Genomic DNA, 72,089 nt, shown 5'->3' with positions numbered 1-72,089 from the left:
GCTGTTGTAACGGCTGGGCTGACCGGCCCCTGGCGTGCCTGGGCGGGAAGGAAAGTTAAAAGATGTCCAAGCACAAAAAAATTTCCAAAATTGTCCAAACACTCAAAAAAAAAATCCAAAAGATGTCCAAACACAAACCTTAAGCACGCTGCTGCCCGGTCCTCTGGCCTCTACTGGGCACAGGCCGTTTTATTTTTGTGTAGCCAAAATACTAACGTGGCCCCTACACGCAGCAAAAGCAACTCTTGTTGCTTGCAGTAACCGATATTATAAATTAACCAGCTTGGTACTAATTAGTCATACACACTGACTGCACTGCAGGTCTGCTCCAGGTTGCTAAATATTCAACAAGTTAAAAGTTAAGTCCTATCAATTCCACCACTAGAAAGGCGAAAAGAAAAGAGGAACAGTCCCAGGGTATCTCATCTGATAGCAAGGTGGCTCCAGTCCCAGCGTTAACAACACTTGCCATTCCAAGAGCAATGATGCAGCCTACATTCACAGCAGCAACTTACATATACTAGCCCATAAAACATAAAAGGATGGCTAGAAGTCATACGAGAAAAGTTTCTCTTAATTTCTTTTTACAGTCTTATTTTACTATATACATCCTACACACACCAAAGTATCCTGTCTTCTTCCACACCTCCTACTGTTTGAGGAATAATTTGTGCTCATTAAAATGCCCTTGTATCCATCTATCTAAATTACGTTAGTGGAGTCCAGCCTCTTCATCCTGAGAACAAACTCATTTCCAAAAGGTTACAGTTCACAATCAATACCTTTTATCTTACAGAGGGGAAAAAAATGGTTTGTCATAATATTTTTCTGAGGCAACTCTTCAAATTTCTTGTCTTTCACCAACTTGTACATTTCTGTTTGAAACTGGGTTAGTGCCAAGCAAATAAACTTGAGAGGAGGCATTACCAATACCTTATCTATTAAGAGAGTGGGACAGAGATAAGGTCAGTTGATCACTTCAGTTGCCTTCTGTGGATGCCAACATTTCAGCTCCCTTTCAGGGTCTCTAATAGCCTTCTTCTTTGTAGTACAGTCTCTTGAAAGTCAAGGCTTAGAGAATTAAAGGCCACTGTTGGCTCCCAGTCACAATGCAAATATTCTTGACTGTCACCAATATGCCTGTTGGTTCTTCAGATTTACCATTTTTCATACTACCCCTTCCAATTGCTCACAGGAACAGCCATGCTGGTTTTCTTTCCCTGCAGATGCAGATATCTCGTTATAATTACCACAAACTCTCACGGCACCTGTTGATACTCTTTCAGTGATGTGACTTGAGGCAGACATCTCTCGATCTTACAAAGTCAGGTGAAATCCTAGGACCTGACTTTTAAAGGATCAAAAACCAGAGTAGGCTCTCAGAGGCAAATGCCAGTAGGCATCTGGCAAGACCAGATGTAAAAAGGACAGTTATTCATCTCCTAAAAGTTTAAGATGCTGATTCTCTGAATTTGTACCAGCAGTGTTTTGAAATCATCTCTGACTCAATTTTTCAAACCATGCATTACTTTCACAGTGTAACAGTGAGAGCACTTGAACTTTGGTCCCATACGTGGTTATGCATACATGAAAGGGGCCCTGGCTTACGTCTTTTATTTGCAGTAAGGCACATGCAGGGTAGGAAAAGGTAACCTATATCAGGCCAAGTCCATAGTTTTTAAGGTAGATCTATTCTTGTTCCTTTGAAGACTGACTCTGCTTGTTCTCTGAAGTAAGAGACTTTAAACTGCTTTGCTTCTTTGCATAAAGCTGTAAAATATGTGTATTTATTGACAATGATAAGAAACACCTTAAGTAGAACAAACTAATTCTCCTCTTTATACTACATATGACACATAAAAAGAAAGATTAGAGGAAGGATTAACATTCAAAAAAAAGAGAGAATAATAAATTTATAGATTATTTCATTTTGGGGAGTACAAACACATGGAAAAGTACACAAACAGGCTACTGAGGTGGGTGATCATGGGACTGTGATACAAAAAAGTGGAACAGATAGTAACAGTGCAGCAGAGCTCATTAGAGCCTTGAAACTGAGAACAGAAAACAAATATTACATGAAGATTTATTAAGTACGTTTAAACAGTCATATAAGGAGGGCTGGGTACAAGCTCTTGTTGTCAGTTCTTGCTATCTAGTTCTAGCCTGAAATACACCACACCACTTCCTTGAATAGCCTTCTACTTGCTGTATTAACTCTTCACGATCACCCTGCAGGGGCAATGTATTGGCCCATTGAATTTATACCTGTACAAAATTATTTTAAGAATACTGGATTATGAAACACAAAATACCACTGAATCTAAATTCTCCATTTACATTCATTGATTACAGAATTCTACTTCAGGTTTTTTACACAGCATAAAAAAAAAAAAAAATCATAAGATTTAAAACAGGAACCATAATGGGATTTTGCTTCTTATTTTTCATTCGACATGTTTCTTTCTGAAATCATTTCACCATCATGATTCATTTCTATATCTCTATATGACCATCTTCACAATTACTACACATAACACCTGGTAAAATGCATTGTTTCTTAGTCTTCCATTCATAGATATAAACAGCTATGTAATATGTTATGTTTGGACACAGCTTTTAAAAATGATTGCACTGAGCAATAAGTTCCCAGGTTCTGTGGAAGGGAAGATGAATTTATACGGATAAATATATATTCTTTTTCATCAAAACTTACATGTATGTATGTGTATTTTATATATATACATATACATTTTATGGGAAAAAAATCTTCAACTTATTCAACACAATTAACTTTGTTCAGCTTTCTGAACCATTTACAGAAGATATCTTTTGGTGGTTTTTACAAGTTAATTAAGTCCATTTGTGTTTTTAGTTGTACTGTGTTGCCGTATGCTTACTTGATGCCCTCTAGTGGATCATACTACTAGTACTCTATTTGCCATAACAACGAATTCAGGAGATGCATTATTAAGGAAGTTCATTTTTAATGGAGTTCAAGCTCTATGTAACAGAAACTTTATGATAATAAATGCTTTGCTCATATTTTCTATATTGCTTATAGTTTCTGATATACCTAAAATGAGCTGTTATTCCAGATCCCACACACATCTATTAGAGTTTTATGACTTTAAGTTATTTTTACTAAATGTAAGAGATGAAAGATAAGTAATGATATGATACAAACTTCTGTATATTAAGCCTTTTTATTCTGTAATGATTTTGAAATCTGATTTATAGTCAGTTAGTTTAAAATTAAACACCAAGAACTCATTCCTGAACTTGGAATACTAATTTGTCTTTACAATGCATTTTCAGTCTGTGACCTGAACTGAGATGCAAGTATTCCTGATTAATTCAAGCAAACTCTTATGCAGGTGAGAAAATTAATGGCTCTGAAAAAACCTTTGGTCTGCCTCTCTCCAATTAAATGTAGCTTTGGGACAAGCTAACAAATAAAAGCAAACCACGGTTCTTTAAAAGTATCTGTTCCCTATGGCTATTATTCACAGGGGTTGCTTACATATGCACTGTTGAAACCAGCAGACCCCAAATTCTCTTTTGTTCCTACAGTTCTTCTGTAAACACTTAGATTATACAATATTTGCCATCCAGCTTCATTACTTAATATTCCTTCAAATGTTTACAAAGATTTTGGTTAACACTGATGAGTAGGAAAAATGTAACAGGTAAAAAAAAAAAAAAAAAAAAACATGGAACAGAAACTATTTGAAAAAGGAAACAATTCTTCAATTATAGTCATTGATTTTCCAGTTTTTTTTCTGCTTTTCTTAATCTAAACAAACATACGGTCTAACTAAGTTAGAAGAAAATATTTTATATTACTCTTTTAAGTAATGCAGCTTAGATAAATTTTTAAAACCTTGTACATATTTATACTGTAACATATTGGGCTGGATAAAGCTACTAGGCTGAGATGATTAGCTCCAGACTTCATTAAGGGTTTGCCTTCATGGACAGATTAAAACACAGCTTTTCCTGCCTTTATTAATATTTCACACTTTGCTAGTTAAAGTTCATAAGCTAGCAAAATTGTTGGGAGACTTTTTTTAAGCTAGTTTGGAATAAAGGCTTTAAGAAGAAGATACATGTAATGTTTAATGATAATGTCTCCTTTCTTTATTGTACAGTCTACTAGCCATAATCTAAAAACTCCACCAAGTTAGGCTGCCCTTGAAATATATACCTTGACCATTGGAAATAGATTTTACTGTATCCTGAATTTTTAAAAGAAAATCAAGCTGCACTTAAAAGTATTTTAGACTTCTCATTTCCTGTGGACCTGGACATCATCTGCTTTTTACCTTCAAACTGGAGTTTGTGCTAGAGTAGCTAATACGCATATTTGTTTGTCTGCTTTCTACTATTACTGCAAGTGAGTTGCATGGCAGAAATAAAATGCCAAACATTCACAGAAGGAATGGCACGATAATTAGAACTTCCTGGAGTGTATCTATATCATCCACTCAGCATAGAGAATATACATTCGTCCTAAATAACTTTTATTCAGTTCTTGAGTTTTGAATTCAGTCTACCATTAAGTAAACAGCAATTACAACACACACAACAATAGAAAGCGAAATTGGACAATTTTGAGCCCCTTGCCCATAAGCAGGAGAAGGCTGGATGTAAACACACTGCAACTTCCTCATCACAGGATCAACTGTGCATCAGTACTGGTATAGATTACAGCAGTATAGGAACAGGTCTGACCAATTTCTGGATAGCTAGAGCACAATGTCCTTCAAACACACCAACTTCTGCTGCATTCAGCATGCATCCTGTCACATGGGATGACAAAATAATAAAAATTAAAAAAAAAAAGTCCCTATCCAAGGAGATCCAACTTCTTTTCTAGCATTTTTGTGCAATTTGAGGACACAAACTAATCAGACTGTAATACAATCTGACTCATAAAGTAAAAAATAAAATATAGAGTGAAGACTGGAATTAAATAGAGGAAAGGAAAAAGTTTTGTTTAGTAATAAGAAGGAGCAGAATGAGAAATGAAGGCTCAGATCGCAGTGATCAAAGAAAATAAAATTCTTATTACAGAGTGTGATAAAATTTGGGGAAGAAACATAGTAGAGTCTTTTAATGGAGGAATAACAAAGAGAGAAAAGAAAAGCCTGATGCCAAGAAATGTCTACTCCTTGCATTTCCCTAAGGGTTAAAACCCTTGTTTTACTTATCCTACTGGATTATTTTTTTTTAATGTATGATAATTTATAAATGGTTTCTGGAAAGAACATAATGAGCTGGCTGAGAATCAGGTCTGTAAGCAATTGCTACACTCAAGTGCACTTGTATATGAAAGGGGTGAAAAGGCCAATAAATTATTTTCCTGGCAGATCAGGAATGAGGAAGTTGAAAGATTTATCTTGGAAATAACACTGGATACACAGAATGTAATTTCAGACAAGAAAAGAAAAGCAGACTTTTTTTTTGTCACAGCCTCCCCTTGCAGTCATGTAAGAACAGTGACCATTCATAACCTGAAACTCCAAGGCCATGGAAACTTTTGTTCATGTTGAACAATCTCTCTGGCTTGTCTTGGAATGAGATAAGGGTTCACAACTGAAATGTGGATTTTAATAGTTGCCATGGGATATTGTTGATGCCAGAAGTTTTCATTTGTCAAAGAACAAGACAAATTCAAGGAGGAAAAGGTTATTAAATACAAAGATAACATCTCTGGCTCAGGAAGTTCCTGAACCACACATCTATTGCAGACTAGTATCATTATATATTCCTTGTTCTGACACCCCTCCATAAGACTCTGGTACTTAACCTACTTATGTATTCTATGTTACGTACCCTAACTTAAATATAAGTATTTAGACCTTTATAGGTACAACAGTTCTTATGTGGTGCATTTTAGTTTGCTATTGCAGCTATGTAATTTTGTGGGTGCCTCACTATCCTGTAATACTGTTCAGCAGCTGAAAAATGAAATACTGAAAGTGACGAATCAAGTTTGTACAAATTACACAGAAGTGCTCAATGGAGCACAAACAGTCCATACACCATTATTAGGACTTTCAACACAAGTAATGAAAGGATTTAGCACATATACCATCAAATGGTTCAACTCCTACCAAAGATTTGTAGTCTGTTGGAATAGGAGTGCTATATGCTACCTTTCTGTTACTCAGTTTCTTCTTCTAAGAAATTGGATTGCACCATTCTACCATATCTGTAGTCGAAGAATGCCACATATAAGGCAAATCAAGCTACACATCCCATACTATTCACAAAAGCTGAAACATCAGTGCATCTTCTTGTTTTATTTCAGAGAAAAACAGAATCTTCCTTTGTTTTCAGTCTTATTTATCCCCTCAGGCCTCGTTTGCTGTATTGCCTTTGAAGTTGTGAAAGAAAATATGTGTTCACTCCTGCCAAACCACCATGAACAGTCTTTAAAAATTCTATGTGTTTATATGTCATCCTTATGGGTACCTTCCAACTCGGATATTCTGTGATTCTATGTCATTAAAGACTTTCTTTAAAAGGTAATTAAGATGTTATATCAAGGATGACCCATCTGTTCTCCTCTCAGGGACACAAACCTCCAGCTTGCTGGTTGTCTAGCCCTTCAGTTGTAACACTTCAGTGATGCATAGTTACTAGGTACAGATCTCCACAAAGGAATTCAATCCTTCTTCTCATCACTTCAGTCAAGCAACCAACATAACTTACACAAAAAGTCTATTTTCTCTGTAGTTGAAACGACAAGATGATTATGTTGAAGAGGAAGATCTTATTTCACCTTTTATACCTCTTTTTTTTCTTCCATAACTGAACTCAGAAGAGAAAAGCTACATTGCAAAAGTTCATTGGAAATTAATTACTGTATTTGGAGATAAGAGTGTTACCCAAAAAAGTATCGGACACACAGCTAGCAACTAGCAGAGGACCTGGCTATCATGTATTTCCTTTCAAACCATGATAAAGTGTTTAAAGATTTGACGAATTGTTATGCAAACCTTCTGACAGCATTTGCATCTGAATTTATTTTTTTTTTCTGGCCTTTGATGTCTACATTTCTTCCTTCTTTTTATCATTAATGACTGCTCCATGAAATGCTATTGAAGGAAAACAGCTGTGTCTCTATTACCTTCTTCTACTTGGTCTTCCTCAGTGAAAAATAGCTGGTTTTTACTGGTCTGAGTTGTTACCCAATAATTAAGGTTCTTCATGCTTATTTCTATTAGAAGAAGAAATTGATGGGATAAGCAAAGTCAAAATAATGGACAATGTTGTACAAAAGGAGCAGCTCTATAGGGACACAGAGGGAGTGTTAGCTACTCTGAAAATGCAAAAGTAAGCATGCAGCATAGATGAACCTGGCGCACTCATCCGGACACTGGGCGGAGGTGAGTGGGATGAGGAACGCAGTTGGGCCAACAGGGAATACCACACCTACACAACGGCCAGTGTGGTCTGCATCTGGTTCTCCTCAGCAGAGCCGTGTGCACTGGGCTTTGCTACTGGAGCAGAAGATAATACAGAGCACTGGAGAACAGTACCTCACCCATGCACAAGTTCACTTAACTGTGGGGTTGGGAGAGCGGGGAAGAAGACAAAAGCACCAGAGATTTCATCTGTGGTTTCAAACAGCCTTCTTTCTTCCCTGAGAAAATATTTTTTGTTGCAACTTTTTACACAATGTCCTATTCCCTGAAAACAGAGACAAGGACCAAACAGCACTTCCTTCTGCACAGTTTCCAAGCCACTAGTATAGCAAATCTGAGGCCCTGTTAGTCCTCTTTCTATAATCACCGAGTCACAGAATGGTTGATGTTGGGAGGGATGTTTTGGAGATAGTCTAAGCCCTCAGGTTCCCATTCATACTTGCTTCTTTTTATGGCTGATGGCTTTCTGCCTCTTATCTGCATTTTACCAATCTAGTAGCTTAAGTGGTTGACTTTCATAAAAGATGAGGACCTACAGATTTTTCAGCAAAAATGAATGTAATCAGAATTAGCACCTCTAAAAGCAGGTTACTTTTACCCAAGAACTTGTTAATGAATGAAAATGCCTAAATTCAGGCATTCAGGCAATAACTCTCATTTTAAGGGATAGGTTTAGAAACAGTAGAACAGGGTACACCAGCAAAACTTTTCTAAACGAAGAACTTTCACCATTCCTGAAACAGAAGTAGGTTTGACCATTAAGCTCCATAGAAACTTAACAGTTTGGCTTGCCTGAAGGATGTCAGTTCTTTCCTTCCTCTGTTGTACTTCAGACATTCATAAGTACTGCTCTTAATTTCTTTCTGTACATGGCTTGCTCTTTTTTAGTCTCTCTGATTGTCATTCAACCTCTATGACAGAAATGAAGAGAAAATTCCATGTTGAACACTGAGAATGTCTGGGGGAGCTCTCAAATGTATTATATATTTTTGCCCTACTCTTACATTTCTTTGAAGAAAGGAGAAAGGAGACGACCTCTCATTCTGACCCACTATGGCTTTTCTTGTAATTGAGACTGTGACATGGAAGTAGAATGTGAAAATGTCCTCTGCAGCAGTAAGTGAAAAAATAGTATAGAAGTTGCATGAAACGGTAAATGGGAAGTCAGAAGAAAAATTACCTAGAACACATGCTTTTAGAAGAAGAGTTGAAAGAATATAGCATAAAAAAATCATTCCATTCTCTGCACAGCACAAAGGTTAAAGACACCAAATCTGATTCACTAAAGATTTCGATATTGTTTGTTCAATTCTGCCTGCATCAAGTAAATTCAAATTCTAAGCCTCCAAACAGAAAATTAAGCTTTACATTCACGAGATCCTTTTTTTTTTTCTTTTTTTACACTTAAATTTACTTCAAGATTTTTGACATAAACTTAGCTTTGATATCTGATTTAACTAAGTTACATTAAAAACCTTTTTTTTTGGAACTTCTTTTACCTGGACTGACTTCCTGGCCTCGTTTCAGCTGCCCCGCATCCAGATGGAGGTGCCTGATGCTGAGGACAGGTCTGCACCAGTGCCCACTGATGCACTTCTCCTGGCTGGGGCTGTGGGACAACCCTGGCTGCCTGGCTGGCCCACAGGAGCCCCTGCTGCTTCTAGCCTGCTTTATGCTTGTGTTTATAAATCCACAGGCAGAAAAGCACTGTGCACAGATCTACATTTGTCTTGCAAAATAAAGAGCTGTATAATTCACTTGTATCAGTGTGGAAGGGAAACTACATATGTATATATATACAAAATTATGTATATATATAATAAAAATATTTTGACATAAACTTAGCTTTGACATCTGATATATATATTATATATAGTTAATATATTGCATTAAATATATTAATACAAATATTGTATACAAAATAAGATATAATTTTTATTATAGAAATACATACATCCATATAAAAACAAACATTAAGTATATTTATTTATTTATTTATTTATTTATTTATTTATAGAACGATAAATGGATATCAGCCTTTCCAGTGGCAGTTCCAGCCTCAGGCACAAGAGGTAGATGTTTTCACAAGAAACTTTCAACAGATACTCAACATTACTGAACAACTCACCTTTATCTTCAAGATAAGAAATTATTGTCAGTTGTTCATTTCATTTTCTATGTTATAGGTAGTAATATATTTACAAAAAAAAAAAAAAGATTAATTGTAAATATGTAATCTGGAGAAAGGAGATAGCAATGAGTTAACATAATGGACTATAGTGGTTTACTTAGGCATCTTAGGACTTCAGAGGGGATGAAGGGTCTTGTTAATATTGTGTTCTCCAGACAAAAACTTTGAACCTTGTATGCACTTATGAGACCAGAGTACAAATGGTACTGTTAATTTTGTTGGCATATGTCATTGGCATTTACCTGAACTGCACTGAATCTAATGATTTTCTACATGTTTTGGGACTGTTTTGTAAGTTACTTCTTGCTCTCTGCAAGCTAAGCAATTAATGATCAAGAGTCAAGAGGATGGTAAGTCATACCCTTGAACACTATTCAGTTTTAGGCAGTGTTATATTTACATTACGTACATAATATTTTTCTTCAGTAAGAAGTCATAGGGAATAAACGCTTAAGTCTATTAAAAAAACCTATATATATTTTTTTTTTAAATTGCAAGAATTTTTCCATTCCTATATATCATGGAGAAAATGCAAGACATTACCAATACTTATTTTTCTTAGGGATCCCCACACATACACACATTCCTGGGTTAAATGATACCTAGCAGAAGGATTATCAATGAATTTTTTTTTAAGGGGAATATGAAAGATTTTTGTATTAATGTAAACATGAGGATTGTTTTATATACAGACCTAAGTCAGATGATTACATTCAGTACCAATTTAAATATTCCCTATATTTTAATCTTCCAACGTTACATAAACATGATTTTTTAAAAGGCAGCAGTATAGATTTTAAACATAGATATACTGTTTCAGATATCTGTGTTATATAGACTGACAGTATCCAATGTAAAAAGCTAATCTATTTGTTTCTACTACCTCAGGAGCAATTGGCTAAGGGTCTGAGATGGTGAATATGATGGATTCCGGCTTTGCATGTATGTTCATTAGTTCATCCATTAACTTTAGTGCAGTTATTTATGTGAGTGAGGACTGCTTGCACAAATGAAAGTTTCAGAAGGAGAAATTACTTTATCGTATGTTGTGGCCTGGAAAGCTTTTGCAGGAACTGCAGTCAATGACAGACTTCACATTTTTTTTATCTAAAGGTTATATTTGTGTTGCCAGTAAGAAAGTTATTTTATAGAAGATAATATTTACTTCAAAGGAGTCTGAAATTTTAAGTAATTACTTGCCATTAATCTTCTGAAATCCTGTAAAAATATTCCTCTGTTCTGTTTCACTTATGTGATGAACCTATCTTTCCTATGTAGTAGCCTTCCAATACTGACAGCATCGGGATATGCAGTTATTTTATGATACTCCTCAGTCACTGCGAAAACTGTTAGATTCCTGTATCCACTGTACACCGTATTTTCCTCAAATGTCTTGGTATGGAATTGTATCCATTCAATTCTGCTCATGGGTTTGATGCTTTAAGTACATAACCCCTGCCACAGAAGATGATCTTTAATTGTAGTCTCACATGTGCAAAATAAATAAATAAAAAAAAATAATCATAATAAAAAATCTTTTCTTGGTCGTTACATCACTCATTTGTGTGCCAGCCATTCACTGGATTTCAACAGGTGTTCAGGATGCTACAGTTGAAAGTGAAGAAGTATTGATTGAAATAGTGTATTTTGCAATACTCTCAGAAATCTTTGATTTTATCCCACTACTTCACACCAATAAGAGCATGAAGACGGACATAATAAAAGTTCAAATCCCATATGAGGAAGATATAATTAGCTCATTAGTTAAATTTGCATTTGCATGAAAATTTTCACTGCATACATTACAACACTAGGTATTTAGGTTGATTTAATTTAATAACTTTCTTCATGCAAATATAGCACTTTACATGTAAAAGAGTCACATTTTCTCATAAATGTTAAATCACCTATGGAACAATAACAAGAACAAAACAAAACAAATAACAAAAACATGCCTGCAATTCATACTTCCTAATTCACTTATTTCTTAAGAAAATCCTGAAGATAAACAATCCAAACAGATTTTATTAATACACTCTTAATAATGTAGGAGTTTAAGCGGAAAGAACAGACAGAGACAGGTTTGGGCAGTAAAGGACCGTAACCAACTGCCTTGGGGTGAGTTGCTAGAAACGTCGGTTAGTTAGACTTACGACAGGCTTGACAAGTAAAGAGCCTGTGCTAAGCAAAACCAGTCTAGCCTGTAGGAGCTGAGTGTGACTTTAAATGATCTGCCTTTCTTACCAGCCAGAAGTGGCTGGGTGAGAAACAGAGAGACCACAGACATCCCCTGTCCTGCCCCCAAGAAGCAGTGGGGCTCCAGTGCTACTGTGATACAAATTTCTGGTTACAGACTTCTTCCGTGAGCACTGACCCCCAGAACAGTTTTGGCAGTAGTCCTTTTTGCTGGCTTCTCATCCTGACTGACCCGCTTACCATGTTTTTAGTAGCAGGTTTCAGTGCTTGGCTGGCCTCCTGGCCCTTCACTACGTAGAGCTATAGCAGCCTCAAGGACAGTGGAGTCAAGCGCTACGACACAGCAGCCCACGGAGCAATACTTCAACTACAGGTTATGAATATATATAAACTTCAGCTTGCCTGTGGTACACAATTAGTTTTTGTCAAGAATGTAATTGCAATATACTTAGGCAATAAATACCAAATTCAATGCATTTCAGCAAGAAACTAAAGCACGAAAAAGTTAAAATAAGAAATGTCAAAACCAGGCAAGTTTAGATTTCTGAGTTGGACTAGGGTTCCTGTTTGACTACCGAAAATTGTCCTGGTTTCATCTGGGATAGAGTTAATTTCCTTCTGAGTAACTGGCATGGTGCTGTGTTTTGGATTTAGGATGAGACTAATACTGCTAACACACCAATGTTTTAGTTGTTGAGCAGTGCTTACACTGAGTCAAGGACTCTTCTGCTTCTTGTGCTGCCCTGCCAGCAAAGAGGCTGGGGGTACACCAGGAGCTGGGAGGTGACACAGCCAGGACAGCTGGCCCAAGGGGGCCAGAAGGGTGTCCCATACCACATGGCGTCATGCTGGACAATAGGAACGGAGGAGTTGGCCTGGGGGGCTTCTGTTGCTTGGGGTCTGGGTGGGCATTGGTGGCGAGCAATTGCATTGTGCATCACTTGCTTTGTATATTCTTTGTACATTCCTTCCTGCACCCCTGCTCTTTCCTTTTAAACTGTCTTTATCTCAACCCATAAGTTTTACTTTTGTTTTTGCCTGATTCTCTACAGCAGCCCACTGTGGAGAGGGGAATGAGCAAATGGTTGTGTGGTGCTGAGTTGCCTGCCAGGTTACACCAAAACACAAATGTACCAGACAAAAAGTTTAAAAAATGCTTGCAGAAACAGTGGGAAATAATAAGATGATGAATAGTGATCACTAAAAAAAAAAAAAAAAATCACTAAATTTACTATAAAACTAAACCACTAAAAACACTAAAAAATCTAAAGATCACTAAAGATCACTAAAAAACTCAACACCCACTAACTTAGAATAGGGCATATGATTTTTAATGCTACAAATTCCATAGTTTTTAGTGGTTTAGAATAGAAATATATGAAACAACATAGAACATAGTTGAGGCATTGGGCATTGTTAGCCATATTACAGAACAGAGCTAAGCTTGAAAAATAATTCCAGCTATTATTAAAATGTGAATATTTTCCAAACTTTCTTTTAAACTATATTCTTTATATTTTTCTGAAATTTAATCTCATTAAGTGAGGGTAAAATAGGACATTAGCAGTGAAAATATAATTTAATAGTGGTGTATTGCTAACGGTAGTTATCCAGTGACTATGAAGACAGCTGTGAAAACTTAATAAAACTGTAATTCCTCATATAAATTGCTATTTTAGCACCCTGTAGACTCAAATGTTTAATTAAAATAATTGCTTATATGACTCAGGATAGTCTTTTTATTATGAAATGGAGACTTGATATGGTCTTTTACCTATTCCTTATTTTAATTAAGCTGAGCTGTAAATCTCTCTCTATTTTTTTTTTCCCCATTGTTGGCTCCATTTAATCTGTTCTCTTTCCTTTTCTCCAGAGAAATTATTTCATAGCCAGGGCATCAATTGTTCAACAATCTATTCCTTACTATTCAGAGAGAGTACCATATACAGAATTTTGAGTTGTAGAATCAGTTAACACCAGAAAGAACCTGTTTTCTGATCTGGTCTCTTCCACAGGCCAAATTATAAAATATATATTGACTCCTATTTCACATGAAAACTGTTCTGTCCTGTGACTCTCATTTAGGAGAACATTATATCTTCATGATGTAATGACAAACAATCCCTTAGGTTGACATATCTGATTACTCTTGTTAAAATTCAGTGTATTTGAACATGAATTCATTTCATTTCAGTCTTAGACTGTCTTCTATTTTATCTTTTTTTGCTAGATTTAGCAATCATGTGTTCCCTGTGCATATATGATTAAGGATTGGTGTAGGAATACAGTTCATCATAGTTTTTCTAATGTTCTTGAAGAAGGCTATGTAGACAGCATGGAATACATAACATATGATCCCACATAAATATATCTGGGCATGTAAATCTTTATTAGGATTTTTTACTTTTCTCTGAGATTTTCAAGAGAAGTGCTAATTGTCTACTGCACTAGAGGCAGAGAGACAGAAAAACTCTTGATTTTGTACCTATTAGATCCAACTGGGAAGTGCCCAAGGCTTTCTATATAGAACCAGAGAGGTTTAATTGAACTGGAGCTATTATATATTATTATATGAGGAAAGATGGTTTTCATGATGGATACTAATATATGGGGAAAATGCCCATAGAATAATTTAGTGCATTTTGCACAGAGAGAATCAAACTGTAGTCAAAATTGGGCTTGTGAAAATTTTTGGTCAACAGCTCCAACTGCTAATAGTGTTGGTAAATTTGTGTTCTGCTAAGTTTCCAGGAATTTCTTATAGATTACTGGACACCTCTTTTTGGATATTAAAACAGTACCTAGATGGAGTTTAGAACTGAGGAACTTGAAGTGAAAATAAACTTTTTCTGTCTTTCAATTTCATGGATTTAGATTGTCCCTGAAGTATCATTATGAAAGCGTGGAATAAGCTGGCTGAACTGTTCTAGCAATTTTGGTTGGGAAAGTAAAAATCACTCAGAACTTTTGGCTATTAGTTTTAATACCCAGTCTCCAAACATACGACTCAAATGAACATTTGTTCTCTTTGCTGTGGCAAAATGTGAAATTCATGGAGATGGCTATATTTTGCAAAAGTTTAAATGACACATGTGCCACGAAGTTAAATTTGCTTGTTTCTTCCATGCTACTATGTGATTTGCACCAACCTAAAATTTTTGGATATGTTTCTTTGAGAATGAAGCTTACTGCTGCTCTTCCAGGACTGCCATTCTGCAATTCACTTCTACCAAATTATGCTTGAGTAGAATTTTGTTGCACTTACAAAAAAGTGAAAGCTTAATCCCATTAAACAAGCTTTAAAACTAATTCAGTAACTGGCAAGATCCCATTTAGGCTGTTGTTTAAAAGGAGCAATAGGGGGATTTTTTTCTCTTCCTACTTAATTAAGTAATTCTATTGTGCATATTCTGTGGCAAGTTCTTTCCTTGATTTGTGTTTTAATTTATCCTAAAATTTCCACAGATACTGTAGTAATTTGTTTTTTAAATGCATATATTAACAATGCCTAATCTCTCTATGAATACTGGCTTTGGAAAAATGCAATTCTATCCAATAAGGAGAATGTAGATGCCTCTGTCACTCTAAATTAATATCTCCATATTGCAAATCCTGAAAAACAATAAATGCTATTTAATTCAGAAACTAAATTCCTTGAATGTTTTTACTGATTAGAATATATTAAAATAGTTTTCATATTTTATTTGAATAGTAATAATTAAATGAAAGATAGATTTCAATTAGCCTGGCAAAACTTTTGAAATACAATATTTAATTTGTAAATAGCCCCCAGAAAGATAATCAGTGCACAGAAGAGTGTGCCAAATGATGATACTTCTGAGAAAACATTTTCATGAGCTATGCAGCAAATCAGATAGCTACCAAATAACAGAATATTAAAAAGAAAAGTTGTTTTGGAGACAGTAGCAATTTTGATTTTAGTGGTTATGAAACAGACCTCAACACCAGTAAAAGTACACAAAAATTGAAGAGAAAGAGCATTCTTAAAATTAAGGTGGATTTTCGGATTTCCAGAGCTGCCCCAGGAGATTTCTAAGATGTTCTAGAAAAAGCCTAGAGATCATCACCGATGATTTCTTATTTGGAAGAATATCAGAGAAAGCAAATGAATCAACATACACTAAGATGGAATCAAAATGCAAACAATAGGGTTTATTACTGGAGACCAAAGAGTTTTGTTCTAAAGTACACATCTGCTTGTTCAGATGTATAGCACCCTAGTCCTAGTTTTAGTTCTATAAATGGTATCTTGTTTAAGTAGTTCAGATGTGGAGGTACCTGTCACTGTAGACAGGTTCATTTGGTTAAATTAATCCCATCCAAAAAGAAATGTAAAGTTGGGCAAGGTTTTGGTTCTGCAAGGCAAGTTTCTCCTTAAGATATCTATTTGACCATCTATCTGAAGACCTGCTGGAACATGCAAGTTACTGTAGACTTCAGTAATCATGAAAATAAGTTGAAGAGGAAGAAAGGCAGGTAAATTTACTATTAAATCCCATGACCAAGGGAATGCACAGAACTGAGAAGACAAATAATTAGTTATATAACCTGTATGGAAATGCAATGTTCAATTTCTCTGGAGCCCTAAGCCACTTTCCAAGAAAGTTGTTGAAAGTATAAGCTACAGGACTACAATCATTAAACTATTGTTATAAAAAATACTGATTAATAAGAAAGGGTATGAAAGAGACACATAAAAAGTTTTCCAAAACTTATTAAGAAAGCCTTACGGAAAGCAACTTTTTCAGTGCAATTTGACTGGTTATCAAAAGAAAGATGAAAGATGACCTTATAAGGATATACTTGTACATAGTGAGAAGATTTAAGTTAATGAAGAATTAAGTTATCCAGAGGAAGCACAAGAACAAAAGTTTGAATTTAAAGTCATAGAAATAGAAATAAGGTATTCGTCCATAATAATTAAGGTGGATAGTCATTGGAAAAAATAAGTATATTCAGATGAACATCAGATGTTTGTTTTCTTCAATACACTCAGATTGTTTGGTTCAAACCTGGGTTAACCAGACAAAGTTTATGGCCCATGTTATGTGGGAGATCTAAATCATCGATTTCACAATTACACTTAAGCTTTAATTTCTGTGATTCTGTGATTTTCTGTTTTTAGAAAACACACATTTAGTATAAATGACATAGAAGAACATGAAGAAACCATCCCTGTCCTCCATCCCAAAACAGAATGAATCTGAAAGAAACTTGAATCTGAAAGAAACTTGAATCTGAAACAAACTTAAATCTGAAACTGAGTATAGAACTTGTAGACCTCTATCTATGAATGAGTATACCTATATTTGAGGTGGTTGTATATGCAAAACACCATTACACCAACATAACATTTTATTGCTGTACAAGGCAAATAACTACCTTTGTCCTTTATAAGACTAAAAGTTACTTTTCCTGGGATTTTTTGAGTACAGCTATCACCATCCCTTCCCTCCTCAGCAATACTATCAGCTTTACTGTATGTAAAGGACTCAACCCTCATCCTGGAAAGGAGTCACTGTATGGTCTGCCTGAGCAATTAATGTGGGTGGCTAATATGTAATAATGAAGATACTGAAAGAGAATTTAGTAAGCTCAGCAATGTGATGGACAGCTACTTAATTGCACAGGAGAAAGTTAATTCACTACTGAAGTGTCATTATATAAATGATGCTTGTCTGTTCAACAGGCATCTACTTAATAGAGATATTATTAAAGCTAAATTACAGCAAAGCTGTGAGACATCTCCATCTAAACAAGACAGGCAAGTCAAAATGCATGATGAGATATTTATTCTAATAATTTTCAGTTTAGTCACTTACTATAATTACTATTGGATACCTTATCTTTCATTGCTTCATTTGTCATCTTTGGACCCACCTGATTTGTATTTCTGTTGTTCTTTCAAAAATATGTAAGTAGTATAAAGGAGTACAGAACTTTTTTTTTTTTCCTTTACTTTAAACAGTTACTTAGTTGCAGGAGTGATATGAAAACAGGATGAAATATGAAGCAACAGAAGTCAGCATTTAATATGAACTAGAGTAAATAACATAAACTGCTAGATGAATTTGTACATATGGGAATCTTGACTTTAAATTTTCAGTCTCTCATGGCTGCAGAAAAGCTTTAAAATATAATAAAAGTGTTAATTGCAAGTTAGGAAATTAAAATAGATATTAGAAAACCTCTTTTCCTGTTATTGAAATCTCACTGTTTTTAAGGCAAGCTTTTGTTCTGGAGCAGAGAAGGGTTAAATATTATTATAAATAATAGAGTGCAGTAATATAGATCTTCATTATTAAAATTGTATCAAAACAATCCCTAATCCATACAAAGCCCTAAAAACATGGACCAAAGAAATTTAGGGGAGATACAATTGTCCTAGTGTGCAAATCTTCCACATTTCTTATTTTCTTATTTTTAGAACCCCGCAAGGCTATCAATAATACAATTTAATAATTACAAACACTTTCTATGCCAATCAGCAATAGAAACTAAATGCAGCATGTGCCCATATTTCTTCAGTTTTGGATGGTAGCACAAAACTGATTTTTTAATTTATTTTTTTTACTTTCATGTCCATTATATCAAGACATTAATATATGGGGCAGCCTCACAAATTCTGTTATTTTCAGACTACAGTCTGTACTACCACAACTGAGTATACAATCCAAAAATAAGCTCTTCAAATTTCATATAAAGATATGTAAAACAGTAAGCTTGTTTTCTTAATAATATTGAGATTCTTTGTCCAGATTCTTCCTTGTTTAGAGCAAGTGCAACAGGACAATTGATTTTTTTTTTAATTACTATTATTATTTTAATACATTATAAGATTGTATTCAGATTTTATTCTTGGACTTTAATTCAACACAGACAATCGTTTTTGCATTATTGTGTTCAGCTATTGTATTTCTTTCGTTCTCAAGATACATCAATGGCATTATAACTCTAGTTGTATACAACACAAGTAACCACTGACATTGTAGAAACAAGTTGTTTCTACATCATTTTGCATTTATACATTTTCCTTCAACTTTACATTTTAGGAAATAGCTTTAATTGACAGTTTATTCCTCACACATAATATTCATTTTTTATTAAACATGTTTTATTAAATATTAACATTTATTCTCTTTAAATATTAATTCTTCTGGTAATAGTATTATTTAGTAGTACTTAGTAATATTTACAATATAACAACTACTGATATGACATAGTTCTTCATTTAATTGTTTACACTTTGGCATTGAAAATACTTGTTTTCTCCACCTTAAAGTATAGATAAGCTATATAAGGTTATTTACTCATACGTCACTTCATGATTTTACATTAGGTTTAAATGTATTTTTTTGCCTACTCTGCCTCTCTTAAAAATAGAAAAAAAAAAAAAAAAAAAAAAAAAAGGTCTACATTCTGGTTTCCCCTTTGCTGCAAAATGGCTAAAGGTTCAGACTAAAGGCCTGACTTGTAATCCTTTTTTTGTGTCAGTACTCTTTCATCATTTCATTAATTCTCCTGTCTTAGTGGACTATTCATACAAACAAAGGATGTCTCAGTTAAGCGTGTGGAGTGTCATTTAACTTTACTCACTTATGTTTGGATTATTTTCATTTTCACTTATGAATATTTGGTATCTTAATACTTTTTTTTCCTTTGACCAATTTCAGAAGTTTTTGTTTGTTTGTTTTTGTTTTTGTTTTTGCTTTTGTTTTTTCCCTAGAGGTCTGTAGAAACATTGCTGAATATATAGCTTAATGTTGCACAGTTATAGTGCAGTATTAAAGCAAATCGTTAAAAAGCCAAGTTTAATTATTCCGGTTTGTCACTGAAGACAATGGGAGTTTTGTTTACACAGGTCTAACCTCTAAAGCATGCCAGATGTTGTGTAATGAGACACACAAGGACGGAAATAGATGTTTGCTCTTCACAAAGTCAGGTGTGCTCTTCAGAAAAGTGATTCTTTAACCAACTGTTTTTTTCCTTTTTCTCTCACCTGTCCATTTCTACAGGAATTGGCTTTTTATTACTAGATAATAAATACTACTCCCCTGGGAAGCAGGAAAAAAGATTTTATTACTCCAATTATGAAGTAAGTACTCCAGATAATAACTCATGCTTCAAAAATAGTAAGTTACAGACAACAGTGTAATTTCACTTTCATAAGACATCACCTGGTATACTGGAGAAATTCATTCTCTCTTCCCAGCATTTTATGTTATTATTGAAAACTTTGCTGAGCTGTGCCTTTTGTTTATTGATAGCTTCCCATTCAAATTAGGTCTGCATGAGGAACTTTTTCAGTTAGCTGTTTTAAAACGTGTTTGCTCTTGAACTAGCTAAAGCTCTTTTACAATTGATATGGCTTTGCTCATTAGGTTTAGAAAAAGGGGTTGTTAGTAACCAGCATTCATTTGTCCTGTTTTTGCCAACAATTTAAAATATTCTGAAATGTGACAACCTTCCAAAGCACTTGTGTTAGAGCCACAGGTTCCTTGTGAGAATCAATCTGGTGAGAAGTCAGACTGAGAAATCAACAGATCTTCTCCACTCACAAGCTCTCCTTTCTGTTGTTCATAAGGTCATCTTTATACTAAAGCTGTATAGTTACCCAGACTCAGAGCTCTTACTGGTCAGCATCTACTAATACTGTAACTTGCTCATTGTTATGGAACGGAAGTACCACAATGAGAGACATGAGCTCAATCATCACATCTAATGGTGATCTCTAATGATCTGTGCACCTTGTAGACTTTTTTTTTTTTTTCTTCCCTAGAAAGTAACAATGTTCTTTCACTTAACAAATAAAGTAACCAGCACACTCTAAGAGGTGGGACTGTGAGACTAGACACCATGTCTCCAGTGTGACAGACCAAAGTTTTGTCAGCTGAGTAGAAAGGCCTTTCAGTTCACAAGTATTCAGTATAGCGGCTTATTTGTACCTCATGAACCCCGTGAAGTTCATCAAGGAGACATGCAAAGTACTGTATTGCCAGCAGGTCAAAAGAGGTGACCCTTCCCCTCTCTCTACTCTGCAATGGTGAGGCCATACCTGGAGTTCTGTGTCCACTTCTGGGCCTCCCAGTACAAGAGATACATGGACATAGTGGGGAAGGTCCAACGTAGGGCCACAAAAATGGTGAAGGGACTGTGGCAGCTCTCCTGTGAGGAAAGGCTGAGAGAGATGCGGCTGTTCAGCATGGAGAAAAGGAGGCTCAGGGACGATCTTAACCACATATACAAAAACCTGAAGGGCAGGTGCTAAGAGGACAGATCCAGGTTCTTTTCAGTGCTGTTCATTGACAGGACAAGAGGTAATGGGCACAATCCAGAACACAAGAGGTTCATTTGAACATCTGGAAGCACTTGTTTGTTTGTGGGTGATGAAGCGTCAGAACAGGTTTCCCCTGGAGGTTGTGGAGTCACCTTTCTTGGAGATACTCAGAAGCCATCTGGACGTAGTCCTGGACCATCTGCTCCCAGCTTGAGCAGGGGGGTTGGACCAGATGACCTTCAGAGGTCCCTTCCAACCTCAGCCATTTCGTGATTCTGTGAAATCTCATTTTATTCCCAAACTGAAATATAAAACTAATGTGGTTACAGTTCTTAAAGGGTCATGCTACAAGGAAATACTTTGTACACACTGCAAAACTAAAATTTTACTTGAAGCAACAAATAGCTAGAAAAGAAACATTGCTCTATAAAACACAAAGTACAGGGCTACATGAAAAGAATCTAGAAGTGATAAAGTGGCTTTTTTATCTCTTCGTGAGGTATTTTCAGACAAAGGACCTTCCAAATACTTAAACGTGAAATTTTGACATTGTCTACCTAATATTTTACTGAAACTATTAAGATACTAATATGGTATCTTCAGAGTACTTATATATGTATTTTAATGGCAATTCACTTTACATATCATGAAGGGTCAAACTTACACTCAGCGTTCATACGTATTCAATATCCAAACATTTTAGAATGTGCAGTAAGAGCCAGCCTTTCTCTGACCTCTTACCATTTATAAAAACTTAAGCCCTGCCCAAATATACACAACGACTAACATAGTGTAATGGAATTTTTCAAATGGATTCCAGCAGAGACTAGAGGCCCGGAAGCCAGCATAGTTGAGAGGCTGGCAATGTCTGTTTAGAGATGTAATAAAAAAGAGGGAATACACAATCCAATAGCAAAAAAAGAAATAAAAGAATCTCAAACATCCTCAAAGGATCCTCAGTCTGATGGTTACATTTTTAGATACTACCTTTTAGTACAGGCAAGTGTATTAGTAAATATATGTGCTCTGGTCTTGAAGTGAAATAAAGTGCTTATTAGGTTTCTTGCGTGTCTTGGTTTCAGCTGGGATAGAATTAATTTTCTTCTGAGTAACTGGCATGGTACTTTGCTTCAGATAAGAATAATGCTGCTAATACACTGATGTTTCAGTTGTTACTGGGCAGTGCTTACACTAAGTCAAGGCCTTTTCAGCTTCTCATGCTGCCCTTCCAGTGAGGAGGCTGGGGGTGAACAAGGAGCTGGGAGGGGACACAGCCAGGACAGCTTGCCCAAGGGGGCCAGACAGGTGTCCCATACCACATGGCGTCATGCTGGACAATAGGAATGGGGGAGTTGGCCTGCGGGGCTTCTGTTGCTTGGGTCTGGGTGGGCAATGGTCAGCAGGTGGTGAGTGATTGCATTGTGCATCATTTTCTTTGTATATTATTATTATAACTCCCCCCCCCCCCCCTTCTTTTCTGTCCTATTAAACTGTCTTCATCTCAATCCATGAGTTTACATCTTTTTTTCTTTTCTTTTCTTTTTTTTTTTTTTCTGATTCTTTCCCCCATCCCACTGTGGAGAGTAGTGAATGGCTGTGTGATGTTTACCTGCCTGCTGAGTTAAACCACAGCATTCTATCAGACAAACATAGTTTTGATATATGAATCAGATGAAGACTCCTTAGCTACAACAACTTGTAAGCCTTTTTCTTTAAGGAATATTTTTCATCCAAAAAATGGCATTCAGAAAAAAAAAAATATATATATATATATATAACTGGTGCAAAAAAGGAAACAGATTTAGAAAAGAAGGCCTGTGTGCAAGACAAAATATTTACATGAGACACAGATACCTAGAACTATGGAAAAAGAAAACTACATTTCATCTAAGAAGGAGGAAGAATACTCAGGCTGGTCAAGAATTCCTATCTTGTTCAGACTATGAAAGAAAATTGTTTTGGCAAACAAAAAAATTGTTCAGGAATGAACTTTAAATAATGATTTCTTTAGTTGTTTGGAAAACAGTAGCAAAACCATGACAAATAATATTATACAGAAGAAAAAGACATGGACATTTCTTAACATACTTACCACTTGTTTTAATTATAAAGCCATAGCACAGTTGGTAGGGGACACAGAAGCAGCTGAGGTATTTACCTGTTGGAAACAGAAAATAAGATTTCCTTAAATGCCTATGACATTATGTTTTTCATGCAACATACATATTAAAGCTGGAAAGGATTATTGTATTTTTAATTTTTATTTTTTAAGAATTGAGAGTATGAACTACTTTACTATAAGCCACACATACAGTGTTGTGTCTGAAAACACTAAAGGGTGACAAATAACTTCTAAAATGTATAGATAATAAATTTAGATATTTTGGCATTAATATTCTGAAGATGGAGGATCTGTTTCAATGAAATATGGAATCACAAGTACTTATTATGATGTAAATGGGAAAATATTATTATTAATTAAATGGCCTGGAGAGTTCCAGGGCTGTAAATGGAATTTAATTGGGCTTTTGTATCCCTTTCTTTTTTTTTTTTTTTTTCTTGAATCTCTTTTAACCCAAAGAAATCTTTAAAAATATTTAAACAATTCCTAAAGCTTAAATTGCCAGGTAATTTGCAAAATGGAAAAACTGAAATAAAGTTTTTCCATTTTGCAAATTACCTGGCAATTTAAGCTTTAAGCTTTAAGCTTCTGTAGCAGAACAAATCAGAGCAGTGCTGTCACATAATTCCAAGTGGAAACACGTCTTCAGGAAAAGAACAGAACTTACTGACCTAGATCCTGTAATGTAACCAAGCCCAAAACCTTTATTCTAAAAATAATGATTAGCATGAAACAATGTCTGGAATTTGAAAGCACAAGCAGCAGTCTATAGCACTTTGGGTTGTATGTAATTAGCTTCTATATTTTATGTGTGTGTGTATATATTATATGTATATATATACACTGTGCATACGTATGTGCATATCTGTACGTTCTTATCTATATGCAGAGAAAGAGAGTGGGGATAGAGGTGATTTCCCATTAGAATCAAAAGAAAAATCATTCAAAATTTGAAACAAATGGAAAGATTAATTCATGGCATATGACCTCAGACAACATAGTATTTATATCAGTATTTATAACATAAATATATTTATTTATTTAAAGATAATTATAATGACAATTTTTTAGAAAAAGTCCTTGATAAAAAGATTCTTAGAAAACAAGCTAATAAAGCTATTTACTTTATGAAATTTCATACAGAAATCTGAAACATGCAAAGGCAGTGGAAGTTGTTTTGTAATGTATTATTTCAAGGCTGTGGTTTTAAAAACGCAAGTTCAAAGTCCATAAATTTATGAAGTGTGAATTGCAAATATGAACCAACAGGAAAAGGTTAGAATGAGCTAACACAGTTCACAAATACTATCTCAAAATTAACCAGATACCAGAAGGTCAGTTCTATCTGTTTCAGAGAACATTTTAATCTTTCTATAATTAGATAGTACTGTTGTCCCAGATATCAATGTGAAATGTAAAATTACACAGGCCCCACTTCATAGAGGACGTGACAGAGAGGGAAGAGCTAGTGTAGAGATTCAAAAATGATGTGGTAATGAATTTTGCAACAGTATTCTGGGAAGACTTGAGTGGGGAAAAACAAATTAATCAGGGGAAAGGATGTTACAGGAAATGAGATAAGGGCTGATGAAAGCCTTGTTGAGGGTGGATAAGAAAGGGGGTCAATATGACTGTATCTTGCTAACATACTAACTTCTTTTTAATTTATGTTTCTTTGCCAATGCTTGGCAAAACCACTGACCAAGCTTATCTTTTGGATGAAACATCTAGGTGAAAATGCATTATTTTTTAAACATTTATCAGATTGTTAGTAAGTGGATGGAGTACTTATGCTAATCTTTTCAATACGTCATCATCTAAATAATACCAAGTTATTTTCCTGACTGCCTTTTCTTTGTATTTCTATAATGCTCCAAGAAACACCCTTTCACAAAAATAGTGTTGTTACTCGCTAAGCATTTCTCAAATGTTAAGTGCATTTCAGAGAAATGAACTTGGCAGTAAGCAGAAAGTTTATTCTGTTACTATAAATATTGTAAATTGAAGAAGAGATATTTTACAATGCAACTATACTTTTGAATAAAAATTTTGTATTCTTGACTCAAAATTTTGCTCTTTTAGTTCTGTATCACATCTGAGTTCTACATTATTCAAGTTTTCACTGATTGCAAATCTGGATATTATTCTGATTCATACAGCATGAAAAAACTAAGCACATATCAGTTATGGTTGTAGTGTGTATTGAGAAACAGAAACTCCCTTGAGTGCAACAATGTACTTACCTGTACATTTTGGAAAAGCTAAAAGCAGCAAAATTCTTCACTCTTTCAAACCTGATCTGTTTACATTTGGAAAGCAGAAATGCGAAAAATATGGAACACTTTTATTACCATTTTTACAAAAACACATTTCACAGCAGGTCGAGACTTTACAGGGCCTCTATCAAATGTTTTAAACATCCTGTGGAATGGTTAATTTGTATGGTGTGATGGAAGTCTGCTTCTAAAGAAATGGAGTTGCACGCCCATCCATGACAGAGAGAATCTTAATTCTTTCCTTTGCTATTATTTATGTGGAGGAAATTGGAAGGAAGGGGTGGAATACATACTTACTGAGAAAAGTGTTGATGACAGATTTTTAAGGATAAGTAGTATTTGACAAGCATGTTGGAATAACTACTTGGACAAAAACTGGAAGAAATTTTCTCGTTTTCAAAAAAGCTCACAGAACAACTTCATGTGACAACTTCTTATTAACTATATTCTTATTCTCATAGTGCTCTAGTAGGTGAAAAATTAATTCTTCATTTCTGCTATAAATGTAGATTTATCAAAGGGTAATATCTACCACTTTCTAATACGTGGTTAAGAGCTGCAGTCCAGATCCTAGCAGCTGGAGATGTTTATATTTATTACTCTATTTCAAATTAATAAATTAGTCCTACTAAAGGATGCATCTAAGCTTCTAAGTTTCTATTCACACTGTCATAATGGTATTTATGCACCCCAAAAATCTTCTCTTTTGATGGACATACAATATTTGGCTGGAGCAGAGCACTCTGCATGCACTATAGCTTTAACACTCAATAATAATGATACCACAGAATATTTGAAATATTTTGGCAACCCCATTTAATAGATCTACACTAAATGTGTACCCTATTTATCACTTTGTTTCACATAATTGTTAACAGTATTCTTCCCTTCCCTTCCCTTCCCTTCCCTTCCCTTCCCTTCCCTTCCCTTCCCTTCCCTTCCCTTCCCTTCCCTTCCCTTCCCTTCCCTTCCCTTCCCTTCCCTTCCCTTCCCTTCCCTTCCCTTCCCTTCCCTTCCCTTCCCTTCCCTTCCCTTCCCTCCCCTCCCCTCCCCTCCCCTCCCCTCCCCTCCCCTCCCCTTCCCCCCTTTTTGTAAAAATAAATCTGTAAACTGAGTCAGTACAAAATTGAATTGATGTTGAAATCATTTCCTCCAGAGATCTGTACTGTTTTAAAGAAACAATTCTTGCTACTGTCATTAGAAGAGAGAGAGCAATTACTGCATTTTTTAAGATAAAATATCATTCTTTTCTAATTGATTTTAAATCTGAAGAGGCACAAGTTTAAGTAATATTTCATATATGATTCTTTGTTTTCAGAAGAAGCGTAATCTGCATGCTGAAATCTATCATTTTTCATATTCATAATTTGCCCCTTCTGAAAATGAGCCTCTCAAAATAATGAGTGTTTGTTGTTTGTTTGTTTTTTTTTTAGGTCTGCCAAGACATTTTTCATATTAAGGATATGATTAATAACCTGATATAAATGTCAAAGGGCAAATTCAAAGGAAAGATTTATTTTTAAAAAAAAAAAAAGTATTTTTTTTAATATGAACCCTTGTGTCATAAATGTTTCTCATTACAAACCATGCTGTATCTACAACTGTGTGCATGAGTAGCCATCAGAAACTTTCAGAGCTCTTTTCTGCATCAATCCCCACTGACTGGTCTGTCTCCTACCCTTTTCTGCATACCATTTTATTTAAAGTAAGATGTGAAAGATTTTTAAAAAATCAACCCTTAAATGGATGTGCTTTCCTAAATCCTAAAGCCTACATCCTATACCTATGAAAACATAGTCTTCTGCCTGAAAAGAAGAGTACAGACTCCACATTATATATGCTGTCATGGACAAACTACCATCTTTTATTATCATTATTATTATTATTATTTGTTGTTGTTGATTAGGTTTACAAGCGGAGGGTTTACAGAGTTTCCTGAAAGCTGTTATTTTTAGAGATTATTTTATAAAGGGATGCCATGGAATAGAACATATACCCTTTCCTTTAGCTCACCTGACTATCACATATGATAGGTCACTGTTTCTTGTTTTGTCATTGCCCCAAATAAATTCTCAGGAGTAAACTTTAAGGGGAGAAAAACAGTCAAATTCCTGCATGCCATTAAAAAAAATAGTCCTACTCAAACTAGGATATTACTGTCACCTCTGCTTCTTCCAGTCTCTAACATACCTGGCAATTACTCTTTTTTCTTCTTTATCTACAAATCTGACATCAATCTGTAAGAATCATGCCAGTCAAAATTAAAGCAAAATCTTCCTTGTTTTCCTTCAACACTGTATCTTTGCTATTTAATGCGTAAATCATACAGCTATGAGTCCTTCTGTCAGCTTCACTTTGTGCCTGCTATTGCAGCCTTCAGAGCATTTCCACCACACCATCTCTCTCCTGTAGCACGGCAATGTGCAAGATTATTTTCACCAGTTGATCCTTAGATTTTATCTTGGAATTATCTTTTTTATATATCTGAGATTTAGCTTCAGAGCACAGGTGACTGTCTTAAATTTCCCTCACTGTCTAAAGCTGTGGTTCCATGTTTGCATTTGTACAGGCTTGAGTCAGTTCAGACACCAGGGTACTTTTCCAACAGCACTGTTCACTTAGCAAGAGCTAATGGTAGAGATTTCTGGATGGCAAGAAGCCTGATGCTCCAACTGCTGTGTGTGCAGCAGTACACTTCTCCTCCCTGTTTCCCTGCAAGGCTATGTATGGATTAGTCTCTTGAGAAGAGCTGGCCTTCTGATTATAATATCAGACTTGCCCTATGTCATCACCAGAAACAAGTGCCCTTAAAGCACTACTTCACTGCCAGGATGCCATTCAGCACTGCAAAAGCAATACATCATTTTTGCTTTCCCCTGAGTGGCGACTGCAGCAGCAGAAGCATGGATCCTTTCCTGATGATAGCAGTACATATTCTGATGAAGCTGTACTGACACTCTCTATGCCAGGAATGAGCCACCTAGTTCACTAATGGTCATATACAGGGAGAATAGGCACATGCAGAGATGCAATGACAGCAGGCTAGGCTACCCCAAGCCTGGTAATTCTTACTATAGTGTAGGACTTTGCACGAAGATTTACAACTACTTGCATTTGCACACAAGAATCAGGAGAGCCGAACTGTGATGGATGACCTGTAAGCTATTTTATGCAAATTCACATATTTGTTGTTCTTCACAGCTTTGTATGTTGAATTGAAACTAAGATTCATCTTTCCCCACACCTTTTTTTCTCAACTTCTTTTTTTCTTATTTCTTGCAAGAGCAGAATTCCTGACATTTGAGGACCACAGTTTTGAATCACTCACTCCCTGACTATGTATACAGATGACTCCCTGCATTGTTTTCCAGATCCCAGAACTGTAATTTGATTGCTTTCTAATTGCAATTTAATTGCATAATAATTGCTACTTAATAATCGTTCAATGAAGAAAATACAAGGAGTGATTAAAAAGAAACGCAAAACATAAACCAATCAAAATGCAGACACCTGTTTATGTTCAACAATTTATGCACAGTTTTAAATTAGAAGGAATGAGAGACACACTGAAAAGTTATTTGCATGAATGACACTAAATTAGGAGGATCTGTTGACTCCCTCAAAGGCGGAGAGGACTTGCAGAGAGATCTTGACAGAGGGCTGAGCAAGTACCAGCCACACGAAGATTAACAAGAACAAGTTCCAGATCCTACATCTGGGATGAGGCAATCCTGGCTGTATGTTCAGCCTGGGGGATGGGAGGCTGGAGAACAGCCCCACAGAAAGAGATCTGGGGGTTCTGGCTGACACCAAGTTCAACATGATCCAGCAGTGTGCTCTGGCAGCCAACAGGTCCAGCCAGACCCTGCGGTGCATCAGGCATGGCATTGCTAGCCGGTCAGGGGCAGGGATTGTCTTGCTCTGCTCCATGCTGGTGTGGCCTCACCTTGAACACTGTGTGCAGTTTTGGGAGCCGTAGTATAAGAAAGACATAAAATTATTAGAGAAAGTCTCCAAAGGAGGGCTACAAAGATGGTGAAGGTTCTAGAGGACAAGATGTGTGAGGACAGCTGAGGTCCATTGGTTTACTCAGCCCAGAGCAGAGCAGGCTGAGGGGAGGCCTCATGGCGGCCTGCAGCTCCCTCACAAGGGGAGCGGAGGGGCAGGCGCTGAGCTCTGCTCTCTGGGGACAGCAACAGGACCCGAGGGAACGGCACAGAGCTGGGACAGGGGAGGGTCAGGCTGGGTGTTAGGGAAAGGTTCTGCACCCAGAGGGTGGTCGGGCACTGGGACAGGCTCCCCAGGGCAGTGGTCATGACACTGAGCTACCAGAGTTCAAGAAGCGTTTGGACAAAGTTCTCAGACACATGGTCTGATTTTTGGGAGGTCCTGTGTGTACTCAGGAGTTGGACTCGATGATCCCAGTGGGCCCCTTCTGAGTTGGGATATAATTCTATGACTCTATGATTTAGTTGGAAGAGGTCATAGCACAAATACTGCTGCTGTCTAGACAGTGCCCTCTGAAGTCTACCAGTGTACCTCTTCTTGAGGGGTCAGGATATGAGAAGAGCCCTAGCTTGGGGAAGTGTAAGCAATGGGCTTCAGGAGACAGGCATCTGTGTTATCATGCCACAAGAGGTAACACAGCTGGAGTACAAGACAGGTGAGGTCTACTCACTGCCTGATCTAGCACTCCTGTCACCTGCTTTAGCTTGTGGTGCTCCTCCCAGTTCTGTGCCGGCAGGGGAATGCATGCAGCACAGACTGCTAGTGCCACTTGGCTTCACTCCACGGCTGCCTGGAACACTCTCCCCACTCCCAAACAGCATGTGTTCACTTTGACGTATCTTCACTCATGACTGCAGCTTACTATTCATCACTCCCACACACTGCCTCCCCAGTTGGTTAGCCATTCTCTTAAAGGCATCATTTACTGTAGCGTGTGGCTTTATCCACAGGTGTCAAACTCTTTGGATAAAAGAGGTTAATTGCTATTGTTTTATCCTCAGCTAGACAAATAAATAACTCTTTTTCCAGAAGTAGTAACCCTTCTTCCACAATTATATCCAAGACAGGATTACATGCTCTCTTGGCCAGTGCTAATGATTGCTGGGTTCTTAAGTGCGCTCATGACATGCAGTGTGACCCCAGAGCCCACGCTTACTTCTGCTGCCTGTGGGATGGAAAACAGGCAGTGAGTCCGTCTGGGAGCAAAGAGAAGACTTTTCATGCTGGTGATAGCTATGCTGTGCCTGCATGTTCCCAAGATACAGGGATCACCTGTCATGGGAGAAGTAAGGGCTCTACTTCTTGAATGAGGACCAGCAATTGGTCCACAGGGAAAGGAAGCAGAAGGAAAGATGATTTGCTGATGACATGTCTTCTTTGCGCAGTCCCCAAACAAAGAGAGCAAAATAGGACTACAGGGAATAGGAAGAGCAGCAGAGACTGATGGCTCCTTTAGGGACATCTTTCACCTTCATTTTGAATGACATGACATTGAGCAATGGCATTCCAGGTGAGCAGAAATGATTCCTTGCTCAAGCCAAGAATTATCTAATATTACTATTTTGCAGCATGTCCTTAGAGGATCCAGAGAAAAGTGAAATCAGTTATTCCAAGGAACTATTCCCCCCACTTTTCCTTCTTTTAACTTAAGGCAAAAAATTTGTGGGAATGTTGCAGCTCCTGACCTTTATTGTTATCCTGAAGTGCTCATGTACTGCACTTCTCTTTTCTTTCTCCAAAGTTAAAATCTTCCTAATATTTTGTAAGAAAATCCCTGTGCTGTAAGACCTAGAAAAAGAGTGGCTTACGCATTCTTGCTATTTTAAATTCCTCAAAAAGCTGTTATTGAATAACATTTCAGTTAAAGTTTTACCTAACAAACCAAGTATCTTCTGACTAAACTTTCAGCAAGACATTAAAACTGCATATGGTCTAATCACTCTACCAAGGAGTTCTCTCGCTTCTTTCCTCTAGATGAGTTTCTAGCAGTCAATATTCCATGCCAGTCATTTTGCATAACAGGGGAGGTTTAGGTTGAATATTAGGAAAAATTTCTTCACTGAAAGGGTTGTGAAGTATTGGAACAGGCTGCCTAGGGAAGTGGTTGAGTCACCATTCCTGGAGGTCTCCAGAAAACATGTAGAGGTAGTGTTTAGTAGCACAGTTTAATGGTGGACTTGGCAGTGCCAGGTTAAAGGTTGAACTAAATGATCTTGGAGCTCTTTTTTGACCTAAATGATTCTATGATTCTACCAAAATAAGGTGTAGAGAGGACTTATTGTGGAGGGGCATCCTTGGCTAATCATGTATCTTCTCTAATTCTGAAACATCTAAGCAATAAACTAAGCAATTATTTGGAAGCAGATATTCATTCGCATTTTCTATTAGCTAGCTGTTATTTGTTGTCTCCCAAAGTTAACATTTTTATGAGCAAGGAATGATACATTGTCAAAATTCTATAATTTGATTGTAAATAATTATTATCCTTTCAAAAACATCTTAATTCCTTGGTAGTCATATGACAGATTATTCTCCTTTAACAGTGCACAAATAAATTATTATCAGAGACAGGTTGCTGTGGTCATGATCTGAAGCACCAGTAGCCACACAGGAAAAGATGCTCTTTTCAGTCAAACATTCACTGACTCAGGCATGTATGCATTAGTTCCTTCATGTTCAGCTGAAAGGAACAAATATACGGTTGCCAGTGCACACAGCTTTCAAACTATCAACATGTATCGTTGAGCTATGATATATTGAGCCATGGGCAAATATTGGAAAACAACATGATTTAATTTTCTGTCATGATGACTGAGTTATATGAATAATTGTGTCTAATACTGTAATGTACTTTTGTTGATCGTACAACAGCTGCCTTTGTGTTTTTTGAAACATGAAGTATTTTACACTTCATAGCAACAAAAAAAAGTTGAAAGTGTTTTGTTCCTTAGAAGCTATGCTTTTATGATTTGTCCCATTTGCATATCATATACCTGACAGCCCTTCAGAAATAATTGGGAAACATCTACATAAATTACAGCAAACCTTGCAGCAATTATTATTATTATTATTATTTTTTTTTCACTGATCCACACAAAATCGATTACCTTGTACATGCAGGACTTTTCCTGACTTGCTGATGGCACACCGCCATAACAATGACTTCCATCATCGGGTTGGGATTAGCAATATATGATAGTAATGAACGCAGAGCCATTAAAGTACAAAAAAATTGTTAACATCCTGAGTCAGCCTTCACTAAACCCTAGACAGTGTACCCCATGGTCGGCCTGTGGTTATGTGTGTGGGGGGGAAATCACATCTCACAGCAATTTATTTTTGGTAGATTGAAGGTTAACCTGCCTCAAAACTCTTTTTGTATTTTAATAAAGGTTTAAGCAAATTCTTTAGAAAGTGTGTGAAGGAATTCAGGATTCATGTGAAAGAATTCAAGATTCACTGGTTTTAGAAGTGTTGCATCGATGCAGGCTGTTATTGTTTGATGTCGAGAATACAGGATTTCATATTTTGACAGGATCTGTGAACCAAAACACGCCCAGTCCTCCCAGCACCTCCTCCCACTTCTTCCTCAGCACGGCCCCGAACCCCCCCGAGCCGTGCATGGTCTCCCCCTGCCCCACTCCCTCCTTCCCGCGCAGCCCCGCCCCGCGACATCACCTCCGGGGCGGCCATTTTGGGAGGCCGGCGCTCGGTGCCGGAGGGGGCGGGCTCGGGCCCGGGCCGCAGCGGCTGCTGACAGCGCCGGGGGGGGCGCCGCCGGGCCAGGGCCGCCGCCAGCCGCGGATCGCAGCCCTCGCCATGTCGGACTTCGACAGCAACCCCTTCGCCGACCCGGACCTCAACAACCCCTTCAAGGTGAGGCACGGCACGGCCCGGCCCGGCCCGGGGGGGTCCTCTCGCCGCCCCCCGGGGGTGCTGCGCGGCTCCGGTGGGCACGGGCAGCGCTTGTGGCAGCCCTGGGGACGGGGAGAGCCGCGTCGCGAGCTAGGGTCGCCCTGCTTCATCTTCAGTTCTGTTGCTGAAAGCATATAAATTGCTTTTCAAGTGCTTTTTAAATTTTATTTTTATTTTTTTAAACCTTAAATTGCGGTGCTGGCTTGTTGTCTGCAGGTGCGCGCGTGTGTAATGCTACAATATCTCTCCTTCTATCTGGGTCACCCACATAGTTCAGCGATTCACCCTCTTTTCCCTCTCCTGCCTCCTCCCAGCCCCCATCGAGCTCACCTGCCTCTTTACTTGATTCCTGAAGTGGTTCCGAGGCTAGGCATTTCTGCCCTGTGTTTTAAAACGCTGTGTTGCGATGTACTCTTAAAGCTTTTGGTCTCTGCACTACTGACCTGGCTTACAGCTGAGAATTGTTTCCTTACTCACTGTGCTAGCTTCAGCTGTCAAGATGAGCTGACCTCTTTGCATGCTTCCGCTTCTTATCTGTCCTTTATTATTTGAATCCAGTTCATCAGATTTCTTCAGCTACTTCAGTAATCTGACTGAACTCTTTCGTACTTTGTTTTTATATCACGCCGAGACCTAAAACATACAAGTACTATATGTCAGTGAGTTCAGGATGTCAGCAGGAATAATTAAGCTGTTTAGAAATTGAGCTGTCACATTTCAGCTGTACTTCTGTACAAGCAGCTGCTGGAAGCATGGAGTGTTATTGTTGACTAATTTATTTGTTGTAGTCTGTCTGTCAGTTTAGTTTATATAGATATAAAATTTAGTAAAGTGTATTCATCAGGCTAGTCGCCATGTTTTCACTTCATGTTTTACAGAGTGTGTTGGCATTCTGGATGAACAGCAGCCCAGGCACTCAGGTTGCCACCAACGGTAGTTTGGACTGGCACCAACAGCTTTGAGCACTGTTCTTTAAGTACTTCCTGGCACCAAGCACCAAAAGGTGTCATTGTTCTAGAATATGTCTTCAGCAACAAAAACATGTGACGCTTTTCCTTGCTTTTTTGTGGAAGTGATGAAAATAATACATAGCAAATTTGTTATGTACAGATACCCAAAGTGGAAACAGGGATGGAAACAGTGTAGTTGCCCTTGCATGGCTCATCGGCCCAGGTAACTTGACCTGTGCAGTGTTTTTGAGACCTAAGCTAGCGACCTACTTCAACCATACGTACAGTATAAAAACATTGCTTAAAGTGCCATCGTTTATTCCCACTTCTCTTCAGGGAGAGACTTCTGTTGTAGCTGTTAGGCAAAATCCACACTCTGTTTCTCATCTGTAATGCATCATGATAGAAGTACTCTAAAACAACTGCTCTGTAACTTGAAGCTCCCTGTTAAACATAGTTCTGGATTTCTCTCACTTGCAGAAGTGTTTTTTTTTGGAAAGCTGTATGCTTTTTCTTTCTTGGAAGCTTTTTTTTTCACTTCTTTCAGTCCCTGCTACCTTGTCTCATTCCACTGCCCGCAAAAGGTAATGCTGCATACCTTTACTCATCCACTTATTTACTTCAAGGGGCAGAAGGCCTTGTGTGTGAGCCAAGCCTTGATTGTCATCTTGTTGGCATGACAACGTTGAAGTTAATGTGCGTCTGGATTTCAGTTTAGCCTGACTGTGTTTTAAGATGCTTTACACATAGAACCAGTATTTCCAGATGGACCCTGACAATCCCAAGTCATGTAGTCTGAACACTTTATTCAAATTTATTCGTATTATTTGTCTGTGCTTGATAATTTTATGAATGAAGAGATTAGTTTTTTCCTTACATTTGCAGCCACTTCCTGTGCCTGTGTAAAATCGCAAACTTGTATGGCAGAGAAAGGAGGGAGGGGCATCACATGGTAGAGTTGTTGCCAAGGTTGAAGACAGATACTGCTTTCTTTTAAGTATTTTGTTTTTACTAGTTGTCTGTGATCTACTTGTGAGGTTTCCTATGACTTTTCACATGCCTTTTGGTAAAAAGATTTCAGCAGAGGTTCTTTCTTGATGTTGAGTGGGGGAAAAAAAATGTTCGGGGGGGGGGGAGGGCATGGACAAACATACAGTTTGCTAGTGTTTTGGGTGGTTAATTCTTTTGGAAACATAAAAATAAATTATATTTCTGTTTTTATATCTCCTGGAAGGAAATGAATTTGGTTTGTAGAACAGAAATTCTTGCTTCAAGTATTTGCTTGCTTAGATTGATCAGGAAACACCATTGATTTTGAGATGACGCCTATTTAACCTCTCATTTTAAAAGAGTACCACATTAAAAAGCAAAAAACCTCAAGCTGAACCCAAAGGCTGATATGCCTTTGGTATTACGGTATTCCTCTATAAATAGCTGTCCTCTGGATGGTGTACCAACCAAACCAAGAGATGTTACAATTTGAAAGACAAGGGGTAATGAAACACACAGATGCGTAACATTCTAATATTAAAAAGATCACGTTACAGTTGTGCAGAAAAAAGTGCACCCATGTTCCATACAAGTGAAAATGTGATAATCCTGCTGTAATTTGAAGTACCAGCATTATACACAAATATACATTTGGTGTAACCTGAAGTATCGTAAATGAGAATGGTCTAATAATGAAAGCTATTTTATTTCCTTCAATGAGAAGCACTTGTCATATGTTGTGAGCATGCGTTCACACCTAGCACCATTCTCACTGACAAATGGTGGAGCCCCACCTCACCCAGACAGGGTGTGCAAAGCAGGTCCAGTGATGGCAGCTGTGTTCAGCCAGGAGTCAAGAGTGCCAGACAAGTCCATAGTGAGGGGGCAGGCCTGAGGCCAAGCCAGGAAGTCAGGTTTGCGTCAGGATCAGGTCCAGCAAAAGTAACTAGGGTCATCCGACAGTCCCATGATGACCAGACAAGTCCTCAGTGATGACACAGTTTTGACTATGTAGGAGGAGCTTGAGTGCCCTTGATGTTCTGACAGTTTATTCTTGAAGAGATGAAAATGGTGTGAAATAAATTTTGTTTGACAAACCATAGATAGATTTCTAAAATCAGCTTAAACTTTTTCCAGTGTGGTTGTCTCCTTGGTGTGCCTTTTTTTTTTTTATGTTGTAAGATAGAGCATGGCTGTAGTCATTTATCTTGGGAGATGATACAGGTGCAAAGGTTCTGCAACTGCGTTCTTGAAATCCAGTGTAAGTTTCATTTACTGTGAAACCACTGAGCAACTCAACTACTACAAAATATGTTTTTGTAAAAGCGAATGATGCTATTACTACAAGAAGACTTTGGTTTTTTTAATTAAAGAGATTAATTTGGCAGACCTTTGTGGCCTGGCTGACAGACTGCAAAAGGTTTGTCCAACAGTCCAGATGTGGTTACTTCTGAGTGACGGTGGAGTTCAAAACTCAGTTCTGTGATGAATTCTATCACTTCATCTGGTATGATCAGAGCTCTGAACAGCTATTTGATATAATAGGAGTTATGGTAGAACTGAAAAGTAAGATATATTTGTGTTTAAATGTGAGTGGTCAAGTAAAAACTACTAAGTGATGTGGATGAGGAATACTCTGTCTTGTTCAGTTACAGTGTGGAAGCACATAATCATGAAAACACTTGAAAGTATAGAATGTTAATTACGGAAGTAGTTATTTTGGGTGGGATTGGGTATCCAAACAGTGGCTAACCTCCAGCTGTTGTTCCAAAAAGAGTGGGTCTTTCATTGCTATGTCATGACTGCCCTTCTTGTGTGGATGTCTGAAACGCTCTGACATCTAAAAATGGCATTAAACGCCTGAGTTGCCACCACTGAGGTCACAGGATTACTTGAGTCACTGCAGCTAAGTATATGTTAGATCTTAACTTCACTACAGAGCTAGTTCCAGTGATTATTTGGATATTGCACTTAATCTGACTCACATGAGCACAAATGAATATTCTGTCTGGTTTGGCAGGAAGTACAAGCTGAAGGTCTGATGCTGAAGGTAACAGTGAATTGACGAACGCCACCTTTTATAGCAGCAGAATCTATATAGTTTGCACCTTGCTGCTGTTGTTCAAGTGAAGCTAAAATGATAGACACTTGCAGCAAGGTAGGGAAGGCCTAATCATTTTTGAGGGATCAGAACTCTAATTACTTGAAGTGTTGTGTGCCTACATACATAACTTTGTTTTCATTCTTTTAGATGATTATAACATGTACCCAATTAATTTGTCTGATTTTATTGTCTGATTCCCTTCATGATTTCAAAATTTATAAATTCCTCAAAATCTTGCATAATTTGGTGCTGAAAGTCATGATGTTGAAAGTGTCCTTTAGCTGCCCTACATGGTACATAGTTTTCAGGAGGGTACTTCAATGCTTTTACTGCACCATAATCTATTAAAACTGTAATGTGTGTTAATAGTTATTAAATATCAGTTATAGCTGCATACTTTTCAAAATGTCAGTGAAGTGTGAGAAAGTATTGCATTAGTATTAGTTTTGCACTATATATCGAGAGGCTTCAACATTACAAAGAGAAACATGCTACACCTTTCAGAGCTGAGGATGGGGAGAGTGTTGAGAATAGCTGAGACATGATGCTTGTATTGTGTTCGTGTGGCAAGGTTTCGGTAGCAGGGAGCTGCAGGGGTGGCCTCTGTGAGCAGAGTCCCGCAGCTGCCCCATGTTAGATAAGGGCCAATTTCAGACAGCTCTAAAGGGACCCACCGCTGGCCAGAGCCAAGCCAGTAAGTCATGTTGTTTGTGCCTCTGGGAGAGCAGATTGAGGGAAGGGAAAAAAACCTGCTATGCTACAGCAGCAGGGAGAGAGGAGTGACAACCAGTCCTGCAGCCCCCGAGGTGAGTGCAGCAGGAGGGCAGGAGGTGCTCCAGGCAGGCAGCAGCAGTTCCCCTGCGGCCTGTGGAGAGGCCCCTGGTGGAGCAGGCTGTCCCCCTGCAGCCCATGGGTCCCACATGGAGCAGATCTCCACGCTGCAGCCCGTGGAGGAGCCCCCAGTGGAGCAGGTGGATGTGGCCTGGAGGAGGCTGCGGCCCATGGAGAGCCCCCACAGGAGAGCAGGCCCCGGGCCGGAGCTGCAGCCCGTGGAGAGGAGCCCCCGCAGGAGCAAGGGCTCAGGGGGGAGCTGCTGCCGACCCGTGGGGGACCCATGCTGGAGCAGTTTGCTCCTGGGGGATGGATGGACCCTGTGGTATGGAGCCATGCAGGAGCAGTTCTTGAAGAGCTGCTGCCTGTGGGCAGCCCCCGCAGGCTCAGTTCGGGAAGGACGGCATCCCGTGGGAGGGACCCCACGTGGAGCAGTCAGAGAGTGACCATGAAGGAGCGGCGGCGGCGAAGTTCAATAGACTGACCACAAACACTGTTCCCCAATGCCGCTCAGGGGGAGAAGGTAGAAGAGGGTGGATGGGTGTCTAGAAAGGTGTCTAGTTTGCTTTTAGTTTCTCTCTGCTCTAGTCTCTTAGTAATAGGCTATAAATTACATCCATCTCCATATGCTGAGTCTGTCTTGCCTGTGACAGTAATTGGTCAGTAATCTCCCTACCCATATCTGAACCCTTGAGCTCTTTTTTATTGTAATTTCTCCCCACCGCTTTGAAGAGGGGGAGTGAGAGAGCAGTGTGATGGAGTTTAGGTAGCCCTCAGTGTAAAACCACCACAGTGTTCTGTTAGGCATCCTATGCTTCATTGCAAGATGGGACTGCTGTGGCCTTCTTGGTTTCAGAGGTCGGGAATTTGGCTTGCTCAGTAGCTCAGAACCCTTCAGAGCTCTGCTTCTATCAGCTAATGTGGCCTACAGTGAGCACTGCTTGAGAGCCAAGTGTAAGAAACCCCAGCTGGCTACTTTTGCAGTATCCTATTTAATATTTGTGTTCTGGTGGTGCTATAGTGGAAACCTCTTAATGCCATCTGGGAGGGGTTGGTGGAGGTAGGAGCAAAATGGCTGATCAGTGATTGAGATATTAAACTTGAAATAGTCAAAGAACTGTTCTGGTGGTTACTCAGCTTTATTAGAGGCAAAATAAAGACCATTTCTGTACTTGCCATTAATTCCTCCAAGCGTTACCTTCTAGGCAGTTCTTTCTCATAGTAGGTGGTTTTTAATCATAGATTAAAATGTATATTCTTGCTGCAAGGCATTAAGGCTTCCTTTATATTGTTAAATATAAACTGTTCATACTATTAATGTAAAATTAGGACAGAAAAGCATGCAAATCTCAACTAAATTGCTGTTTGTGAAATTCATGTAACTTTTTAATCTTCCTTGAGTTGACAATGATGAAGGGAGAGAAATAAAGCATGAATAACCAACAATGTTTGATACTGCATCAAAACATGAATAGCTTCTCGAAGCTTGTCTGTGTGCAGCTTGTTGTGTCATGAGCAGGGAGGAAGTCTTTGGGGAGTTTCTGTTTGATTTATACTGAATCTTTACTGAACATGTGCCGATTGCAATTTTAGAGGTTTAATCTGGTTGAATGTAGTCACTGTTATGGGTCTGAAAAACACACTTCTCATATGCAGGCTATATTCTTTTCCAAGTCTCAGTTCTTAATTTAAAAGCTGAGAACCAACAGTTAACAGAGGAGGAAAAAAAGCTTTGATACCCATTGCTGGCCAAATATAGTTATCTTCCTATTTTGTTGTCAGAAGGTAAACTTTGTCGGAAATCTCCCCAAGAATACTCAGGAGGACACACTGAAAGCAAAGTATATCATATAGAGAGTTTTAACTGAAACAGCAGCAGCTTTGATTGCTCTCGGGAACTCATTCCTTTATGAGGAGTGGTGTGGTTAGCGTTCTGTTTGATCAAGGTGTCAGAAAAACCTCAGGCCAATGAACATAAGTTCCAGTCATTTTTTGTTGCTTTGTTTAACTTTCTGGTGTCATCTTAGGAAGGACTCCACAGAGAGCAAGCAGGAAGTGCAGCTGTTGCTGTCAAATAAAACTGGACAAATTCTTAGCAGAATGTGTATAATTAGTTATTATTCACATTTAGAAAATGCTAATATGTAGTGGGTATAGGAAATAATTTGTGATAATAAACAGAAAGCCTATCTTGAAATTAAAAGAGTTTATCCTTTTCATGCAGCAAAACACAAGCTATAAGGTAATTTCATTGGGGACACAGTGATGGGAGATGGACCTAAACTATTGTGAAAGTCTATATCATACTTGAAGACAGGTGTAACTCATCAGTAGTAAATTTAGACTAAGGCTTGGAGAGGGGTTCTTATCTATGGGATTGAAATACTGGAGCAGCCTTTCAGTAGGAGAATTACAGATAAGACATCCTAGTCAGTAAAGATTGACTTTGCTAGATTTATGGATCTAATCTCATGACTTCCCTAGCGTGGATTTACCAGTTTGGCTTTAGTCCCGCTAGACTTCCATCTTTTGCTTCTAGTCTGTAAGCAGTCAATAATTTTCTGAAGTTACCTTTGCTGAGCATGTTGAGTAGTTAGGAGGATAAAACTGGGGCTATATCTCTTTTGCTCTCTGGGAACCTCCCTCCAAGCATAAAAAGCAAACGGGAAAACGCATAGCTAGGTGAATGTGATTATAGGATGGTAAAAGTTGGCACAGTAAAAGCTGGATAGAGTCAGTGACTGTTAAAGCAGGTACGATGAAGTTATTTGTGAGGATCTTGAAGCAAGGGACAAAAACTATATGGTGGTAGAGCTGAAGGGTAGCCAGTGACTAATGTTTTCAAGGAAGATGATAGGATTGATATAATCGGGCTTCATCTTGAAAGGGTTTTTGTGATGAGGGGAGCTGTTTTCTCAACGTGGATTGAAACCACTCTTGTCATTGAGAGATCATTCTTCCTTGAACTTAAGCTGAACTAAGGCCAAAAATGAAGACTTCTAGAATTGCCTACAACAGCTTATTCTTCCCTCAGCTGTACTTGAGGAGCTATTTTACCAATGAATTGTTTTCCATATTTTCTTGTTCTGACTTCATTCACCAAAAATATTTAATCCTCTTTCAAAATCTGCTTGTGTGTTCATAGTGGATTGTTTCTCCTTAATCTTTTTTCTTTTTTTTTTTTCAAAGTCTAACTAGGCATACTTCTGTCAGTTTACATAGATATTATTTTTCATGCTGCCCTATGATACCTATGTAAATTGAAAAAAATAATAAAAACCTGTCACTTGCAAATCCAGTGTTATCTGTTTTCCCAAACAACATAATTAGTATATTCTTTTGATCTAGGACACTCCTGGTAATGTGATCCAAATCTTGAAAGATATTTAGTTGTCTTGTTTACTTGTCCTCGTCAACTGGTGTTAAGAATTACCTTGCTATCCTGTTTTTGAAGTAGTTGCCTTTCCTGCCCCTGTTCTTTTTGTAATAAAAGTATTTTATGCATTTATCCCTATTGTTTCCTGCAGTTTTTCTCTATTTTCCTCTTTTTCTCTATTTTTTCTCTATTTAGGTTATGCAATTTTAATTTGAAATTCTTGTTTTCAGTTGCTGATGTGTTGTAAAACCATTGTAATCCCTATCCAAATCGGTGGTTTGAACGAGTGTTTATTAACTCTGTTTCTTGACCTCTGCAATGAAAAGTTGTTTCTACTTCCTTGGAAGCAAACCATACTGAACTAAATTAAACATTATGTGTACCTTGCTGGTTCTTATCTCATTTATTGTCATATATCATATACCATATATCGTCACTCATTTAGTTCCATTAAGGGGGGGGGAGAAAGGAAGCTGAAGTACACCTTCTCAAAATTTTTATATTGTTGTTCAGCCTTTTTTTTTTTTTTATCAATTTGAAGGACACCTTAAGGGGTAGAGGATTCCTGGTTCTCAACTGACCAGCTTAAAAGAAATGAAAGTCACAGGTAACAATGTAAACTTCGCTGGTGGCATTGTTCAGAACATTTTCATGCCATGTGTGCTATAAACCATCTTAGTCATGGTGGAACAATGCTGGAGCGATTCCCAGTGAACGGTATTACAAAGAGTCATTACAGATTTATCTAGTTCTTTAGTCTTTAATTTGTTAGTCTGTTCTGTATTAATGAAAACTGTTAGCTGATGACTAGTTTTGGTCTCCTAGACAACAGAGGTCTCTGTTCCCTTTAATTTGATTTATTTTTTTTTAAAGCTATAAAAACTTGCATGGAATGGATTGTTCTGCACCATTTCAGCCACATGCTCCCTGACTAAGGGTGGGGGGTGGCTCAGGCTACATTCCCTCCTTTTTTTTTCATTAACTTGTCATTAGTTGGTTTTATATACCCTCTGTGTTTACTGGATATTCAGTTAATTTTATCTGTGCCTGAATGATGTGAGTGTAATTTGTCAACCTAGTACAGGGAACGTTCTTAACAGTTCTATAGGTGCTCATGCCAATGTGAGACAGATGTGTTGTGGTTTTATTTGCTTTTATTTTTTTTCTGACTTCTCCATTCTTGATGTAAATACTGGGGTGCTTCTTGACTTTCAAATAAAGTGATTCTAATCTTTGCTTTTGAGGTGGATGTTGTGGGAGAGAGACTAAAAGAAGGAGGTACAATGAAAGTTAACATGGAAAACAGTCAATTAGGTTGTGCTGATTTCTTAAAACTTTAGTCTTGTAAACTAATTCAGATCTTGAAAATGTCATCTGAAGTGTGTGACTGAGATGTCACCTGTGTAACTCTAATGCACCACCAATAGCTACGGTATCTGGGTATGAACAGTGCGCTGTTCTTAAATTCTGCTCCCTGATTGGTATGACTAACAGTTAAATAAAAGATGCCAGTTCAGCTCAAGGTGCTGAACTGATAGGAGCTTCAGTGAGATAAGACTGGAGAAAGAGGTATGAAGTGAAAAGAGGGAACAAAAATATGAGTAAGCAAGATGAATTACAGGGTTCCTTGCTGTAAGGGGCAGGGGCTGGCTGGGTGGCTGAGGAAAACTGGGTTGTGGCAAGGAGTTAGTGGAAGGGCAGGTCTGTTTTGGGGCAGAAATAGTAGTCCACCAGAACATAGCCTTCTCAGTCTGGGATTGGACTAGGCACTCTGTAGTCGCCCAGTTCAGTGGCTGACATCCGATATTTAAAGTTGGTCCCAGAAACTCCATCTTGTGCATTTTCTGGGGGTAACCCAATTCTTTATCACTGAAATCATGCAGGATAAGTGATTAAGGTCTCTGGATGCTTTGTGGTTCCAGTCATACTGCTGGTTTGTGTATTATCTATTGGAACCTATCTTTAGAGCTTTTTTTTTTCCTGTTTCTTAATATTAATGAACACAAATAGCTCAAAAAATAGTGCATTTTAACATTTTATCCAGGTAGAATATAGATTATAGAACAATAAGTTATGCCATCTTAGATTTACTTATTCACGTAGAATATTCTGGTTCTGTCTACTTTCTCTTTAACCACAAGGATACATGTGTCATGGAATGTACAAATTTGATAGCACTCATTTAAATGTCACTCTCTGAGTATGTCATTCTGCAGATGTTTATTGTTCATTGTTCATTATTCAAACCTTGATAAACTGCTAAGTTAAATCTTTTATTACTCTGCAGCAATGAGTACAGGTGTTTCACAGTTTTCTCATTGCATCTAGATGAGTTGGCATTAGCTCTGTTTTTGAAGTGAGATGCAGTGAGTGAAAGGTAAGAAGGTGCACAGTAAATCTGCATGTTCTTTGGAATGTCAGGTCTAATCTTTTCAGAATATTCTAAGAGTTTTGAAATATGAAGTGTAGCTCATGTTGGCATCAGTTCTTCACTGCATTGTAAGTGTTCGGAACAATTAAGACTCTAGCAGCTTACACTTGAGTGTCCAGACTATGAAGAGTTTCTTTCTACAGGGGCAGGTTTTCCTAGCATTGCAGATGTCAGTAAGTATAGGAGAGAGGCGGTTCTCTCCATGCTAGTACTTGCCTCTCTCACCTGAGAGATACTTTTTTTTTTCACTGTAAGCTCTGTTTTACTTCTGCTTATGTCTTCCAGCTTGTGGAAGATACCAGCCCATGAACTTCTACTGAAAGTCCAGACTGAGGTTTTATGAGAGCAGAATTTGAATGCTTCTGGCATGACAGTGTTCAATTTGTGTATTTCAATAGAACTATAATAATTTTTGCAGTTTTTTTACCGCGTAGTGAAACTTCTATATGGAGCTGCTGATGCTGAATGTCCTTGGGGTCATTCAGTGTTTCTTTTTCAGAGCTACTGCTAATTCTGCAAACAATGGCAGTATTTGGCAGAAGTATGGCAATTGTTAATTCAAAAGGAGAATGGACTTCTGATAGAGGGTTTTTTGTACTTACAATGTGTATTTAATTCTACAACTTATTTCTAAAACTAAAACTTTTGATGTAGTAAGCTTGTTTAGCTCAGCATCAATTTCCTGTCATTCTTACAAGTCAACATAGAATGTCATAAGCAGTACGTGAAGAGATCTAAGAAGCTTTTTTCCGAACTCTTCCCTGAAACACTTGGAGAAGAAAGGCTTTCTTTTATCAGATATTTATTATTGTTTGCATATCCTATTTGCAAATGTAGACTGCTTTTCTGAATTTGACTTGACCACTCTTTCCTGCTTTTTGGAAATTTGCTGCTGTTGAGTGGTTGTCTCTTGGGTCTGTGATATTCCAGTTATTCAAATAATTGCATTCTTCATGGGCACAATTGGGCTGAGTTATTTGGTTAGTAATGCACCAGTGAAGCACAGGAGTGCTGAAGTTTGCTTTTTAAGCAACTAACTGCTATTTGACTTTTTATGGCCGGTGGTTAGCTATCAATAGTTTCATACGAACTAGAACATTTTTATGTATGGAAGAGGAAATAATTTGAGAGAATGTGTGGAAGAAATACAATTCAGAAAGCATGAATAAACATTAGAGCATTTTATTCTCTCTTAATTCACACTGTAGTTTAAAGGCTAGAATAAGTGTACTAGGTCTGGCTAAGATGGAGTTACTTTTCATAGTCAACTTGTATGGTGCTGTTTTAGTTTTTTGATCAGAACACTGTTTATAGTGTGCCAGTGTTTCAGCTATTGCTGAAATGTGCTTGCACACCATGATGGCCTTCTCTGTTTCTCACTCTGCTTTTGCCCCTGAGAGTAGTCTGGGGTGAGCAAGAGTCTGGGAGGAGACACAGCTGGGACATCTGACCTTCCTTTACCAAATTGGTATTCTGTGCCCTGTAATATCATGCCCAGTAATAATATGGGGAGAGGAATCCAAAATTACTGTTGCTTAGAGACTGGCTGGGCATCTGTCTGCTGGTGGAAGATGGTGAGTAATTGCCCTTGTATCACTTGTGTGTTTTGTTATTCCTCCTGCGTATGCCCACCCTGTCCCTTCCTCCACTTAAACTGTCTTTATCTCAACACCCACGTTTTAGTTTTAATTGTTCTACTTGCTTTTGCCCATCTGGTTCTCTTCCCCATCCCACTGGGGAGGGAGTGAGCAACTTGCTTGGGTAAGATACACCATCACAGTAAGGTGAAAGTTTTCAGATGTATAAAACTTTTTACAGTGCTGTGTTTTGAATTATGCAATTGTCTTATTTGTGTTAACTTTGTTTTAAGAAATTCATCTTTACTGATCTTATACTGGCAACTCTAGTAAATTAGTGCCTAATTCAAGTGTCAGATTTCATTCTTTCTCTTATTTATTATGATCTTTTAATTGAATGTTTCAAATGATTTGTAGTCAAATTTAAAGAGCAAATATCCCCCACCCCCAGCTTTCTCTTATTTTTATTGTTCATCTGCACAATATTTTATGCCAGTCCTTCAATAAAATATATGTGACAAGAAGATACTCCGTCAGTCTATGTAAAACCTCATGAGGTTTTAGTTTAACCAGTGCATTCAAGTCTAGGATGGAAATGGAAAATATGGCTGACTTGTTGGGGAGACTGTCACCAAGGTTGCTTTGTTGAAATCACTAACTATTGTGTAAGTCAAATGCAGGGAAGCTGATTTTTAAATGCATTTAACTTTGCTTTGTATTCATTTAAGGAGAGGTTGATTTGTGTTCAGTCACTTTTAAAATACTGCTTTCCAGCTAAATGTGTGCTTTAGCCAAAAATGCTAGCATTTTACATAAGCAGAAAGGCTAGTTTTTATGTGTACATACGCACATGAATACAATTAAAATATGCAACAAAGTTTTTAGATTTTTGAAGCAATGTTCTCCTTGCCTCGAGCATTTTAATAGCTGAAGTTTTTAAATTGCCTTACATTTTAATAAATTTGTGGCTACAGCTTGTGAAATATTTGCTCTCCTTTGCTGTATTTGGTATCATGGCATTCTGAAGACATGGTGGGAATGCCCCCATGACTGTAATGTTGTAAGAGAAGGATACAGGCTCTTTAGGAAGGACAGCTAGGGGAGAGGAGGAGGGGGGCTGTGTCAATGAGAAGCTGGAGTGCTGGGGATGGATGAGGAGCTGACAGGGCTTGTGGGTCAGCATTACAGGGAGGGCAGGGACAGGGGACATTGTAGTGGGGGCCTGCTACAGGCCACCTGACCAGGAAGAACAAGCAGGTGAGGCCCTCTATAGACACACAGCAGCAGCCTCGCATTCACAAGCCCTGGTTTTTATGGAGGACTTCAGCCACCCTGATAGTTGTTGGAGAGGCAGCACAGCAGGGCATAGGCAATCCAGGAGGTTCCTGTTGCACTGTCATCAGTGCAATTCTAGGAGGTCCTGTATTGCGCTGATGACAACTTCCTTCTTCAAGTGATAGAGGAGCCAACAAGGAGAGGTGCTGTGCTGGACCTCCTTCTCACCAACAGGGAGGGCCTGGTGGGGAATGTGAAACTCAAGGGCAGCCTTGGCTGCAGTGACCATAACATGGTGCATTTCAGGATCCTGAGGGCAGCAAGCAGGGAGCACAGTCAACTAGATTTTGGCCTCTTCAGGCATCTTCTTGGTAGAGTACCATGGGACAAAGCCCTGGAGAGAAGAGGGGCCCAAGAAAGCTGGCTAATATTCAAGGATCACCGCCTGCAAACTCAGGAGTGATGCATCCCAACAAAGAGGAAGTTGGACAAAAATACTAGGAGGCCTGCATGGGTGAACAAGGAGCTCCTAGCCAAACTCAGAAAAAAAAGGAGGCCTAAAGAGGGTGGAAGTGAAGACAGATAGCCTGGGAGGAGTACAGAGAAGTTGTTCGGGCAGCCCGGGATCAGATTAGGAAAGCCAAAGCCCTTTTAGAATTAAATTTGGCCAGGAATATCAAGGGCAACACCAAAGGCTTCTGTATGTACATCAGTGATAAAAGGAAGACTAGGGAAGTTGTGGGCCCTCTCTGGAAGAAAAGGGGAGACCTGGCTATCCAGGATATGGAGAAGGCTGAGGTACTCAGTGACTCTTTTTGCCTCAGTCTTCACCAGCAAGAGCACCAGCCACACAAGACTGGGAGAATGAAGAACCACCCAGTGTAGGAGAAAATCAGGTTCAAGACCATCTCAGGAACCTGAAGGTGCACAAGTTCATGGGACCTGATCAGATGCATCTCTGGATCCTGGATGAGCTGGCGGATGTAGTTGCTAAGTCACTGGCCATCATGTTGGAGAAGTTGTGGCAGTCCGGTGAAGTTCCCGGACTTCACATAGGAAGACTATGGAAATCATCAAAATATTTATCTGTACATGTTATAAATAAGGAAATAGTGTATCTAAAGCTATTCTGTGTATTTTCTATACATGTGAAATATTACACACTTTTCTATATTTCTATGAACAGAAATGTAACTAACCCTATAGACTAAGTGGATTTTGTAAATAAAAAAAAAAATCCCTCTGTTCATTCATTCTTCTGTTCTGAAGATACAGAAAACCTTAAGCTGAACCACAGAAACTACGTGTGTGGAACCAGGCACCATATGGAATAAGTGCAATTTTTATTCATATGAAATTTGTCTGTTCTATGATAGCAGGTACTTCTACAGAACCAAGGCTACCTGCTTCTACCACAGAAATGTTTAACTCCTGAAGTTGCTTAGCCGAGCTAAACCTTAGAGTGTTCCTTCTTGTATAGTTCATTGGAGGAAAAAAATGTACATTCTTCTTAATTTTACCAGTTTAGGTAGAAGCTCAACCAGAGGTACTTTTTGGCATTGTGGGGCATTGTTTCCTCGGCTTCACTTTTTGAAATGCTTTCCCTATTCACAAAGGTTTTCGAGGGACTTCTGGGTAGGGAATACCAAAAGTTAAAGCAAGTTCTTTCTTCTGTAGTGGTCTTTGTTGGGTGTATAGTTGTGAAGAACAGTGGTCAAAATAGCAGCATACAGTTTTTTTCCCTTCTCTGTTGAGAACTTTCTTCCTTATAAATGTATAATAGATGGAGTTTGTGTGTTAATCTAGACTTTTAAGAAGCTTGGGTTGGAATGATGCCATTTCAGGCACAGAGGAAGAGGTGGATATTTACAGACTTTCTTGATGAAACAAACCTTTTTTTTTTTTTTTTAAGATTAAAGCAAAAGCTGAGTTTTCTATGATATGATGATTTCAGCGTTGGCTGCTTGCTTATATACATGTCCATACATTTACGGAACTGTTTTCTCTTCTAGGATCCTTCTGTTACACAAGTCACAAGAAATGTTCCCCCAGGACTAGATGAGTACAATCCTTTCTCTGATTCAAGAACAGTAAGCATATTTATTTCTTAAGTATGCTGTTAAACTTTTTAGGTAAGATTTGTTGGATATTGTTTTCAGAGTTTGGAACTGACTTTGTAAAATACGTGAAGGGTTAGCTAGAGATAATGGAAAATCTGTAAGGACAGATATTCCCCAAAAGCATTCAGAGGATTCTGTAGATTTACTGACTTAAGTGAACTTTGATCTCTTAAAGAACCTACCTCTTCCTAAAAGGGGGCTAAAACAAAATTGTATTTTTCCCCTATTCAGTAAGACTTTTGGTAGTCTGTACTTTATGCTTTTCTGAGTTTTATAGCATGTGAGTGTGGCACACCAAGGAAGTACCTTGGTTTTGATTTCCATTTGACTAAAAGTTCTGTTCAGAGTAAGAAAAACATTACTTTAAGTAACAGTTCAGAGACTATGAATAGTCATATTGTACTAAAAGGAGTAATTTATGTCGTAGAAACACAGTTGGCTTTTGCTTCTGATTTGTATATTTTTTATTTACTTTGTGTTCATTTTTGCTCTTGGGGGAAAAATACGAAGAATGAAATGGAAAATTTGTGCTGTAACACTTCTCAGTGGTTAGTTTTGATAGTGAAGATCTTGTGCAAGATCTGCAAAATCTATGGATGAGTACTGTCTGTCCATATAACTTCCAGCAGTCAAATACTGTATTTTTCAAACATATGCTTATGCTTCCTATGACAGATATTGAATGTGCTGATAGTGAATGTTTCTATTTAAGTCTTTGCAGTGCTGTGGTATGGCTTCATATACTGTTATAGTTCCTTACTGGAAGCACCCTTTTTTCAGGCATGTCTTGGATCAGCTCTTAAAGGCAGCATATTTACAACAAGCAGCAATATTAAATAAGTCCAGATTTTTTTCTCCTAACTCACAATATCACAATTTGTATTATTTTTTTAGCTTGAAAATTTTCAAAATTGCTTTGAACAGACCGTAAGTCATAAAGACAGTATATTTTGTTTAAAAAAATTATAGAGATGCTTGGACTTGGTTTATTGTTTATGTTTTTCAACATGTGGCTGTGTGGGAAAAGGAAAACTGAAGTATATGGTTGAGGTCATCTGGCTTCAGACAGTCAGCAGTACATGTAAAAAATTCTAATGGCTCATTGCAGTACATGTAAAAAATTCTAATGGCTCATTAGAGATGTCACTCAAATAAAAAATTGGAAGTATGGAAGGGAAATCTTGAAGTCAGTGTTCAGATACGGTAAATATGTGCTACATTCATGTCAATAATCCGAGATGTTACCAAACTTATTTAAACTGTCTGTTGAATGAGCAGCTCGCTTTCTGCAAAGAAAGAAGAGAGTTTTTAGCAGATTTTCTTGTGCAGGGCTTTTCAGTGAAGTGTATATTCAACTATGAGTGCAGTAGTAATCATGTCTTTAGATGATCCTTCCCTTACCTTCCTTTCTGTTTCTTGTAATTATTTATTCCAAAGTGATAAGCATTTGCATGAATGATTTTTGATAGCTGAGGATATGCTTATAACACCATGGTGGTCACCTGTCTTCTCTTACCACCTTTGTGTACAAGAGAAGGGCATACAGTGCATGTATAAATGCATGTAACTGGAATAGGAGAAGAGACAGTGGAAGTGAATGCCTCTAAAGATCAGATGAACAGAAATAGGAAAGCAGTGTTTGTGAATGCTAGACTTGAAGGATTATCATGTCTGTTAGAGTAGGGTTAGAAACTGCTCTAAGCAGCACTCAAAACACACAGTAAGAACATCCAGACGGTTTCTGGGGGCTTTGATTTGCTGCTGTGCCATGTTCTATCTTTGCTGCAAAGATTATCCATCTTAAGCAGTTTTATGAGGGTAATCCCAATTCTAATATTTGAAAATCATAGTGGCACTTGTGAAAAGTGCCTAAGAAAGGACTTAGGTTGGTAGTAGCAAAACATGCCCCGTAGATTTCTGTGCTCTTTAATTTGAGAATCACTGGCTTGCGTGAGTTGAAATGATATTTATGTTTCAGTGTAAGTAACAATGCACAGTTCAAGCCTTTAGGGAAGCTGAGAATGGTATGCTGCAGCTATAAACCCAAAATTTTCTGTATATCTTAGCTAGTGGTAAGATGGTGTCTTACTGTATAACACTAACACAGTATTTATTACTCTTACTCTCCCTTCCCTCCAAACTCAAGTTAATAAAACATGGCGGATGGTACACATTTCTCCATTGCAAATGCAAACATAAATATGGATTTTTTTGTTGTTGTTGCTGTTTTTCCTGTGAGGAAGTGACTCAAAATTCTGACTACTGACACTGGCAATATTAGCTCAGTTGCATTCTCCCTTTGCCAAGGGAGGTGCTTGCTATCAATCCTTTCTTGGTTATCAAGATAGGACAGGAAAAAAAAATCAGAATTTCTTTTTCTTTTTTTTTTTTCCAGCTTGTCAGTGCCTTTCCCTTTTCTCTGTCAACTCTCATCCTTTAAACCCGAAGGGGGAAATATAGAAGGAAAATAATACTTCAGCGATAATGAGGAAAGTGAGTTGGCATAGATTTTAAGTCTCAAGTGTCACCTACTTGATATCTGACGTGAGAAATCTGGAGTCTTTTTTTGTTCTCGTATCAAATTTCAAATCCCATCTTATTTCTGATTGTTAAATCAAACAATTTTAAATGAATAATGTAAATGTCATATTAAATATCTTGCATCTTCAGTCTCTAGCAGTCACCATGGAGAGGACTTTTTGTCTTTTGTTATGTTTCTGAAAACAAGGAACAGAGGAAATTTGGCAATTATTATTTCTGCTTTATCATTTAATGAAACTACTGTTAAAGAGAAGCTTTTTTTTTTTTTTTTACTGTTAAAAGAGGCTTTTAATCCCTTCTTGCTTCTACAAGTTTTGCTGGTGCATGTTGAACTTGTACTTTGAGCTTTGTGTGCATATAACATGCATGGACACATTAATGCATGTAACGTGCACTTTCAAATTGATGTATTAAAAAATTGACAAAAAATCATTAGACATGTTTTTCTATTTTTTGATTATTAATTAGAGGCATATTTTTCAGTAAATTCCAGTATAGCTCCCCTTCTTCTGTCTTGCATCTGGACAGTGAATTTGTGTATAATGTTTGTATGAAGTTTGAATGTAAAAACAGATTGATCATTTAGATAGTTACACCTGATTTCTTTTCAAAGCCTCCTCCCTCACCTCCCCTCTAACTCTCCCCCACTGGTAAGTACACTACTTCATGCGTCCGAGGAGATCTGTTCACGAGAATGTCTTTGGCAATTATCTTTGGCCAGCCTCTTCCCTTCAAAGGAAAGGTTATATTGATTTCCTTCTTTGTCCATTACAGCTTTGACAGCAAAGCGGTGAAATAAAAAGATCTGTGCAAGAAGCCCCATTTGGGATAGGGACAGAAAGGGGTGCTGTACAGCGGGGCTGGTTGAATTTCAGGGTATTAGTACCTTGTAGCCTCTGGCTGCGAGGGTCAAAGACCATGGATCTGTGAAGTAGGATCTCTAAAAATGGTTTACTCAGTTCCCCTGAACAGTTGTCAGTTGTGTATGATGTTAAGATGTGATAGTATCCAGTGATGTCCAGAGGTCACAGAATCATTAAGGTTGGAGAAGACCTCTGAGATCATACAGTCCAACCTTTAACCTAGTTCTGACAAGTCCCTCACTAAACCATACTACTAAGTTCTACATCTACACATTCCTTGAAGATCTCCAGGGACAGCCTATTCCAATGCCTCACAACCCTTTTAGTAAAGACATGTCTCCTAATATCCAATCTATACCTTCCCTGGTACAACTTGAGGCCATTTGCCTTTGTCTTATTACTTGGTGCATGGGAGAAGAGCCTGATCCCCACCTCAGTACACCCTCCTCTAAGGTAGTTTTAAAGTACAATAAGGTCTCCCCTGAGCCGCCTTTTATCCAGGCTAAACAACCCCAGCTCCCTCAGCTGCTCCTCATAAGACGTGTTTTCTAGACCCTTCACCAGCTTCCTTGCCCTAAGTCATTGCAGCTCTTGCAATACAAGTCTGAGTAATTAGTATTACACCCTTACAAAAGACAATTGCTGATCATGTGTCTTTTTGCTAATGTCTCCTCAATCTTACCCACGTTTTAAGTCAGTCAGGTATCTCTCTCCTCTACCCAAATCCCCAGTAATACTTGAATGAATAATCAATAGCATTTGGACAAGTATGACAAAATAAGTGCCAAGTTGTAGGTTGCAAGAAACCTCTGGAGGTCATTTTCTTCACCCCCCTGTTCAAAGTGAGCCACTATATCACATTGCTCAGCATCTTACGCTGCTGAGTTTTGAATGAATCCAAGGATCAGTGGCCTTACTTAGCAGCGTGTTCCAGTGTTTGACAGTTCTTACAGTGATTTTTATCTATAATATCTAATCCGTTTGTTTAGTTCTAACAAGTAACATCCCGTGTATTAAAAGTAACAACAATCCCAACAAGGCCCCGTGTATGCTGATCAATAAGTGCATCTGTTTCATTTCTTAAGCGTAATAAATTATATCTTAATTAGGGCAGAATTCTTGAGCATGGGCTCGATACGCCAGTAAGCCAGACTTTGCTGCTTTAAGCACAAATTTACTTAGCATGTGCTAAGTTTTGTTTTCAAGTTTTCGTTACACTTGATGTGGGGCAAAGTCTTCCAGGCTCCAGATGGATGGATTGCACTGTTAGATTTGAGAGGGGGAAGGAAGAGATGTAGAATCATCACAGAATGGTTTGGTTTGGAAGGGACCTCAAAGATCACCCAGTTCCAACCCCCTGCCATGGGCAGGGACACCTCCCACCAGACCAGGTTCCCCAAAGCCCCATCCAGCCTGGCCTTGAACACCTCCAGGGATGAAGCATCTAAAACCTCTCTGGGCAGCCTATGCCAGGGCCTCACCACCCTCCAAGTGAAGAATTTCCTCTTAACATCTAATCTGAATCCCCCCTCTTTTAGTTTAAAGCCATTCCCCCTTGTCCTATCCCTACGCTCCCTGACAGAGTCCCTCCCCAGCTTTCCGGCAGGCCCCCTTTTAGGTACTGAAAGGCCGCAGTGAGGTCTCCCCAGAGCCTTCTCTTCTCCAGGCTGAACAGCCCCAACTCCCTCAGCCTGTCCTCATAGGAGAGGTGCTCCAGCACTCTTGATCATCTTTGTGGCCCTCCTCTGGACCTGTTTTAACAGGTCCTTGTTCTTGTGCTGGGAGCCCCAAGAGCTGAACACAGTGCTCCAGGTGGAGTCTTGTGAATCTTTTACAGCAGTGCTTTGCTATTTTAGACAATTTTTCAAGGCAACAACTTGTAAATACGTCACCACATGAGACTGTAAAAGAACCTACTGTAAGCTAGCTAACACTCCAATAAGGATTTTGATTGGAATTGGTTTTGGACCTTTTTTATGAAGTTAGCTTAATTCTTAATCGAGCTTACTTCAGAGATAGTAATTAGTGCAACCCTGTACTTATTCTGTATTTGGAAATTAATGCAAAATGAACTTGCGGAATTCTGCTGTGTAGTGCCTTTTTAATAACTGTATAAAGAACTTTCTAGTTTACTGTTTTAAACAAAATAGTAATTCACTAATAAATGATTGTTTCTCTGACTTTTTTGAGTATGTTTTAATTGAATTTATGAAACAACACTCTTTTGAGGACCCTGTTTGTATTAAGGCTTACTGTGCCTATTCTCTCTTCTCTCTTCTTCTTGCTTGTTTGTCCTGTGAGAAATAAAGTTGTGTTTTTGTAATAGAAGGTGTTTTTGCAGAGGAAAATTCCACTAACCTTGCATATTCAAAAGTGATTGTGCAGGCCGGACAGTAGCATAGCAGTGAGGAGTCCATTAAGCAGGTAAGGGGAAGGTCCCACTGTCCCAAAATAAGGAGGATAGCTAAGAAAAACAGGACAAGCAGTGTGAAATCAGTAAAAACAAAAATCACAGGCCCTCTAGCCACAAGAGAAGAAGGAAAAAAAAAGGAAAAGGAGAAACTAACGGTAGGTCAAATAGTACATATATGGTATAGCTATAAGCGTCGAGTAGTTTGTGAACCTGTAGTACTCAGCCAGTGAGGAGACAGGAAGAATCAAGCATCAGGTAATAGAGAATATAAGGTTATGATGTACTTTTGCTGGGTGCTGCTGCTTGCAGGACGCCTGCCTTTGCAATTGTGAATAAAATAGCTTCACAGAAGACCCTGTCTGAAAAAATTATTGAGATTTTTCTCACAGTCATGTATGCATTTTATTAATCTGCTGTTTTGCTAGTGATTGCTGAATATTAGCAAATATATTTGGAAGACGAAATAAATTATTTGTGGCTTAATGAAGAAGTTAACTGTTTTCCAGAAAAATCTTACGGTAAACAACATTTTTCCTTTCTTTTTCTTTCCTGTACCCTTTAATTACTATGTATGTCAGTGCAATAATAAACTTGTTTGCTAGCGGGACTTTTACTTGAGTCCATGCAGTTCTGCAGATATGCAGTACCATGCTAGCGCTTGAAGATGTACCTTCTTTACTTTAAGGACTTCTTGCTTCTAGGAAAGTCTGGAACTACGCAACTATGTTTCCTTTTCTACAGCTGTACCATGATTTTCCAGGGCAAACTTCTGTTTGTTTTATCTCAGGCAGCTGTGGGGCTTTTTTCACTGCTTATTAGCTTAGATTGGAAGTATAAAAATGGGTTCTTCGGTTCGGTAGGAAAATTTAGGGTAACATGAGTTTAAAATGCTGTAAATGAAATGGTTGAATGGTGTAGTTGTACCTTCTGTAGCTCAAAAATAACTACCTGGGAGAGTGTGTAGCCATTTAGATTCCACATAAGAAGAGACTTTTTGCTTTTTTTTCCTCTTGAGTTCTTAGCAGATGGGGGCAGCCTGTCAATACACTCATCTGACAGAGCCATGCATCTCATCACTGCAGCTTCTGTTAAATCCTTTCTTAACTATTTTTCTGTGTAATTTCATGCTACCCCATCTGTGCATGCTGCATACCAGCAGCTGGAGAGACTAGAGTGGATTAGGTGCCAGTATCTGTCTGTGGTCATACCCTAGGTAGTAGTGGTCTGCCTGAGAGAGGAGGGATGGCACGCGACTGCGTGTACCAGTGTTTTATGTGAGTTCTGGCAGTGTTCTGTGGGGGCAGTGGTTAAGGCAGTCCCCTGCCTGTGGCAGCTTGTGTAGCTGGCCGTGTTAGCGTCCTTCTGTGGACACAGGGATATGTGTTTAACCTTGCTATGATCCAGACATGGAAACAGAAAAGCAGTAGCTGCATTCATCAGCCTTGGACAGAGAGCCTTCAGAGTGTCAAGGTGCACAGGGCTAGGCTCCAGCAGTAGGAAATGTCCCCAGGAGGAGCAGGAGTCCCCAGTCTCAAGAGTCTGCTGAGGTGGTAGCTTTTATAACAGCCCCAAACAACTGTTGTCCCACAGCCCCTCTTGACTTTCCTAGAATTCCAGAATGCATACTCCAGCTCCAAGCTACTGTTTCAGTCTCATTTCTTCCATGGAGCACATGCTGTTACGTAGGGACTGGATTTTTTTCACATGCAGTCAAGCAGGTGCATGCATAGTCATGACTATGTGCAACAAGTCGAGCACTGTATAGATGACAGCATATAGTGGAGCCTAACAAAAGCAGAAATCTGAATCTGAAGAATCTTCTATGTAATCGGTTCCTCATATTAATGTGGTATATATGTTGTTGACTGGCATCTTTAATTATGTGTCTTTAATGAGTGTTACAATTGGTTCCTCTATTTATAAGCATATATACATGTTCCAATCATTAGCAGCACTTCAGGCTGTTTTGACAAAGTATCGTAAAAGGATAAATATCTTTGAATTCATTGTTCAAATATTTTCTGGTCTGCCCATTCACTTTTAAACACTATTACATGTGTCTGTGGAAGGCTGCTGGGCTCTTACTGGAGACTGTAGGCAGTCATGCTCCTTAGTCTAGCAAGCATCTGCTTATTGGTTAAGTTATGCTTTCAAAACTGTTGTTACTTCAGCCACAGAGCTACAATAATCAGACCTTTTTTTTTTTTTTTTTTTTTGGTTTGGCCTGTGTTGCATAATGTATGCAGTTTTTGTTCATTAGCTTTTTGTTATTCTGGAGCAGGATTTTTAAGTATCTTATGTTTGAAGATGATGAGACTTGATCTACTTGATGTAGAGAAAATTGGAGGAGATGACAAACAGGATTAAGCAGGACAAGAAACAAACAAAAAAGACCCTCAAAAACTTTCTTGTAAGCTGCTTTTTATAGGTAACGACCAGTGACCAAATCGGCACAGGTACTTGAAACTAGATACTACAGTAACTACAGGTGGAATAGTTAAGCAATAGATTGAGTCCTGAATTTGAAAACTGAATATGGTACATTGCTTCTCTGGTTAACCAGGTGATTTAAGCCTTTGTTAAGTAGAAAGCACTTGAAGACATTACTAATAAATGACATTGTTTCAGAATATGAGTAGGTCGTATGAGAATTGAGGTAAATCGTACAATTCTCTTAAAAAATAACTGCCCTCACCCATATTCATGTCTGAACAAAATTAAAATTTTATTTACTTTGTAGTGATCCATAAAATTCCATGTGTGTTTATGGCAAGCAGTGCCCTGCAAAAACAGCTAAGCAGAATGCTGCACCATGGAATATTATCTTCTTTTTCCTAAAGTTATAAGTATCACAGGTAGCACATCAGATTTTCGGTTTATCAGTAACACTTCCTTTAAAACAATTGGATCAGTTCCTACAGACTTAATGAAAACCTATTTATTATAATAGGAGACTGTTTCCCTATAATTATCTCGTTTTCTTAGGCTCCTCCAGGAAATGTGAAAATGCCTAATGTACCCAGTACTCAGCCAGCAATAATGAAACCAACAGAAGAACCACCTGCTTACACGCAAATTGCAAAGGTTTGTCGATAACTTTCAGGTACTGGATTCCATTTAATTATAGTTATATAAATGTCCTTCTGGAATAATGTCTTTTATAAATAAGCATTGCTTCCTACTGATTTATGGAAATTAATACTGCTTTTAAGTTATTTAATGTTTTCATGAAGTACCAAGTCAGTCTTCATCCATAACTGGAAATTCTTAATTATATGAGATAGATGTGGAATATTTAGAGTCCTTTTTCTTTTTTTTAACAATACCTAACAATGCCTGTTTTGTTCAGGAGCATGCCTTGGCCCAGGCAGAACTGCTAAAGCGTCAAGAAGAACTGGAAAGAAAAGCAGCTGAACTGGATCGGAGGGAAAGGGAAATGCAGAGTCTCAATCAGCAGGGGGGTATGCTTGAAAAAAATACTTTTTTAACTTGCAGAATTTAACTTCTTAGAAACTGTTTTTGTGTTACAGTTACATTGCTAAACAGAACAAAAAGGTTTTTTATAATCTCTTCAGGAAAAGAAAATTTATCTCATTTGGACAGTGCATGCAGTCAATAAAAATTGGCTTGTCCTGTGCAGATTTTCACAGCAGCAGTTTTAAATGTGGCCTTTGTTACATGTTACTCTCTACTATCAGTTATTTTTATTTTCAGGTAATATCCAGGTAACTGTTGAATAAAGTGGAGAGTTTTGAGGAAAAAATAAAATAACTTCATAAGTAGCATGTCTCTGATTTGTCTTCTGTCATTATGTATAGCTGTACAAGAACTTCGATTTTTTTGTAATGTTTTCTTAACTGTTGCTGTGTTGCAGACATAATATTCCATGCAAATAGCAAAAAGAGTGTTATTAATTTCTGCTATGACACTTAGAACCTATAATCAAGATCAGCATCTCATTCTACTACAAATTTTAACTGTGCCATTTAATACAAACAGTTTTTATACTGCACTTTCACAAATGAGAAGATACACTTACTCTTAGCTGAAGATACTATGCCGGAAGAGCATATTATGTGAATATTCCCTTTGAAAAGGAAGAACTTCAGAATGAAATTAGAAAAAGACTGCAAAACACTGTGTGCAAGGTTGACTTTGTGTGGTCTTTTCACTTGTATCTAGAATTCTGACCATTGTATTTCAACATCATTTCCTGGTGTTTTTTTCTTTTCTCCTCTTGAAATTGAACATACAGTAGTAGAATTCCCAATTGCATAATTGCTTAGAAAATTCCCTGAGAATTTGAGTTACTACCATGTCACATGCTAGGGTCTGGGAATGGGGAACTGGTGTTCTTAGGAACAGAATTACAGTCCCTTTATTAAACCATTTTTAATTTTCTCAGTATTTATTCTTTTCAATATTTTCATTAAATCTCTGTACCTTTCCTCCAACATAATGATTTTTTTGGTAATTTTTTCATTTCCTTCTCCATATATTGCCCTTCACCTGATATCAGTAGCTTGCATTGATGGTCTGGATTGATTACTTATCTGTTCCAGGCTTTAGTAACAGTTCTGTTCCTTTCATCTATATCTTAGGCAATATAATACCCTGTCCATGTTTCAGAATATTCTTGAAATGGTATTTACTGTGTTACTAAGTTCCAGTTGTTAAGATCAAAGTTCTTGAAGAAAGTGTGAAGAATCTAAAGGATTCTTTAGTAAGGCTGAACAGAAATGAGAGATCTCTTAAAACTTTAAAGAATTTGTTAGGTTTTTATTAAATGATTGTGTAAAAATTGCTGCAAATCAGCAATTGTATGTCATGACTGAAGAGAAGAATACTCTTTTCCTTTTGATAGTTTATTTCTTTTGCACAGTCATTGAAACTCCTTTGGAAACACTGTAGAGGTGTCTTGATTGCAGGTCAGGGTATTTGCAGTAGTACTGTATTCAATTTAAAATGGTGGCTGCATATAGGATCGTAGAATATCCCAAGCTGAAAGGGACCCACAAGGATCATTGAGTCCAACTCTAACATCTAGGACACTGTCTTCACGTACGATCGACTACAGTGCAATAAAGCTTAAAACTGGTAGGTCTGTTCAGCTCCACGCCTGGGCAGCATTGTACGTGAGCTGGTTAAAATGTACTGCTTCCTGTTTCAGCTAGTTCATTTGGGCATATCTGAAAAATCCATTTTTCTGCATGAAGCTAGTTTGGAGGTGTCTGCATTCATGCTGTAGGCAGGTCATCGAAGTTTTGTTAATAGTCCTTGAGGTGGTAACGTGTTAAAAGAAATAACTCTGAGCTGGGTCTTCGCTTATTTTGGAAAATGAGTATCTAAAGATTGTAATACCTAAGGTATCAAGCCATCTTATCAAGCTGTCTCTCAGTCTTTGTTGAAATTTTTGAAACCTTTGCCACTGGGGTGGAAAAGAAGATTAAACGCTATTCTCAATAACTCAAATTATATAACGTATCTGAATTTTTCTATGACTCTGTCTTGAAACTTTTAGTCCTGACAGAAATAACTATAAATTGCAGAATAAAGATCTGAATTGTTATCAGATATCTTTCATACAAGAAATTCCAGAGTAGTTTTTAATATGGATGGGCATATTAATTGCTTACCTTTCATAGGCTTCCTCTGAAAATCCTCAGCTCTTAAAGGCTAGGTAAAAAAATCTTCAGTGGAAGAGACAGTAAACTCAACGGGTACTCACTGTTTTGGACCTTTTTGGACAGAACTGTCAGCTTCATCTTGTCTTGAGTGAGGGGAAAAAATAATAATACAAATATGTAAGATGTGCAAGTTTTCTGTTTTTTTAGCAGGCAAACTGCTAGGAAGGCTATGGCTAAAATAGAAATTGCAAGCAAAACCTTGTCAGAATTTCAAGTAAAGGGTCCTTTCGGTTAGTCTTTAGTTTAGTTTTGGAATATAGTGATTAATGTATCTATTGAATCCAGAATTTGAAGTGCTTTGTTAACAGTTACCTTACCTGAATCTCTGAGTCTGTGCATAGTAGAACGTATCTACTCACCCTAGCCTGTGAGTACGTATCTACACACCCTAGCACAGTGTGCTGTCTGATACTGTGTTGTCTTTTGTTGTGTCCTTACACGGTCTGAAAACTTGATATCCATACATATTGGTGCTGTAGGACATACTGTACTGTAGTCAAGAACATTTAAATAGCTGCCTTTCTTCACGTTTACAGGCTTTGAAGCAAAGCTTTATCTGTAAACTATATTGGGAAGTAGTTAAAAGTGTTAGAGATACACCAGTGTGAGAAATATCAGGATTCTGAGAATTAAGAATGTCATTTGTTCCCTAGTCTTTGTGTTCAACAGAGTGAGTGTGTATGGTGGGACTTAGGGAAATGTGCATTTAAATGTCAAGGAACTCTGAAAAATTGTTTTTCTGCCCAAATCTGAGTGTTTTCTTAAGGTTTCTCTTTTCTTATTACTTTATAGGAACTATCAGATACCTGCTTAGTGCTTTACAAGGATGCTTTCCTTGATCTGGCTGTATTTTGTCATATTTTATTTCTGAAATTTGTGTGAGGACTGCTGATAAAACTCTCTGAGTTCTGCTAGCTCAAGCTGTCTATATGCGTGTGGAACGCTTGTGCATAAAACAATTCGAACAAGTCCAAACGTGTATCATTTTCTAGTATACAGAAATAAAAGCTGTATTATAAGGCTTTTCTTTTTTTTCTGATTTGCAGGTAGAAAAAATAACTGGCCACCTCTTCCTGAGAATTTTCCAGTGGGCCCATGTTTCTACCAGGACTTTTCTGTAGACATCCCTGTAGAATTCCAGAAGACAGTAAAGATTATGTACTATTTGTGGATGTGTAAGTATTTTTTTTAAAAGAAAAAACAAATTGCCAATTCAAACTTGAATTTGGGTTACTTTGGGTTTTGCAGCATCTATAATGAGATACATTTTTACAATCCAGAAATTAAACATTTAAGTGAAATCTTTTTGTTAGCTTTGATTTTAAAAGTATTGATTTTTTTCATAGAAACTTATGTGGGGGAAAAAAAAAGAGGAAGGATTACCCTAAAGCAGTTTGTTCATGGTATATTGCTTTTTTCTGTTTTAAATATCAGTGTTGTTGTAAAACAAGATTTGACCATTTATTACCTTAGAAATAATTATACTGTTTTAAAAATCAGTTTATATGTTAAGAAATACAGTTCACGATTAGTGTTAATAATAGACTTGTGAGTTTGAAAAGAGTAATAGCCATTTGCTTTAATATGCATAGTTTTAGTTTAGTATAGTTTTAGTTTGTAATATGAACTTAATATCACTTTAGTCTATTTAAAAAAAGTAGTGTAAGTAAATTAGCTGAAGAATCAGTCCATGTTACAGCTATCCTTTTTGCACCAAACATGCCCAGAAGAATGTTCGTGGGGTTAATTTTGCTCTCATTCAGGTGCTGTGTTGTGGTTGGAGAAATGCTGAATGAATCAAATTTGCAAATGACATCACATTTGTTTTGCCTGTCTCGTCCAGTGTGATAAGAGCCTAATAAGTACTCTCAGACTGAGGAAATTCCAAAGATTTTGGTGCTCTGATGCCATTAGTATATTTTTTATTATAATAAGGGGATGTAGAATTCACAGAGTGTTTGGTTAAGATTTTTTTTTAAGTTCCTTTCAAATTAGAGCATGTTCAGAGCTAAATTTTGTTTGAATTTATATCATTTATAAGCTTTTCTCTTAAACATGATAATACAGTAGATTCATATTGTAATATTAAAATTGATAGTCTGCATTTATAGAGAAAGTAAACAAACAGCATATTAAAAAAGTGCAAATATCTGTATCTAGTAGCTACTGTGGAAGTGTCAATTACTGCAGCAGTGGAAAGGTCTTTTTTCATCCTTTTAATATTGAAAATTAATTTTTATGACAGTTTTTTCTTCACCATATACCTGATAATAATTGATTTTTATTGTTCAGTATTTTCACTTGGGAATATTGGCTTGGAAAGCCAGAAGACTGTATAAAAATGAGCTTATTGCAGAGAAAGGCTATTAATTATTGTCAGCATGTTTACATTGTTCTTAAAAATGCCCTGTTTAGGTATTACTATAAGAGTTATAATAATTTCTTATATTAACATAATTAAATTAAGACTTACTTTGTTTTTTTCTTCTACAGTCCACACAGTGACACTGTTTCTTAATATCTTCGGATGTTTGGCCTGGTTTTACGTTGATGCTACACGGGGAGTTGATTTTGGATTGAGTATCCTCTGGTTCTTGCTTTTTACACCTTGTTCTTTTGTCTGCTGGTACAGACCACTTTATGGAGCCTTCAGGTAACAAGTTTACTGTGACTTAGGATATTTTAAAAATATATTACACTTGTTGAAATGCATTAACATTCCAGAATTTTTGTAATTATTAGGCAGCGATTATTTAGAACTATCATGGAATATCGTTTAAAGTATTGACAGTTTTTTACCATTAAAATAGTATTTGTAGTAAATTAACTTTATTGGGGGCTGATAACAATTTTAAGGAAAATTCGCATTATATTCCTATCCCTTTGTACAAAGAATCTGAGCAGGCTAATAGTTAAGGGTATCTTAAATCTTTGGCTTCCTGAATTAAATTCATAAAACTCTGTTTAAAAATGTCAGAGTGTTAAGTGAACTGCAATGTCTGCAATTGCCATAGACCTAGATTCTTGAGTAGAGCATACAATAATCAAATTCATTTTTTTTTTTCAGTTTTTAGCAGTCTGTGTTTGGCAGACTTGTATTTTTTTCACGTTAGCTTGTGCAAATGGAAGTTAAACTATATGATTTGATTCTTACATGGTTATGACTATATGACTGTTACATCCATATATGATACAATTCTTATATCCTTAAGGCTTAAAAACAAGATGAGCAACGTGGGTGAGAACTGTGATCAACTGAAAATACAGAGAATATTTCAAGTGATAGTTTTCATTAACGGGTTATAAATCTGATATGATCTCTCTTAGCAGGTTTTTTTGGTTTGTCTTGATTTTTATAAATCATTATTATTCCTGATTTGCTGGAGGAGTTCAGAATGTCACATTACTTTTCAGAATTTTAGATTTTGCGAATCCATATTCTTAGTGAATATTGGTTGGTTGGAAAAGGAAATCTACTACTTGCATTTTCAACTTTCTTTCAGTCGCTCAGCAGAAAATGAAATAAATATTGAACCGAACTTGTTAAGTAAATAGAAATGAAAATAAATTCCCTTCTGCGAGAAGTGCTACCACTAGCAAAATCTGGTTCCATGTTCTTAGTCAGTTACTAAACTAAGTGATTTTTACGTTCTTTAGGACTTTGGTAGGACGCATATCATGTGATCATTAGTTTTTGAGTTCTGTGAGGTTTTCCCTGTTTATTTATATTTCTGTTTTTGACAGGCTTTTAACACTTTCAGTCTTTCAAGTTGGCACTTAAGTAATTGAAATAGCAAGCGTATTTTGTGTATTTTGCTTTTAAACAGCAGTATTGTGATCTCCATTATGTTTCAGGAATTCCATATTAGATTTTATTTCCTTTTACAAGTAAAATATTTTCTTCCCATAGTGCCAGTGCTGTAAATTTCAGTCTGAAAGTGGAGTAGACTTCTATTCTTCATTCACTGTAGCAAAATTGATATGTTTAGTCTAAGAGGCCCTGCTGTGTGCTGAACAAAACACTGAGTAATAGTATCATAATGTTATTCTCACCTCTGTTAGAGAAGAAGGCAAAGATATTATATCAAAGAAGTAGAAGCAACTGTAAATAAACACTCCAAAACCACAGAATTACTGCTTGACAGTTGAAGATATCATCAAAAAATGAGAATACTTTTCCTCTATTTAATGCAGTTTTTTATATTGGTACAACAGCATTTGTTAAGTCATTCATTTCCTGGCTACTTTTAATCTTTTATTCCCCTCTTTCAGGAGTGACAGTTCGTTCAGATTCTTTGTGTTCTTCTTTGTATATATCTGTCAGTTTGCTGTACATGTACTTCAAGCTGCAGGATTTCAAAGATGGGGAAACTGGTAAGTATTGTGTTTTCTGTAGCCTTGTATGTTGTCTGTAAGACAAACATATTTGATATAGCAACTGCAATGTGTTTTTTCAAAATACATATATATATATATTTGTTTTCACTGAAATCGTTTATTTTAGCTCCCAAAAAGGCATTTTTAAAGTGCTCTTAACTAGCAAAAAAATGGTGAAAGTGTGTGAAGTACTGCTGTTATTAGGCTGGTCAAAATTTTATTGTTCAGTGTAAGCCACCCTGGACTACTCTTTTATCTCCTCTGTTTTAGTGGTGTGTAGAGATGTTATGTGATCTATTTTTAGAACTTAAAAAAAGGAAAACTTAGAGAAAATGAGAGTAATTTAGACATAATATAATAGTATGCTATTTGTCTGGTGTTTTGGATATTCAGTTATTTGTAATTATATTAATATACTTCCTGCTTGCTAATGAAATTTTCAGCTAAAATTTGAAGAATGAGTCAACATTGTATTCAGGTGAATATTATTTGAAAAGCTTGTTTGTCTGAATCAGCTCATAATTGCTGATTTTTCTTTTTTGCTGCTTGTAAGTATATAGCATTTACGTGAAGCTTTTATGTATATATAGCTTTTATTTTAAGCTTCAGGGTGTAATATTTAGATTTTACATGGAAAAGCTGTTAGGAATCATACCGTTCTTGGAGGAAAAAAAAATAAATAACCAAACAAAATAGAATTAACTAAAAGCATGGTTACAGTAGCTAGATGAGATGATATGGAGAACTATGACTGGCAGTACTGGATCTGGGTAATGACCTTTCTCTGTATCAGTGACATTTTGCTGCAAAATTCCAAACATTTGTACAGCAGACAAAACATTATTGTTTTAGAACTAGAGTATAAGGAAAACGTTTTTTCACTACTTTTGCTCTCAAATCCAGTGTTTTCCTTTTTCATTGATACTTTGATTGACATGGGGGAAAAAAACAGTAATTTTAGAGGGACAGCTTTCCACACATGTAGAATGTGCTTTTAACAATACTTGGCATATGGTTGTGAAAAGTATCCAGATCATCAGAAGATGTTAATTACAGTTTGAATTTTGGAGATTTGTGGTGGAGTCCAGTTAGACATCAGAGATATCAAAGCAATTTGAAGCAGATAGAGGAAATTTTTAAGGTCTTTGGGTTTACAGAATATTTTTGCTCTTTTCATTGGAAGAATCTTTCCTGTCTTGATGTTTTATTTTTCATAAGACAACCTGTTTTTGTGGTTTCAAATTTGATACTGTACTTTGGTGGTGTTTCAGTTTCAAAAAATGGAGAGATGTCAAAAGATATAGTGATCTTGTAGTAGGTTAATCTGATGCTCTCCTTTTTACTTTCAAAAAATTATTACATTAATCCCAATCAACAAACCATCACTGTGTGGATACAGTTAAATGGGTCTTCCCACACGGAAGCTGTGTGTGTATGACATGTTTTTGTGTTATTTCTAAAGAAGAAATAGAGAAGTGTGCTCATGCTGTGCAAAGTAAAGTTTTTATTTTCTCCTTTCTTCAGTGGATGGATTTCATCTCTTACTGGTCTTAATAAAAGTATCCCAGTTGGCATTATGATGATAATCATAGCTGCACTTTTCACAGCATCTGCTGTGATCTCATTAGTTATGTTTAAAAAGGTAAGTTACTTATTCCACTCTTCTCTTTCTATGTTTGGTATAGATTTTGTTTTCCTGCTTGGCAGAGGTATGCTCTCACAAAGTAATGGGCATGACATGATACTCTTAGGGTCTGCCTTACATATTAACATTTGTGCTTCTATAGTATTTTTTTTTTCTTGAACTGTTATTCAAGTTACATTCAGCTGTTTTTACAATGCACTTATTTTCTGCAAACTGAGATGAGGAAGGGTAAGTCCAAATAAGTTGGGAGGTAAGCCTACAGTGAGTGGGATAAGTGAATTCACTCACACTAAGGTTGTAGCTGTAGATACGAGGTTGCAGTTTTCAAATCTGTGGTGGTTCATTCATCAGTCTGAGTGAAGTACAGTGTGACTCAAATGACTGCTAAGTTTTGGTTGTTAGAATCATTGCCATTGTTCTATTTTAATCATTGATTAAAATCAATAAAAGATGGTGATGCCTTGAACTTCAGAAAAGCATTTTTATTTTTCTCCTGAAAATGATTTTAACATGTTGTTGTCAGTTAATAATTACATTGAATAAAACCTCAAAGGTACATTTTTCGCTTGGTTCTTTTTTGTGTGTTCCAATCCAGAAGGTCCAAGTTTAGATAATAACCCTGCTAATAGGTTTTTGATGTTGTTTTGATTAAATGTGAGAATTCTGCATATGATGTGCTAGCAATTCTAATAAATCTATATACCTCACAATTATGATTAAAAGTTTTCACATACCCAGGCTCTTCTGTCCTATATACAGTAAGCTAGAAATTATAAGCATTGATTGTAGATGTCCCTTCTCCTTATTTGTTTTCTGCATAAGAATCCAGGGATAGGAGAAAGAAACAAACAAGAAAAATGTAGAACTTTTTTTTTTAACATTCTTTCTACTGCATGCATGTAGATTATTTAAAAAACCCATGCATATGACATGGTATGTCTTTATGGCTGGAAATAATTTCATTTCTAACAAAAAAGTTACAACCTTAATTTGAGTGCTTCACAGGGATAAAGAAGTTTTTGACAATTTATTTTGTCAGCTAGTTAGGGACTTGATTGGCTATGGATTTTTAAATCACATTTTATTTTTTTTTTAATTTTAATGCTCAAGTAATTGGAAGTTACTGGGGATTTGATTTTTGTTGTACTATAGCTGTATTGTTTGAAGGGTTTGTAAGCCATATATTGTTCAATATCCATGCTTATTTTGCAGAGCTATTGGTCATCACATTAGTTTAGCAGACAGGTATCTGCATTATTATTATGTTTTATACTATATTCACTAAGAGCTTAGCTTAATAGGTTCTTGTAAACATGTAAATCAGATAAATAAAAATGTTTCTAAAAATTGATATAGAAAAAATATTTGAGGATGTTATTGACACAATGGATTCAAAAAAACTTTTCTGGTTTTGTGTGTCCTGCTGTTTCTCTTAACCTGAACGCTTACTAACTCTAACTCAATGAGTTGGCCAAGCTGTAGACAAATTGAGACAGAAGATGCTTCTGCAAGCTATGGTCCCTGTGTAATGCTAAGGCTGCAGCCTGTTTGCAGATTTAAATACGTTGTTTCAGACAGTAGATACTGTACATGTAGTAAAGACCTATGAGATTCCGGTGAAACTGCAAAAAGCTACAAGTATTGCTACAGCTGCTATTGCTACTGCTGTGCATGCAGCAAGGCAATGAAAATTTGTAGGATTTGTGGAAAAGAATTCTGTTGATTCATTTACGGACCCTCCCAAACATGAACAAGCCAGATTTCTCCACCACCCACCTCTGCTTTGTGTTTGAGACTTTGCTACTAACTTTGCGAAGAAATGGAAGGCTCAGCACACCTTATTCACTGCTTTCACACCTCCCTAGGTGCATGGTCTCTACCGCACAACTGGCGCTAGTTTCGAGAAAGCACAGCAAGAGTTTGCAACAGGAGTGATGTCCAACAAAACTGTACAAACTGCCGCAGCCAACGCCGCATCAACAGCAGCAACCAGTGCAGCTCAGAATGCGTTCAAGGGTAACCGAATGTAGAGAAATGCAGGAAGTCATTACAGTTCTCTTTGATTGTTCTTTATATTCCAGTCACTTACTATATTCCCTAAAAGCCTAGAACAAAATACACACAGCATGTTTGTCTCCTCTTCAGCTGTGCATGGGTAAAATGGGAAATGTTTGGTTTGTTCTATTATAAATTTATTTATTTTTTAAAAAGATAACTGTTCTTTGCCCTTCTTTTAAATGTTGCTATCTCTAACATAAAACCTTCCGTATCTTATGGGAGATAAGTAATTTCAAAAATTGACCTGAGAATGAATTGCGGTATTTAATGTTCAAATAAATACATTAGGAATTTGGAGGTTTTTTAGTGGTTCACTATTTTGTTTTTAAACTTCAGGAAAGCACTTTGGATCAATTATTTTTGCTTGTAATAACTGTTTTCCCTATTTCTACTGTAAGAAGTGGGGTAGACTGAGAGATGTAGTAAGTTAGGTTTGGCTGATACTTTTGCAATTTCAGCTGCTGCTGGAGTACAAATACAAGTAGGGTAAATATAAATTTTTTCCTTTTTTTTTTAGGACAAGTTTTTTGATATAAACCTGTAAGCTTGCATGAATACTGTTGAGTTACCCGATCATGTTTAAGTAGTGTTTTGGTCCAGAATTTACCTGCACCAGTTTATAGCTTTTGTTTATATCTATTTTCATGGAGTATTCTCTACCTGTGAGAAATGACAATGGTGCATAAACATTCTTCGTAACAGGATGTGTAATGCAATGTACAGTTTAAGGAAGTTAACTGATGGCTTCAATCACAGACCTGAATGATTATAAATTTACTATTTTTAATTTCAATATTCATTTCTTGGAGTAATCATTTTGCTGGAAAAGAAACGAATATTGACATTTAGAACACTAGTTTCTTGCCTCACTCCCCTCTTTTACATGCAGTGGTATTTTTGTTGTGCTTGAGATTTTTTTTTAAGTGTAGATTTGTGTTTGAAAGTGGTACTAAATCTCTAGCCTTGTCAGTCACTCTGTTTACTGCTTGTCCAAAAGTCCAAATATACAGTATTTAATTTTCTAACAGGAATATTGTCTAAAATCAAGCTTTCGAAGTAGTGGCATTTAACAGATACTTGAATTCATTTTAACATTACTCAGCCATCTCTGTGATTTGATTTAAGCTGAAAATAAAAGCTTCCTAACTATTTTGAGTTGGAAAAGTGAGAAATATACATCTTTCACAAAGTCGAATTTTAACTCATTGAACTGGAGGCCTAAGAGGTTAAATTGGTGCAGTAGAACTGAACAGTCAGTCATGGTACATACATCATAATGTTCTAGAGTTCAGTCAGGTCTTATTATAAATGTTTCTGACCTTTAAAGGTTATCTGATATTCCTTGACTGACTTGTGAGTCTTATGCATAGAATTTGGGCTGTTTTTTAACTTTTTTTTTTAAGAAAATGAAAACAGGAAGGACCAAGTCCCACAAACTAGTGAAATGTCACCGTCGCTGAAATTAATTCAGCTCGTAAGAAGAATCATGATTAGTGAGACTCAGTCATAAGCTTCTGAGGCCCCTCTATGTTCTGAATGTGGACTGACCTTCATAGATTAAATCTTTTTCATTACAGCGTATTTAGAATAACATAATAACATTAAAAAAACACAAACTTAACTTAATCCCTTGATCAGTATTACCATTAGTCTGCTTTAGCCTCCTTTCTTTTATTAACTTCTTTAAATCCAACTTGAATTTGGATAAATGTAGCAATTTCACCTATGCTGAAGATCATTTTAACAAATATACTTTCTTCTAAATATTCTCTGCATCATGAAGTTAAAAGCAGTTTGGTTAGTTTTTATTATACAGGGGCTCTAAAATTTTACACTAGTAGACACGCTAGCATTGAACTTAAATTTGTGTGGGATGTTATTAAAAGCTTTCTAGACAAAAGTATTCATTTTCTGTTGAGAACAGGTACCACACTTCTAGCAGTACGTGATTGTTCTTTTCAAAATCTTTTAAATTTGAGTGTTTTATCTAGGAACTAAAATATGGATTACTTTTGAATTTAATTTAAACAGTCCTCTTGGGTAGCTCTTGGGTATGAATACCAGGGACAACATCCTTGCAATTAAATTTAAGATTACATAATAACATACAGTAGCGTAATATATTATGGAGAAGAAAAAAAAAAACACCTTTCGGAATAAAACCTGAATTTGGCAGGTAGATTTTTTTTCCCAAATATTTAAACATTCTTTGAGAAAACAGATTTAATTTTCAGAGTATACTGAGTGCTGATTTCTAATGTCATGCGTTAAATAATACAGATTTAAACCTCACGTGAAATTCAGGATTCCACGTACACGTGATTTGTTAAACCAGGAGTCTCTGACACTTTGCAGCCCAAAAGGGACAGAAAAGTTTGAGTGTAGCTTTGGCAACAGAAGGCTGATGTTTGTTAAAATATTTTTTACTTAATTAAAATGAGATTTTACCGTCTCTTATTAATTATCAGAGTATGGCACCCACTTAAGTTGTCATTTTGTAGTATTGTGGCAAATTGAGTACAAAGTATGAAGTTTAAACACTGGAATGTCAGTAGTCATTGATATGTAATTCAGGAGTTGGTTTTATTTATCTGGGGATGTTTGTATATTTTGTAAATTACTAACAATGCTCTGCCATCCTGGTGAATGTCATGGTTCTGTACAAACACACTTCTGTCCCTCTGTTGCATGTCTGAGTACTTCAGAAGTTTTGTATATTTATTGTATTAACACAGTGTCATAGAATAAAAAAAAATACTTTTTTTCCTGGATTTTTGCTCTGTATAGTTTTGAACGAAATAGTTTTTTTCTTTTGAAGTTCAGGATGACACACGGGGCGGCTGATCTATGTAAAAATCTCACTTGTTTTTTGTAATTCTGTATATAAATGCTGTAATTCTGCTTAAACGGGAAAGTAAAATGTCCACTATCAAAATTACACAGTAGGATAATCAGAATTAGCTTACTCAGATATTATGAAGAACATTTAAATACTTGCAGCCTGCTTACTTGTGCTGTAAAGTTAGAGAGTTAAAATTTAAACATGTTCTGTCATTACTGAATGAAATTCTACAGCTATTAAGTGAATCCTAAAACATTATTGAAAGTAAAATGAAGTTGCTGAAAACAGCATTGGTTTGTTACTGTCTGTTTTCCTAATTTCTGTTGAATTGACACTTCTGTGTCACTGCTGTCTTGCTGTTTTTTTTTCTTTCTTCCTGAGGCACTATTTTTTTCACATGATATTAGCTGTAACACCCACTCTCTAGTACTGAATTTATTTCCCAGTTTTCCTTGAAGGGCAAAATGAAATAATCTAGACTGCTGTGTTGTAGTTACTGTTTGCAAATGCGCAATACAGAGAATAGTGCTCAGAAATGCACTTAAAATTATGTTGGGATATAACAGT

General features: G+C 37.1%; 1 protein-coding gene across 1 annotated transcript; it reads left to right on the top strand.

The window, feature by feature from the left end:
* Positions 1-33,212: 33,212 nt before the first annotated feature.
* Positions 33,213-71,451, top strand: SCAMP1 (secretory carrier membrane protein 1). The gene is made up of 9 exons (XM_040541610.1): positions 33,213-33,403; positions 48,989-49,066; positions 57,899-57,997; positions 58,263-58,374; positions 61,647-61,775; positions 63,094-63,253; positions 64,873-64,974; positions 66,502-66,619; positions 68,488-71,451. The coding sequence occupies exons 1-9, from the start codon at positions 33,347-33,349 to the stop codon at positions 68,650-68,652; spliced, it is 1,020 nt and encodes a 339-aa protein (XP_040397544.1). The 5' UTR covers positions 33,213-33,346; the 3' UTR covers positions 68,653-71,451.
* The last annotated feature ends 638 nt before the right edge of the window (positions 71,452-72,089 follow it).

The sequence above is a fragment of the Cygnus olor genome, chromosome Z, assembly GCF_009769625.2.
Source record: "Cygnus olor isolate bCygOlo1 chromosome Z, bCygOlo1.pri.v2, whole genome shotgun sequence".
Taxonomy (NCBI): domain Eukaryota; kingdom Metazoa; phylum Chordata; class Aves; order Anseriformes; family Anatidae; genus Cygnus; species Cygnus olor.
The sequence above is the reverse complement of the archived record's forward strand: the minus strand, read 5'-3'. Positions and strand labels throughout refer to the sequence as shown.

What these genes read in the sequence shown, in the direction of transcription:
- SCAMP1 (XM_040541610.1), top strand. Translation starts at nt 33,347, where the DNA reads ATGTCGGACTTCGACAGCAACCCCTTCGCCGACCCGGACCTCAACAAC. An exon ending in GAGTCTCAATCAGCAGGGGG is followed by an intron (nt 58,375 to 61,646) that starts GTATGCTTGAAA and finishes TCTGATTTGCAG; the next exon opens with GTAGAAAAAATAACTGGCCA. An exon ending in TTTCAAAGATGGGGAAACTG is followed by an intron (nt 64,975 to 66,501) that starts GTAAGTATTGTG and finishes TCCTTTCTTCAG; the next exon opens with TGGATGGATTTCATCTCTTA.